Source organism: Mercenaria mercenaria, chromosome 5 (genome assembly GCF_021730395.1).
Source record: "Mercenaria mercenaria strain notata chromosome 5, MADL_Memer_1, whole genome shotgun sequence".
Taxonomy (NCBI): Eukaryota; Metazoa; Mollusca; class Bivalvia; order Venerida; family Veneridae; genus Mercenaria; species Mercenaria mercenaria.
In genome coordinates, this window is record NC_069365.1 from 44,559,821 (window position 1) to 44,627,905 (window position 68,085).

The 68,085-nt window shown below is 33.2% G+C and overlaps 1 protein-coding gene and 1 long non-coding RNA gene across 3 annotated transcripts; one reads left to right on the top strand and one right to left on the bottom strand.

The window, feature by feature from the left end:
• The first annotated feature begins 11,094 nt into the window (after positions 1-11,094).
• On the top strand, positions 11,095-29,325 carry LOC123557062 (glycine receptor subunit alpha-2-like). Of its 2 annotated transcripts, none has more exons than XM_045348271.2 (10): positions 11,095-11,548; positions 20,603-20,743; positions 21,244-21,308; positions 23,240-23,307; positions 24,029-24,255; positions 25,011-25,093; positions 25,567-25,698; positions 26,516-26,746; positions 27,121-27,284; positions 28,909-29,325. In XM_045348271.2, the coding sequence occupies exons 2-10, from the start codon at positions 20,631-20,633 to the stop codon at positions 29,080-29,082; spliced, it is 1,257 nt and encodes a 418-aa protein (XP_045204206.2). In that variant the 5' UTR covers positions 11,095-11,548; positions 20,603-20,630; the 3' UTR covers positions 29,083-29,325. The 2 variants fall into 2 exon arrangements, with proteins under 2 accessions (XP_045204206.2, XP_045204205.2); XM_045348270.2 differs by having other exon boundaries at positions 20,603-20,776; positions 28,909-29,324.
• A 19,616-nt stretch (positions 29,326-48,941) lies between these two features.
• On the bottom strand, positions 48,942-53,463 carry LOC123558954 (uncharacterized). The gene is made up of 3 exons (XR_006687848.2): positions 53,325-53,463; positions 51,105-51,173; positions 48,942-50,314 (listed from the first exon to the last, which is right to left on the bottom strand). It is a non-coding gene; the product is annotated as an uncharacterized LOC123558954 (long non-coding RNA).
• Between the last annotated feature and the right edge of the window lie 14,622 nt (positions 53,464-68,085).

Below are 68,085 nucleotides of genomic sequence, written 5' to 3' on the forward strand. Positions count from 1 at the left end.
GTTCTACGCTTCCAAAGGATCTTCAACTACACATAAATCAGTCTTGATGTGCAGTGTGGTAGCTGTAACAATGTCTCCAGTACTTGGTTTAAGTGCTGTTATATTTTCTAGCCCTTTGTTACCACGGGTTGTATTCAAATTTAAATTTATAGAATTCCACACTGTTAGGGGTGTAAGTGATGTCGCACATTTCATTACCCCTCATGAGCACCCATTCAAACAGAGTCTGCTATTCTTTAGCTTGGTTCCATGCCATGCTTCCAAATGAAGTTTTTATAGATTTTATTTAGGCGCTTTCTGGCCTAAAGGTGAAACATGAGTTACATTACTGGGGCCTTTTGTTGCAACTGGCATGACAGTTAAGAAGGAGATATTCTTTAAAGAAATTGTGGATGACGGACAGACTGACGACGGACATTCAACTATCCCAATCTAATGCTCAGGTGAGCTAAAATATCGTTAGTATTATTTATTACAGGCATAACCTTTCAAACAAGGATTTTAGTTGGCCGTGAATCACATTTAATGATGGCTGTAGTTAAATGACGTGCTTTTAGGGGGGTTGTATCTGCCATGTCTCTCACTTGCAATCAGAAAAGCCAGGAAAGGTTAGAACGATGTCAATACGATAAGCTTTTTAGTAGATCAGTTTAATTATGCGTGTTTCTGAATGCTGTAACTGCAGCTTTCTTACGAATGTTAGATTCGTTATTTCCTGTAATCAAACTTTGCATTAAGGATCGGCGGTCATGTCTTTGAGTCTGTTTTTCTGATATGCTTTATACATTTGCTACACAAACATGTAATAGTCTGTATTCGTTGTGATTACATTTACATTAGTAATGGCTGAATATCTGTTTAGGTTTTAAAACACTTGAAATGATATTCCGAAATAATAAAAAGCCTAAGGCCTATTTACTTAAACATTGATCTTTGCAGTATACAATTTGAGAAAATCAGGGTTATTTATACTGGACTTACTAGTGGCTGCAAAATGTGAGCGGTGGTTACCGCTTTCCTTGATATCTGATGTTTACAAAATTATGAAATGTTTCCACGGCTATAATTTTCTTAACGCAAAAATTATGATTTAGAGTTGTCTGGCTTAATCTCGCAGCGTGGAAATGGAAAATAGAAATGAGTAGTTGTCGCATCTCACACACAATGTGCTCTATTATGAACAGTTTTGTAAAAACAAAAATTGAGACAAATGGTCTTACTTAGCTTGGCAGTCTGATTATTCATGCTGACATGGGACCTGACATATCTGATATCTGATGAAAGTCGGGCGAGTTTTATCTTAAATACTAGAATGACGAGACTTATTATGTTATTAGCGAGAAGAATGGTTTGAATCTTATTTAGTACCTATTTATAAGTAATAGTTATTGTTCGAGGAACAGGTCTGCATTGTGTTTATAGACCTGTGAGGGATTTGTGAACCGAGCGAGCGTAGCGAGCAAGGTTTTCAAATCTCCTCACAGGTCTATAAACACAATGCAGACCTATTCCGAGAATGATAACTGACTTACCTACATGCTTCTTTGTTTTACATAGTCCAGATTGGTTTCGGATTTGAAAAACGTTTGTAACGTGTATGTATGATAAAAACCCAAATAGTTAGAAAAAGAAACAAGCCAATATGTGTCACATTTTATCGGGTACTATTTATAAAACAAAATGCCCAACTTGCTACGAACCTGTAAATATACTTGTCAGCAATTAGAACATGAAATTTTGTATTGCATGAAAAATCCGTGCACATTTGGGAAATAGTCTCTCTCTGAGATCATCCATGTGTGTCTGGTCAATTAGTCAGAATTTGACGTAAATGGTATTTTATAAGCTTTTTTCTCAAAATTATTTTAAGAAACTTTAAGTTTATTATCTGTTTAATTTGACGCTTAAATATACATAGCCGTATAAAAAGTATTGATATAGATTTATCATTACATTATCACAAGAAATTCCTATCATAATATACCCTGATTTTCGCACACGCCAAGAAGACACAACGGAATGTGCTAAAAACCATCAAGAAGATATAAAAGCCTACAGTTTTCTTGACAATTAAAGTAATGAGTACAACTAATTAAGAGGTTTGTAGTTCGATGCCTCTGTTTTAATTGACATGGCAACGATTTGAATAAACATTATATAGTTTAATGTCGTTTTGGTTCTCTACACCCGATTCACGTGAATAAGTTGTTATATACTTGTGATTGTCAATAAATGTATAGAATCAATGAAACCCTGTACAGTGCAAAATATCTAATAATATTTAAAGGCATAAAATGTCAACTGTTAATTCGATATGAGTTAACGACATTCAGCAAAATTAGAACATTTTTCAGAATACAAGAAATGTACTTTAACAAGTTTCATAACAATTACCACTACCTAAAAACTGCCTTTAAATGTGTTTAAACTGACAATCTTATTTCACACACGCTCGAAATGTATCACAATAATTTAACGGGGTTATTTTCAAAAATACAACTTCGCTACTTATGTTCCATGTTAATTGTACAGAAATCGTCACCTTTTTTTAGCAGATTATTAAATCAACTTGGAGGAAATTTGTGTACAATTTGTATTTTTTGCAATTATACCATTGTCAATATTTTCCTTTGTAAAATAAAATGTCCTGTTTCATGAATCATTCACCACTGTGACGGAAGAGTATGCCTGTATTAACTTTCAGACAAATGTCAAGACCTGTTCAGAATTATATGTTAAAACTTTACAGTAAAGTCATGTTTAGATCAATTTTCAAGATATGTAAAACTGGTCTGATTTTTCACTTAAAACGTACTTTTTTGAAACAATTAATATCATATTTACAGAGTCAGTCACGCGTTCACCGTAAATGTCATGCACGGACTTCTAATGATTCTACTGCACCGTTTCGGTCGCTTACGCATAACTTTAAATTTAACCTCTGACACGAGCGTTACTGTTTGGACAATTTGGCTCAGTGGTTAGAGCATTGGATTAGCATCGGAGCGACTCGGGTTCGATTACCACTACAGGCACTTGAGATTTTTGTGTAGACAGTAGAAGTAGGACAGGTCTGGAAATTGTTATGGACCTCTTAAGGCATCGCCACAGTCACAAATCAGTATCAGTTCATATTTTCAGGCCGAGTATTTTTCTCTTGAAAATTGCACTAAAGCCTTAACAGCTGGTCAAATTATCATCAACATAAGAAGCATATGATGATTTATAGTACATATGCTGCTTGCAAAATGTTTGAGTCTCGTTTAGACCGAAAGTTTACTCCAAAAATATTGAAATTTTATGTGCAGTCAAACTCCAATATAAAAAATATTACAAAGACAAAATTTAGTTAATTTCATAGTACAATATCACACCATATAAACGACTGTATCCCCCGCTTCCTCTTGCGAGTGATCAAAACAATAAAAATGACACGAAAAGTGTAAGAATCGTTATTAAATTCATTATTTGGCTTTACACTGCATGTGTATTTAAGTTAAACGATAAGTCTAACATAAATATGTGTATATGATGATATAATAGATGAAACTGATAGGTAATGTTTAAAAAATATTGACTGATCACACTCATTGCATGAAAATTCCCTCGACCAAGTCAGGAAATTGATGAATATCACGCCAAATTGATTTGTAATCCAATTATCCATGATGTTTTCTGTAACAAGTATTCTTACTCCATAAATGTATGTAAATAAAATGTTTTGTTTCTGTTGCGTTTTTTAATGAAATTAATTGTTCTCTAGTTGGTGAAAAAACATTTACTGTATGCCGACTTGCCAATTTTGATATTTGATCTGAATTCGTATTTGCGAGTGATACTGTATTCCATCTTGCGAGTACAAAAGGCGATTTATGTCCTTAAAATGCGTAAATGAATAATAATATGCAAACAAAATTGTTTCTTTTGATCAGTCGTCATGTTTATAATGTCATTAAATGTCGAACCCAACACCTGAATGTATACACAAGGTCCCTACCATGTCTTGCAAGAAATTAACCGTCGATTCCCTATGGAAATCACACGAAGAAATGTTACCTTACGATTTCAAAATATCGATGAGATGAGACAGGAGAGGACTATAGATTGACCCCCGTCTGTCTGTCTGCCCGTCTACAAGAAAATGATCCTCTGATTTAAAAACAAACAAAACTATTTCACCCGTAAGTATCCTGCGAATGAACGTATAAATAGAAAAGGATAACGAATACATTATCGGAAAAGTCGATTAAGTCCTTATTAATAATTCAGAGTTAACTTCATGGTAAATCAGTCAACAAAATTCAAAAGTAGTACAAAATAGTTGAATGGCCTAATGGTTTAACTATCCGATTCCCCGTTTCTCAATAATAAAATAAACATGTTATCGTTATAAAGTTTACTGGCTGTAAAAAATCAGATTGGCATGTAAAACCTTACAAATCGTAAAGTAACTGATGATTTGGAGGGTGAGAACTAACTATTTATCTAAAGGCAGACATAATTTTCTTACAGAAAACAGCCAGTTTTAACAAAGCATTCTTATTGTAGTTGTTCATAAAGTCAGAAAATTTGAGAGTATTTGTATATTTAAAATAATATTCATCTATATATTAGATATATAGCTTGGTCAACTAAATGAGCCTTAGTTCTACCGAACTTGCCATTGAATGAAAATTGAATACCTAGGACTGAGAAGTTGTCAACAATTTCTAAAATATTACCCTTAAATTGAAATACTGAAGCATTACGCATACCTCTGTTATTTTCCCAAAATATTACAACTTTAGCCCCTATGAGGTGCAATACTCTGACATAGCATTAAGAGCTGACTGGAGGTCATTAGGGGTCTCTGCTAATGTGATTGTGTCATCAGCATATTATAGCAAATATAACTTAAAGAAGAAAACTTCAAAATCGTTATCACTTAACATATGACTAGCATTATCAGATAATAACTGAAAACCACGAAATTTACTAGACATAAAGCTATTAATCATTCCAGAATAAAGAAAATAGAACAGGAGAGAGATTTTCACCTTGTCTAACTCCAATATTGTAACTTAAAATCTTTCGCCACAGAGCAATACGATTGACTGAGTTGAGGGAATTTTGGTAATCCACAAAAGCACAGTACAGTTTTTTATTATTGACAAAATAATATCTATTAACAATTGTAAAGAAAATATATGACCAAGGGCTATTATGTTTTCTAAATCCGGCATGTTCTTCAAACAATATGTTATTGACTTCAAAAGTGTTTAACCTAGTGTTTTATAAAGATGTGAACAACTTTCCAAAACAGCTTAATATAGTTATGCCCCTGTATTTGTCAGGGTCATTAATGGTATTCTTGTTCTTGTACAAAGGTAAAATAACACCATTACTCAAGATATCGGGGAAAATACCCGACAACGACGGACGACGGACACAGGGTAATCACAAAAGCTCTTCTAGAGCACTTCTTGCTCAGGTGAGGTGATAAACCCTTACCTCATTTTTTACCTCTAATAGCACTTCTGCTTGTAAAATGGGGACCTTTTTCATCCGCAGAATGTATTTTCAGTAAAATAAGACCAGGTTTATGTTCAAGATCATGTGTTTATGGCAAATAGAAAGACAAAAGTAAAATAAAGCTGTTAACTGTGCGACGCTGTCAAGAAAGCAATCCACAAAGGATTAGTGGATTCAATCTGGCGCCGTTTCATCCCATTTACTGTTCATATTTTCAACCTTATTAATTGCAGTTGCGATTATATATTGGTTTAAATGGTTTGAAATTTTAGAAAATATAGTCTTGTATGCGACACATCGTCGCATTACGGTCTCATGATGGTGAACATTTATGCCAAGTTATTTCAAAATCCCTTAATGCATAAAGTTATAGCACTGACACGAAGAAAACAGACCATGTTTCACCTTTAAGTGTAACTTTAAAAAGAAAAAGGAAAGTAATAAGATGGACATTAACTACATATGGCCGGTGTTTGTATGAAAACTTTGAGAGAAGTAGAGACAATAGCATTGAAGTAATTGCACGACCAAATATATGAGGACACATACAAACAGATCGAACGGACAGACCGCATGGTGACTGCTTGATACCACCCTCCTTTAAACATTGTTTGCGGGTTCTAAATATGAAGAAATGCTACAGGAGCATAGGAAACGCCAATATTTTTTAAAGGAGTCACTCACAAACAGGCATACAGTCTTTCTACCCAACTCGCAAGCACTTGTACAGAAATTAGGCAAGCATGCATACAGTCAGGAAATAACACTGAATCTTCTTTCCTTTACGGTTATAAACAAATTCGAGAATTTATCATTGGTTTTATTTCATTTTACCAAACTAGTATTGTTTCTTTATCCACGAAACAGTGGAATTTACATATAGGTTATTATCCAAGCAAGAAAATAAGTACTTTTGACGCCGACAATGTATAATTTCTTGACAAAATCAGTGAACAATCGATTTTTTTGCTATAATTCTATCTGTCATCAGACTAGCACATTGTATACAGAAACAAGTCATGATTAGCTTGTAATAATATATATATATATATACCTTTAAAGCAAATCAGTCATCTTAAAATGCTGTTTTTCAACTTTTAGCTGTCAGTTTATTGTTTTGATCACTCGCAAGAGGAAGGGGGTAAATACAGTCGTTTATAGGGGGTGAATATGTATACTGCAAACTCTTATGGATTTTTGTCGAAATTGTTCCTGGTTATTGCATTAGACACAAAAAGACAACCCCATGTAAATTCAATTTAAAATGTTGTTTGTACATACATTACTGACCACAGGTAGCCAGGTAAACCTATACATAATCCTATAATATCACCTGTTTATATACATGTAAATTATGTGTGAACAGATAACACAAATTGGATAAATTGATGGTGTTGGGATTTTTGTGTATAATTGAGTTATCAGGTAAGATTTCAAAATAATTTCTGAAGACTTTATTCTTCACGGTCTGCTTTACAATTGACCGTAATTATCTTTGATATGTATTGAATATATATTGAGTTTGACTGCACGTAAGATTGCAAAATTTTGTCATAGAAAAATATCGAATAAAGGCATAATACAAGTAGTGAAAAGCACATTCTTTTACTTACATATGTTCACATAGATATTTAAAACATAATTATGACAAATTTATTGACTTTATTGTTACCACTTAGTCATCTTTTATTTTTATGAAAATTTGCATGTAAAATTTTGAGTCAAATGGCCGCCACTGTAGGCGATGCCTTAAGCGGTCTATAAGGTACTTCTGCAAATTGAAATTAGAAATTTATGTGAAAAATCAGAATCCTCGAAACAGCTTTCGAAATGCAAGGACATAGAATATATATGAAAAAAGTTGAAAAGATATATCTGTAGGTAAATTTGCCAGCACGAAAGCTACGCTGAACCCTATCTCCACAGTGCTTTGGAAGAAAATGAGTGAATATTTTTGGTGCAAAAGTTTGGTATCGTATGCAACCTAAATTGCTATACAATATTTATTTTCAAATCAAAGTAGTGCCGAAATAGTGCACACGAGCGTTACTTTTTCAAGAAAATGTCGTTAAACATTCTAATGCGCAAAACACGTGCACAGTTTTTCTTAAATATTTCGCCGCCATGTTTATTTCAAGGAATAAAATATATGATTGTTATTTCACCTCATATTTCCTTACTGAAATATGTATATCTCCTTATTCATGGTTAGAGATATCCATTTAGTATAGTTTTTCACTATCCGATGTCCTTAATCTGTTACCGATCCTTCACATTTAAAGGATAAACGCAATGTGTAATGATAGTTTTTCGCTTTACACACCTCTCTTGGACAAGAAAGCCGTTTCACTTAAAATTTGTAAGCATCCGCTGGCAAAATATTAATGAAAGATCGGGACTTTTTCTAAAATAAAGATGAATTTCAATCTTTTTCAAAAACTGGAAATATTGCACATTGTGTTGGATTTATGAATAAAACAAAAATCTCCAAAATAAACCATTTTAGAACTTTTCCAGGAACTATACGTTTCAGCCGAACAACGCATTTCAAGATGACACAAAACTGATTTCTCTTCGTAAACAATGTCAAAGTTCACTTGAGGAACATTGGTGAAAAAATGAAAGTGCTTACTTGTTTCAGTTTTACGTCCTGTAGAAAACAATCAACTTTCAACTTTAAATGCATGTATGTTCTATAATTATTCCAATATAAAAAACCGTCCGATCTTTTCCGTGAGAAATAAAACGAAGCAAATGTAACTACCGGTATTTGTTTACACTTCAACCATGTGAAATTAAAGGCATGTACTATCACGAGATTCCCGTGCATTTTGAACCTTGTGGTGAATAAAGTGAATTTACTTTAAAGTATGGTGTCTCAGTTGAGCCAGTTATTTGTTAATTTCAGAGAACAAAGATTAAAGAAGTGTTTATAAGATTATGCATATGTACGAATATTTACTAGTCTACTTTATATTAACCACGATAGAAAACAAGTGTTCACTCGGCAAATAGCAAGTTTATACTGAACACTGATCCCAATGTTCTTAATGTTCAGATAAAGAACTCGATATCCTTGGTTTCGTAGACAGTCTTAGTACTGGACCGCTGCTTCCGCTGTCAACACCGCAGTAATCTCTAATGTAAAGTCAGTGTCCATTTCTATGCCGGAATTTCAATGCATATTTATTATCAGTTTAAATCTATGAAAGTGTGAAGAAATATCATTGTTTAACGAAGAACCAAGATACAGAAAAGTTACTTTGAGATATTGCTGATTTTAATCATCAGGTTTTCGCGTGAGAAGTTCAACTGATTGCATTTTATAAAATGTTTCGTAGTTATGTACAACTGTAAACAAATTGTATTACCTCCTACCATATTCGGCTGTACAGTTTTTCTGCGATTTATTCTTACTGTGTTTTGAAAAACATGCTGCATAAATTCTCATATTGTATAAAATGTCGAAAGATCAAAATTGGATAGTTTACAACGCATGAAACATCTAATAAGGAATCACTATACACATCGAACTTGTCCCGGACCAGTATGCGGAAATACTGTGGCCAAATGTTTCAAGATTGTCTAAAAATATTTGCATATATCGTGAAAAAGCAAATATTTCGATTGTTTTTCATAATTTATAAATATACAATCACGTATGTGTGAGAAAGTTTCGTTAGGTAATTTCGGTAGTTACCGCAGGAAGTACCGGAAATTCCATTTCCACCAAATTTTCCGTGAGATAAGCAGCGCGTAAGTACATAAATTCCACTATAATAAACTAAACCTTTCTTATACTTTCACAATCCTTGAAAAGAATTTCGGATCGTTGCCAAATCTTGTTCACATTAAGTCTGAGACTTCTCTTACAATTTTAGGCAGTTTGGTACACCATACGTAGAAAAATCATCGTCCGCACATTGCACTACTTTTATGTATGCTGAAAATAGCAATATGTACAGATTTATTTTCGTTTTAATACATGAGGTTGTCAGATTTGAAAACAGATTTTGTACTAAGTTTAGTTCTATTCAGTAAGACAATTCTCCTATGTACTAACTGAAGCTTTGAACTAACTTTTGCCATTCATGAATTTTTAATAAAGTATTTTGAAAGGATTTATAATTCTAACGAAAAATTTGGAAAAATACAGGTAAAATATCTTCTTTGTTTATTTCCAAATTTTAGTTTTACTTTTTATACAGCTACTTTTAGTTTAGGTCTTGCAAACTGAGCTGTTTTTGTACTCTGGAACAGCTGCATTTGAATGCCTTTGTTCACTATATTTTCACACCTCAAATGAAGGTCACCCTAAATTCAAGATGGCGGAAGTACCATAAGGTGTTTATAGACCGCATCGGAACAAAGAAGCCGGTAGGTAAGATGTCTTAGATCTGAATTAACAGTCATTTATAGTACATATTATTGTTTATTTAGGGATTTATAAAACGCCTTTAGATAATTTCTTATATAAGCCGAATAAGGACAAGTGGACAGTGCTACCATGAGAAACAAATACACTTTGACCTGTCAATCTAGAAGACCTAGGTTCCCATCCTTTTACTGAATACTAGAATTTCGGAAATGCTGTCCATAGAAGTTTCAAGTTAGACAGTACTGGTTATCACCTCTGGGTGCCAGGATGGCATTAATGAGCCGCACCATGAGAAAACCAATATAGTGCAATTGCGACCAGTATGGATCCAGATCCAGACCAGGATCCATGCTGTTCGCTAGCGGGTTCTCTACTTGCAATAGGCTTTGAAAGTGAACATCATGGATCCAGACCAGACTGCGCGGATGCACACGCTAGTCTGGATCCATGCTGGTCGCAAACGCACTATGTTGGTTTTCTCATGGCGCGGCTCATTTGTTTTTGCTTTACACCGATCTGGCAAGTTTACGAACCAGACTGTCTATTCAAAGAAAACCTGTACATTGCATACTTGATCATTACAGTGAATAGGTGTGTGTGACAAATCGGGATGTCGACGTAGACACTGGCACCAACTCAGATATGGTTGTAAAACAGGATTAACGTGCCTTAAGACAATATTAGCGTGACTGACCGGTATTATTCCTCGAGCTGAGGGCCAGTACCTGTAAAATAACCCTGTGTCGTCTTCAGGCACACTATACATCCGTCAGGCTGTATAATATCCTCTTAATATCGTGCAATAGCAACAATCTGAATAATTTGTGTTTATTACACACAGACTGAGTAATTTAATATAAAAATTAGTATACTTAAGTAAAATATTATCAGTGGCGATTATATTTGTTTGTTAATAAATGGAGGGACATACTGTCTGTCCCAGCCTACTATATACGCAAAAAAAGTTGTACAATTATTAGCAAAACCTCAAAGATTGATTTACAGGCTGTTTGCAATCTCTTTTGTAAGAAATAATACGGTAACCGTTATTTCACGAGAAAACCGAATGTACGAATAATCTAATCGCGGCGTTTCAGTTCAAATGTAATGTCATCTTTCATTCTGCTCTGCCTTGAATGTCTGATATTGTATCAGAAGTAGGCATCTATTATTTTGATGTAACACAAGAAGTATTAAAGCTATCAAGTAAAATTATTTTTGTACATTACACAGAAAGCTTTCTGTCTCTTGAAAGTGTATTAACACGAGGGAAAATGGATCTGCTTCAAGGCTTCACATGACTAGTACATTTTTATAAAACAAATTGGATAGAATGTTTCCTGTTACAGACAAATATATTGGAATATTTCAAATTAAACTTGCTTGACTGTTTCACATTACTAGTCAAACGTATTGAATAGTTCAAGTTAAATTCTGTAATAAAATGAAGCGTTTGAACCAGAGTAGCGTAGATTCTTATCCACTGGAACGATCAATTGCATATTAAATATTGGAAACAATCCAAGGGAGCCGTATAGTTAAGTTGCACTAAATTCTTCTTTGAAATTATTCCATATTGTTTTACATTTGACAGCTTTTACTCAAGATGCGGATTTTAGATTTGTAGTCAGGATACTGTAACTAACTACGGATTTAGATGTAAGTAAAATAAAACTAAATTTGACTCAAAGATAAGTTTGATAGCCTGTAATATTTGTTGCATAAGCTATCGTTTACTTTATTGGTCCAATGATTTATACTTCGTAACTCCAATTTTTTCGAATGAAAAAAAGTTAAACAAAATGTTTTTACTATAACTGGTAATTAAATATCTTGCAATGTCAATCGAGCGTATTACATAAATATACATGTGCGTATAAGTGATAAGTTCAAACTTTATTACTATTTTAGCGTCCGGCATCGTTTATGATGTTCATAAAGTCGATCTATATTGCATTTAGACATTTAACGTATTCCGTAAATAAGTTGACTAAAAATTTAATTTTTGTGCGAGTGTGCTGTTCATTATTGCTAGTTTTCATATAATTGTGCATTGATTGTATGTATAGCCTTTTCCTGATGGGCACTCTAAAAGTTTTAATATCTGTTTAAATTAAGACTCTTGACACTTTGCAATTAACAGGGTAATAAGGGCCCATTCTTATGACGGAAAACCTATATAAATCACTCTGTCCGTAGGTATGTATGTCTGTATTTCTGTCTATCTGTCCATTAAACTCTTAATCCACAGGGGTAGAGGGCAATTAGAAGTGCATTGTCCACGAACAACAACTCACTAAATCCTAAGTTATAAACAAACTTTAAAAGATAAAAAGTAAAATAAAATACACCATAGAAAAATGTGTAAAAATGTAGAGGTGTCGTCAGAGATTTTGTAATGATATTATAGTAATAACACTTCATGGGATAAGTATACAATAGATTCTCGATAGAAGTTGGCGTAATGTGTTCAATTCGCATGCGTACATATATTTATAATTATATTTTAAAATGTATATACTGACAATGTTTTTCAAGTGTAGCCTCTACTGAAACTGACTTATCTGTGAGATGATACAGTTTAGATACAGTAACAAGAGCACCGCCTACGGGTGCCATCACCCGTCTGCAAGTGCTGGTCAGTATGTACGAAAAGTGTTATAGTTAAGAATTTCTAAGTACAAAAAGGGACATAATTCTGACAAAATGCAGATGAGAGTTATGGCTCTTGATCTGCATAATGTGCAATGTTTCAAAGCTGTAGCTCTTATAGTTCATGAGAAAGGTGGACCTAAACCAAGAAACTCAAATTCTCCAAGTACAAAAGGGCCATAATTCTGACAAAATGCAAACAAAAATTTTAACCGAAGCCAACGCCGACGATCAAGTGACGGCAATACCTCGTAGATTCTTTTTCCAAAAATCAGACGAGCTAAACATCGTTTCAGTGAAAATGAACTAACAAATTAAGGCTTTCAGCTACGTATTAACATAGATCTAGTTGGATTGAGATATTGGAAACTGTCTCTGGTTGCTATAGCTTCAATATTTAGTCAACCTTTAGTTGGATGTATATGACATTTCATTGCATATAGTATTTTACAAAACATGTAATTAATAAAACAAATATTGTTGGATATTTGGGTAAATTGATGTTTAAATTTTGAATTAATTTTAATTTAAGAGCATGTACTGCATTGACTACTTTTGAAGTAAACATTAAACAATTATCCTAGTATACAATCCATCTCCATAATATAATAGATGACTGTTTATTGAAAAAAATAGCTGTAAATTACAACTTGTAACAAATTGTAAATTCACTCTCCGCATGATAGACAAATGAAAGTGATATTTAAATGTACATCGGGATATTATTTATGATAATACAGCAATGTTTAGCGTACACCCTTACCAAAACATACGGTCTGTATTCAATTTTCGCAATATAGATTATTCAGTGGTATTTACTACGGACAAACTGGATATCAATATGACATTAAAATGTGTCGTTGGCATTAATAATAATAGAAAATAACTTTATTTAAAGAGGATAATTTATTTGGCTATAGCCAGTCTAATATATGTTCCTCTAACATTATGATAATAATTTAAAATTCTTCCTTAGTATTTAACATAGAGGTTGAAACGAAAGACATGAATTAAACAGAACAGAACAGAACAGAACAGAATTTTATTTAAGACTTGTACATGGTACATCGTCATGCATAATAAACAACATATTTTGATAATACAATGTCACGTTAACATGATCTTTCAAACATATGATAATTATGAATAATATAATAATTAAACAACAAAAAGTAATGTTTAATGATGGAGGATGAACAGTTATAATATAACATTCATAATATATTTATAATAATTCTATCAACAAGTAGGCTTAAATGTGTTGTTAAAATTGCTAATAGAAGACGCATATGTTAATATTAATTGTTAGCATTCATAATCATATTTCTAGTTTTAACAGATTCTTTAATATACTTTGCAAGATTTAATAATATACCCTTTTTATTTGTAGTAATAAGTTCAATGAATTTGTACATCGATGGTCTATTACAATAATACTTCTTAATGTATTTTCTTCTAATATCTATATAACATGGGCATATTAAAATGAAATGATATTCATCTTCAATATCTATAGTGTTACAACATAAACAGTATCGTTCATTACGTGGTATTCTATTTTGTCCGTATCGACCAGTTTGAATTCTAAGAGTATGTGCAGATATTCTTATTCTTGTAACAAAAAATCTATAACTTTTAGGTAATAAATCTAAGTAACATTTATATGTGAGAGTTGTTATACAATTTTTATAAAGATCTAACACGGCACTATTTTCAACAGATGCAAACCACTCTTGCATGTAATTATCAATAAGTCTTTGTTTAAAAATCTTTGGAAACATTTTACAATCTATCAAACTAGTATTATTGAAATATTCAGAAAAGCCATACATATCTAATACGTTTTTAACATTCGATACCCAGTTCTTTTTACCTATATTACAATCAGATACACCTAGTTCATAGACTTTCCTTAATATAATATTATCAGTATTTATTAATTTGCACCAATATTTTATTATTCTCACATATCTATCAATATATAGAGGGTGCCTACCTAACTCACCATAAACACTTGCATTACAAGTGCTACTTCTAACATTTAAGATTCTTTTACAAAATTTAATATGTACACGCTCAATATCTTTTGACTTATTGTGGCCCCATACTTCAGAACAGTATGACAAAATAGAGCCTACAAAAGAATCAAACAACTGACATAATAACTTTGGTTTAAAATCAAAATCTTTACAGTTATACAATAAAACGTTTAAAGCCTTTAATGCTTTACCAATCAAATGTTCTTGGTTTAACACAAAACTCCCTGTATAGTTAAAAACTGTACCAAGATAATTAAAATAATCTACAACTTCTATCGGTTGGTTATGTAAAACCATCTTTCTCTAGCGAAAGTAATTCCCCTTTTCCTAAATACAACAATTTTAGTTTTCATAACATTAACTTCTAATCCCCATTGTATACAATATGTGTGTAATAAATCAAGACTATTCTGCAGATCTTCCGGAGTTTTACCCATAATTGCCATATCATCGGCAAAAAGTAATAGAATTAATACAATGTCGTCAATCAATAAACCAGAACTAAAATTGCCTTGTAAGTACAATTCAAGGTCTTCTACGAAGAGAGAAAAGAGTATAGGCGAAATTACCTCCCCTTGACGTAAGCCTATTGCATACTGGAAAAAATCAGAATATGAATTACAGCATCTTACGCATGATTTTACTTTATCATACATATCCTTTATAATGCGCAGAATTTTTCCTTGAATGCCACACTTGTACATTTTCAACCATAGTGAATTTCTACAAATACTATCAAAACAGGATTTTAAATCAATAAATCCTACATATAAGCGTTTGTTATTATTTAGGTAATGTTGTATAACAGACTGCAGAATAAATACAGCATCAACAGTAGACTTTCCTTTTCTAAAACTGAATTGGCAATCAGAAATTACTGAATAATTGTTACAAAATGTTTCAATTCTATTATTTAATATTGTAGTAAATAACTTAGACATACAACTAACTAGAGTTATTCCCCTATAATATTATTTACAACTTTGGGGTCACCTTTTTTAAATACCGGTACAATAATACCCTCTGTCCATTTGTCTGGGAAAAAACCAGACTCTAAAATAGCATTAAACACATCACAAAAATGTGAACACAATACGTCTATAGATTCAATAAAATACTCGTTTAAAAGACAGTCTGAACCTGCAGCTTTGTTTGACTTAAGCGACTTTACAGCCTTCTGTATTTCTTCACATGTAATGGGGACATTCAATTCTTCATAACTACAGTCCGAAGAATTAAAATCATGTTCATTACAAAAAGCTTTACATTCATCATTTTGGGACTGAAATACATTGTTCGACAAATTTTCGAAATAATTTTTAAATTCATCTAAAGATATATCATCTTTTGTACCAGTATATTTATTTTTCTTAAAATGTTTCCAGAATTGCTTGGGATTACAAAACCGTAATCGTTCAATTTCAGAGTATTTCATTTTAATATAAGCTTTCTTTTTTCTACGAATTAAATCTTTATATTCCTTTTTACATCGACAAAAATATTGCCTACTGGCTAAATTTTTACAACTATTAAAAGCACTCAATGCATCTAAGTATGTATTTTTTAATAATCTACAATCAGCATCAAACCAGTCTGCATCACTTACAGAGTAACTATCTGCAAATGTAACACGCTTTTTACTTACATAAGTTTTGGAAAAAAGTGGATCTGCTACTTCCCTAATTAGACTTGTAAATCTATTTAACATAGTATTAATGGACATGAGATCATTTTTATCAATATCGCTCGTAAGGCGATTAAGGTCAGGTAATTTTGCAATCAGACCTACCCGGTAGGTATTTTGTAGGTCATTTACCCATTTATATCTAGTACTAACACTTTCTTCTAAAACAGGTGTGCTATAATTTGTGTATAATGAAAAAGTAACGGGAGCGTGATCACTCCATTCGTTTATACTTTGTATACAAAAAGAATTATATTTGAAAAATTAATTTCATTGGTTATAACATAGTCAATAACGGACGCCCCGTTTTGCGAAACATATGTATACATTCCAGTATTACAATCACTACCTAATCTCCCGTTGACTAAGCGGAGGTTATTTGATCGACACAGGTCAATTAATTTAACTCCATGGGTATTACAGGTCTTATCCATTGAGGCCCGGTCTATGTACTTGTCGGGAACATAACAGTCATCATCGAATGACTGATTTATACGATCACAAATAATAAAATCATGTTTATCACCCACTCGGCTATTAAAATCGCCTGCTAAATATACCGAACCTAGGGTTTCATAAAGACTAACATCATTTTCAAGGCAGTCAAACAGATCAACATTTACTGTATTGTAAGCCGGGGAATCTTCTCCCCAGAGGTACACACCACATATATAAATATCGTTTTCTGTATGAAAAAAAGTTTTATCTAGTTTAATCCAAAGTAGAGTGTCATATTTATTTTCAACAATAGAAATGCCATCAGCAATTGATTCCCTATAATATAATGCAATTCCACCACTCGGTCTTTTTGCTCTACGATGCTGGAATTTTCTATAAAAATTATGAGTTACATAATCAGATAGAGCAATATTACTGTCTTTGGTAGCAAAAGTTTCATACAGAAATATAATGTCATGTTTTGATAATATATCTACAAGCTCAATACTGTCTCTTTTGGCTTTACCTAGCCCATTTATGTTCCAGGAAAGGATCTTAAGTTCATCCCCAGCGAACTCCTAGTCTCTGACAGGTTTACCGTCGATGTAAAGGGTGTCGTAGGATATCCATGAGGTCTTACCTTGTTCCCGGGCTGCTTTCATCTTTGGGACGAGTTTCTTTCTCTTGTCGACAACTTCTTTTGGGAGTTGTTCGTTTACAAAGTATGGTGTACCAGATAGGGCCTTCCACTGTTTACGTACTAATTCCTTCTCTTTGTATAGAGTGAATTTCGCAACGATACTACGATAGCGTCCATTTGATTTACTGCCCATACGGTGTACTCTCTCAAAAGATATACTGTCCACTAGATCCTGTGCAATTTTCATTTTGTCAACCATAAATTGTCTTAATTTGATTTCTGTGTCCTCAGTTTTCTCCGCAGGGTCCTCTGGTATGTTAGAGAAAATGAGATTATTTCGCATAGATTGCGATTGCAAGTATGTCACATCATTTTGTAAGTTCTCCCTTTGCTTTTCTAAAAGTGTTAATTTGCTTGCAGTTTGCGCAAGTGCAAAGTCAACAGAATCCGTTTTTTCTTCAATTGAATTAATCCTTTCATTAGTTTTTTGGTCCATGCCATGTAGTTTTGTCCATATTTTCTTTAGTTCATTTTCAAAGCTATCAACTTTTTTTTCTAGTGTTTCTAGCGTTTGCAGTTTAGTGTCCATGTTAGTGATTTTTGTGTCTAGTTTCTTCATATATGCTAGAAGATCATCATTACTTGTTTCTTGTTTGCTTATGTTTGTTGCCATTTTGCTTGCGTGCGTACTTTCAGAAGTTTTGGACTGCCCTACTGACTCTTCAATCGGTACACATGAAGGATCAAATACACTGTTATCGAGATTTTCACTATTGTACAAAATACCGTTAGTCTGATTAAGAACTTCGCTCACTAATACTGGGTTAGAATCCGAGCCAGATTTTGACCTATACCTTCCCGCCTTTAGCGTATGATCATTGTTCTCTCCTTCACTACTGTTTTTCCTTTTTTCAGTTCTTATCCGTTTTCCTTTCCCCATGTAAATTTATATGTGTATTCCTTATTCAATATTCTAATATCCAGTTCTAAATTTACTAGTTAAAAAACTGTTTAAATCCATCTAAAATCCATTTTTTACACCACAAGATTTTGAACGACCACACCAAACTAGCGTATTATGAATAAATTTATCCATAGTTGCATAAACGATATGAAGTACAATAAAAGGGAGTTAAAATTCTACGCAATATCAGAAGATACAAATATGTGCAATTTGTTAAAGGAAAAAAAGTTATTTGTAATCCGCACACCATAACCCTAAAAAAAGTACGGAGAAGCGTTGAATTACATTTAAAAAGCAATAACATTAAATATTATGTCTACCTGAAATTAAACACATGTAACAACAGAAACGTTTCAGCAATTCATTGTTTAATAGAAACCTAGAAGTACTGTGAACTCACAAACATTTTCTAAAGCATAGCTCTTCAGCATCAACTAAAAAAAATGTTTTAATTTCACTAAATCCCTGAAAAACGCTATCAAGTGCATTTCAATACGAGGTTTATGTCTGTAAAATATATCTCGTTCGATTTGCTACAACTGTACTCTAATTAAGGTACATAACCTTTGAATACTAAAAACGCTTAAACAATTTCTTGATTTAGTTTCAATGATTCCTTACGTGCAAAAGAATAAAAATCACGTGAAAATCTTTTATTTTTATGAAGAACATCACATGATGACTTGTTACACAAATAATGCCCACGTTGTGTTATAAACGTATTTGATAAATTTAATTTATATTATATCTATTTGTAAGTTACATGTACATATTTGTCTCGTGTCAGCGGTATATCTTATACTTTGTTTCAGACGTCAGATTAATTCAGTTGACCCAAAAGCCCCGGAATTGTTGTTGTGAAGAAAGTACATGGTTTGAAAATATGCTACTGCTAAACTACGTATCTTAGTAGACATAATTAAGATGTTGAGAAATATGGAAACTTTCTTACTGATTATAATAGCTCGAGTTACATTTATTTAAGGTCTACAGAATTGACAGGTTATTGGATTGCAGAGTAGTTAAAACAAACTTATGACGAACATTCTCAGATGAAAATATAAGATACATAAATGTAGAATCTCGCATTTTTTTTCTCAAAGGACTCAATGATCCCGGACTTATGATAGTGTCTGAAAGTAAGTCCGGGATCATTGAGTCAAATGAAAAGAAAAACACGAGAGATTCTACCATAAATGTCGTGTTTTTCCACCACCGACGTTTGTGAAAAAAAAGTGCGCGAAACAAACAATTGAATCTTGCGTGTTTTTTTTATTTCGTTTTTCCAAAAGAAATTTAGTAGTATCCATTCATTTTTTTCTAGAGCATCTGTGAAAGGCGCGGGGTGAGAACGCGATGTCCCTAACAGGGTTCCATACCTGTCAAAATGTTACGGTAACATACTTGATCTTGCCTTTCGATGCTAAAATGATTACCATAACTTTCGCCGAAATGTGTCCTGCTGAGCTCTGTTATTATAATAATTTGTTGTTAATATTAAAACAATTAAGAACGTTTAGAAATATTATTTCCATCCTTTGCAATAGTAAGAATACTAAAAACATATATATGTAGAGAAAATATATGTATGCCATTTTCATTCCAAATGCATGTGTTATTTTCAGATAAAGGTCATTCGCATCAGGACACCTCTTATTTAATTTAGACAGTATACAATACATGTTTATATAGCTTTTTTCTAAATATTTATCGTACATGGACAATGAATGTTTAAACATGCCTTATAATGCGGTCTAATGAAAAGCGATCAAGGTTGTTCCTTGCAGCTGTAATAAAAATCTCAAACTATTATTTGTGCTTAAAGTGTTTAATTTATCGAAAATGCTCGTCAAGATCATAATACCTTCTAACAATAATAATAATAGAAACAATGACAAAAACAAAATTTTATGAAATTATCTAACAATGCTTCTCTTAGTAAATTTATATATATATATAGACTTTATGTAACTTATTTGAGTAAACCAATCAAAAGTTAACAGAGTAGATTGTCAACAATTCAGATTTCGAACAGGTCATTATCTTTATTTTTCATCCATGGTTTCTTTTGAATGTTCAATATCCTTAGTAGTTTGTAAAATATAAGGATTGAAAACTAGAATGATGTTTAAATTAAATGTAAAACATGAGAGAAAAGTTTACACATACATGTAAAGCATTTATTACTAAAACTTTCAGGAATTTGAACACTCTTAATTTGGTACTTTCATGCACATATGTACTTACTTTATAATGTAAAAAGATGAATTTCAAGTCATTTTACATATAATTTCAGATACAGTGACATTTTGTATAAATGAACTATGAGGACAGAGGTTTCGTCTTTCTTCCTTGTTCTGCTCAACATCGAACGTTTACTTTTGACAGTTGGTGCAATACATGTACAGGTTGCGAATCTAAAGGAGGCTGGCGAAAGGTCTCAGTACCTAACTAAAAATAAGTCTGAAAGGTTGTGTATGGTGTACACAAAGAATACGCTCTTTTTAAGTTTATTTTTGATATATTACCAAATAATCTTAATATGTTTATAGTCAAAGGCTTACTTGAATGGTTTCCATAATGCATAAAATGATTATTTTGACATGGTGTTTTCTCATTTTTCCGTGTAGCTATTATATATGAAGAAATATCAATTTAGAAAAGAATATTTATGTGATGTAATATTTCGAAGCTTAGTCATTGTAGTAGTGTTTACAAACATATCGTATGTGGTACTGCTTTTTCAAGATACTGCCGATAGAAGTATTGCTAGAAATGTCTTACTGAGATGACTTTCAGTGATAAGCATTATGATTAGATGAAGCTATTATGCGAAAGATATTTATCTGTCTAAAACGAGCGAAGTCAATATTCCATAGAATACTTGTTGATTGTTGATATTTGCAGTTAATTATGAAGGAAGTTTCTTCATTTTAGACAGAGAACCATTGATGATCTTCTGAAAGGGTACGATCCACGTATACCACCAAATTATGAAGACGGTAAATGTATAATTATCTTATGATCTATGTTTTAAGAATTCATAACTTTATCATGACACCACAGTACATTAGGGGTTCTAACTGACCAATCAGAGAGCTGCATTTTCGAGTACCTGCCAGTTTCCACTTGGGTATAACGAAGTATATTTACAATGAACATATAGTGACTTTAGAAATAACTATCACACTATTTTAGAAATCAAATTAAGATTTTTCACTCCACATTCCCCAGATGATGCAACAAACAACAAAACTTTGAAGTTTCATTGAAATATTATATCGATTTAATACCTTTATTTTAGTTAAAAGTTTTAGATTTTACGCAGGGAGTCTATGATAAAGTCCGAGTAAAATTTAATCATTACCCAAGTGAAATTAGTATCATTCTGCAATGTTTTGGACATGTTAAATTATGAATTGTCGTCACAAAAGGTAGAGTCACCTTGCCAATAGTTTTTTTTTTTTTTTTGTTGTAGAAATCTACTTGAAAGGCCAACGCATATCTATAAAAATATGGTATTGTTTGTTACATATTATTGATAGGTTTTCTTAATGATTAGTGTTCGCCGAATTTCAGACAAATTGCAGTCAAAAACATGTGGCTTTGCTATTTCCTGTTTATCAATTACTAAGCAAACACATTGTGTGATTCTGTTAATTCAATATAGAATTGACACGGAAGCCTTTCTGCGAATTCCAGTTTGATAGTTTGATAAAAAACCTTTATGGTTTAAATTTAACATTCTGTGCACGAACAAATCAATTGAGGAGGAAATGTAACTGCTTTTCCAAATTAATTACTGTTTTGTCAAGCATATTGATCAGATATTTAAAGTGATCTCGAAGCAATATGTTATTAAACAGCGGTCTGAGAGACCATAATACACTGTCAGTTGTTGTGACAAATGGCTAACGTATTTGTCTTTTTTTTTTGTCAATATCCAAGTGTTCGTAATAATTAAATGTTGTGTTTGCATAATGGTTTATAAAGATGATTTATATTGGTTGGCCACCTTATTTTGATGTTAATTTGTTTCCCAGTTCTATTAGACACAGCTTTATATTGACATTTTGGATATCTTAGCGGCTTACGATTGCCACAAAAATTTATCTTTTTATTAGTAAAAGTTACTAAATATGGTCAAATTCAATAAACACTCCTAAATATTTTCGTAAACTTGCAAAATTGTCGTACAATTTTTACTTTATTCCTCATTTTTCGAGAGCTTTGTTTCCTTTACCAAGCATACGCTTGTGATTACTAAGTGGACACTTCCCTTTCTGAAATAGCTTGACTGTAAACATTGATAAAATCCTCTGTGAAATCTTTTGACAGAAGTTTCAGTAAGGGAAATGAACTTCTTGTGTTCGTTGATCATATATTACGTTGCTGTATGTATCTAAAATTTATCTTTTTATTAGTAAAAGTTATTAAATATGGTCAAATTCAATAAACACTCCTAAACATTTCGTTCAAGATACATTTTCAGTCACGACGTTGGTAACAATGAGATTCACTACAGAATTAAATTAACTGAAGATTATATTCGATTATCATGATAAGTTAAAGTCACAATTCACTTGAGGGAATGGACATTCAGCTCAGAGCCTTCCGATCTGAAAGTATGTAGAGGAAGACGGTTAAGTTATTTTGTAAAATGACAGCTGCGTTATGTTAACTTTTTAATATGAGCCGTGCCATGGGAAAACCAACATAGTGGGTGTGCGACCAGCATGGATTCAGACCAGCCTGCGCATCCGCGCAGTCTGGTCAGGCTCCATGCTGTTCGCTTTTAAAGCCTATTGGAATTGGAGAAACTGTTAGCGAACAGCATGGATCCTGACCAGACTGCGCGGATGCGCAGACTGGTCTGGATCCATGCTGGTCGCACACCCACTATGTTGGTTTTCCCATGGCACGGCTCATATAGATTTTCCAGTAGAGGTCTATGTACAGCTCCACATCACAAATATCGACAGTATCAGTGAATCGGATATGGTAAGAACTATTCCTTTATATGGAACAACTAACCAAAGAAATCGTACTAGGTACGCGTATGCATCAGCGTTGAAAATGTTTTAGCTTTATAGCATGAAACTGTTTTTTCCTAAATTGCAAGCTTTGTACACATGAGAGGTTGATACATTCGTGTGTCTGAATAGTCAAAGTATCTAATTCATGATTAAATTTCGTACATGGATTCATAAAACACTTAATCAAGAGATACACATTTAGGAAAAGAAATAACTAAAATATCGGTATAGTAACGTAGTTTGATACTTGATGAAATGTCAGATTGAATCTTTCTATACGTTAAGGTTACGGATCCGTAATGACAACCAACAGTGGACCATATTGTAAATTGGCACTGCCAAATATCTCATTACTTACTTACTTACTAACATTTCGCCAAACCTCACTTGCAGAGAACATATCAGCACTGGTAGAGTACCCACGAACATTTCCTCACGTCAAATGGCAAACGTAACTGTGACAAATAGCGTTTACTTAATGAAATTAAATTTCTCTCGTATTCAATTACAGTTTATCATAAGCAACGATGTGGAGAGCAATTTACAATTACAACATGTAATGGAAATGTCAAAACGCTTGATTTCATGCCTCTACACTGGGAAGCTGATTGATTACAAGAATTAAACAAATGTATTTGTCCATGGATTTAATATGCCGACTATGTAATCCTTTGTTGTAATTACAGGATTATTCTGTCGGGATGTTTCTTCGACAAACATGGAACGATAGTAGACTGACGTATACACCAATTCCTAGACTTCGATCGTTAGAACTGGATTCAAGACTGATGGACCAAATATGGATACCAGATCTATTTATAGCCAATGAAAAGCAAGCTCATTTCCATTCGGTTACAGTACCAAATAAATTGATGCATATCTATCCAGAGGGACGTATTCAATACAGTATAAGGTATGCAAACTACGATAATGCTATTTTGAAATGATCTGTAAATTGGTTTGGCTGCAAAAATAAAAGTTTCATTGTATTTGACTTTTTTCCATACTTCGAGTGTTTTTATGTTAATTTCAGAAACTCAGCATGAAATAAAACTCTTACTAGTAAAAAGCATACGTTGAAACCAGGAAATTCTTTATGCATTAATTTTTATATAATATATTAAGTTCTGTAATTAATTTGTTCATAAATAATTTCGGAATACAATGCAAATATTTAGTCAGAAGATCGTTCCGTGTATTGTTCCTGTAGGTTAAATGAGAAGATTTTGTTTCGAAGACAATCGTTTTTGTACAACAAATATCACCACAAATAAATGGGGCTAATTTTCAATGTTCTAACGTTTAAAGTTCCAAAAAAGTGTCTGAATTGTCAAAATTACATTTTACCTTAGGCCTGTATTTATAAATCTTGTACTGATTCTGAAGATATAGTACATACTACAATAAAGAGCTATATTCAGCATTAGCAGTGTAGATACGTTACCAAAGAAATTATGGCAACTTGAAATTTCAAATATGTAAATTCCAAGTCTAAATTTCAGACTTAGAATGATGCCTGTGCTTATGCTATTTTTAATAATGTTTTCCTTCGATTTCAAAGATATTCAAAAAGCACGTCATAAAGCTTAAAAAAATTAAGCCTGAATTATACCGCTCTAATAAATGTACCAGAAAGAATAAAGGATATTTTTACTACCATCTTTTTAGAATAACAGCAACGTTGAAATGTAACATGGACTTACGAAAATATCCTCTAGATTACCAAAGGTGCTACATTATGATGGAAAGTTGTAAGTATCCGTGTTGTATAATCACATAACTTTGGTAGATAATTTGAATGGTGCGATATGTAACAGGTATAAGAATTTATAATTTACTGAAACCTACTGACATTGCTTTGGAAATATGATATTATATCTTTGTGGATCAGCGTATTAGAAATTGAAAAACTTCAGAAGAATTAGAAATGAATATTCAGTGAGTGTGGTCTTTTTAAGAAAGAGTTCATGCAAAATGAACAACAGAAGCAATGAAATGCGCCAGCGATTTATAATTAATTTGCCGATCATATAAAAACACAGAGGGCTAAACAAACTCAAAACTTAGGTGTAATCTATTAAGTTTGTTTTATCTGCTATTTATACATTTCTGTATTAAACTTGGACTTAGATTTTGCATTTCAAATACAGGCCAGTTTAAGCGGCTAAAAGTTTCTTTAGAAAAAAATCAAATGCTATGTTGAAAAAATAACGTGTAATTGCAGACGCCTATAGTACAGAGAATCTCAATTTCATCTGGAATTCAGAGCCTGTAACTGTAGATCCGCGACTTATGCTAGCACAATTTGATCTAGGGAAGATGGTCACTGTACGTTGCGATAAGCAATACCTTGGAGGTAGGATAAGCAGTAGTAGCATAACACTTAGTAGAAATGGGTATTTTGCCAAAAATTAATTAATTAATTTATTTATATATTTATTTATTTATTAAATGATGGACAAAAGGTAAAATCCTTGTAACTTATATTGACACTAGTTTTTCGTTTTGTTTGAAAGCATACTACATGTATTAAGATAGTTTTATTTCATACGTTTACATTCATGTATAATGATAGTAAATTTCCGTCTTTTTTGAATGTTTGAATGTTTAGGGTATTTCCTGAAATCTGCGTTAGAATTACATGTTGCAATTTCCTTATATGCAGTTTAGGTAATTTTGTTACCAAGTTATAAATATATGTTCACTGAAACGTCAGGATGATTATTGCTATATGATGAATCTTTAATTAAGATGGTCAAGATGACTGGTTTGTGAGTGATGACCATGATTAATTAATCTGTTTGATTTTGTTTACCTTTTATGCTTCCAAAGGATGTTCTGGTAGATTTTTTGTCTTTTTTGACTGCTGTGTGGAGATCGCAAACAGTTTCCCTGTATTTGGGCGAAGTGATGTTATATAAGCTGGTCCTAAAAGGTCGCAGTGTAACCAAGTCTGCTATTATTTTGCTTGATAGCATTGTATGCTTCCATAGATTTTTAGATAGTTAACCATTTCTGTGTTGCCAATGACCGTTGCTTTAACGAAAACATTATCATATCACAGGTCTGGTTATACAAAGCAATGGAATAAAAAGATACGGACAAAACTGTTATGTCAACTCTGTTTAGAAGCCCAATCATAACACTGAATTATTGTGAAATATTGTTTTCAGTTAATTACACGTGTATCATGCTTGAGTTCGACATGACAAGGAGTTTTGGCTACTATTTAACCCAAGTATACATTCCAAGTATTTTAATTGTTATACTGTCATGGGTATCCTTCTGGCTGGACGTGGATGCAGTTCCTGCACGAATTTCTCTTGGGTTGCTTACCGTACTCACCATGACAACTCAAAGCTCAGGTGCTCGCTCATCATTACCTAAAGTGTCGTATGTCAAAGGTCAGTCACTGTGTATTATGGTAATCAAACGACATACTATATACCAAACACCACTCTCTTTCATAGATGCCAGAAATGTCAACTAATAATTAGTTAGCCGTTAATTATGTGAAAGGCAAATGTATTGTATCTGTATTATCGTAAGTTGTGTGTCAACGATTAAGTCTATGAAATACTTACACATTTCTCTTTTTATAGGTATTCATTAGTAACACAGTTTGACTCGATTTCAATAACATGTCTGAATTGTTGAAAAATAATATACTGCCCTTTGGTCTCTGTACAATGTTTAAATTTGTTTAACCGCGTTGGATTAAAATGTCATTACGCCTATAAAACTGTCTTATAATAAGGCGTTTTAATTCTATTCACAGCAATCGACGTTTGGCTAGCAGCATGTTTGATATTTGTGTTTGCTGCATTGATCGAGTTTGCATATGTCAACGTATTTTCACGCGTAGAGAAACGACGAAAAAGTAACGGACTTGACGGCACACTATCTCAGCCAGGCAATGGTCAAAATGGCAATAATTTACAGGTATGTATACCTTTAGATTCCTAGTAGGTTACATAATGATAATAAAAAAGCGGAAGCCTCCGTGGCCGAGTGGTTAAGATCGCTGCCTTCAAATCACATGCCTGCCACAACTGTTGGATGCAGAAATGTTTTATATGAGAAAGCCATCAATCTGCGTAACGTAAAGGCAAATGCTTGTTTAATTTGTGGCTGAAAGAACATTCGGAGAGCACCTTAGGTCTTCTTCTACCATTAAAATTCAACAGAGGTCATATTGCGTAATTTTTTCAGTGTGACTAAATCTTAAAAGCAAATTAAAGCAAAAAAAAAAATCAACTATATTACCGGAAACATTTTTCAAAATAATTTCAAGTAATCTCCTAAGTACGAGGGAGGAATATTCAGTAAACACGTAGACGTGTTCTACAACTATTTTCCTGTTATGTGCAAATTACTATAACCGGTGCCGTTATATTCAGTATCATGTCCGCTATACGAACTTGTTACCATAGATTGCTTCAAACATAAAAAAACACAATCGGTCATTTAAAACGGTCATAAACGCGTTTTGTCTAAGGCACAATCGCGTTGTCCGACATAAAACTGACGCCATATGCACATTTGGAAAGCAAAATATATAAAAGTATGAGAACTTTAGGAAACAAAATGTGACGGCCTATTTTGAAATACTTTACTAAACAAGAGTAACTGTTTAAGTTTACCTATTTTGTAAGATTGCTCTATAATCAATTAGCAATAACTACTTTTTAATAACTTGGTAAGGCATAAAACAGCTATAAATAGATTGTTTTATGATTTCAAGAGAATAAGGTGACAAAACGGTTTACATCTAGATGCTTCAATTGTATCTCCTTTTTGTTTGCAATAACAGGGGATTCATGTATTAATATCTTTTGAAAACGATTATTTTTTCTTCAAAATGATACGCTTATTTAAACGAGAAATATTTCTGAGTAAATTTTCATGTTGATGAAATGACACATAAATCGAATCAAATTATCCTTTTAGAATTTTGTCTGTTAAGTTCTGAAATGTAGAAAGTAGGCAATTTATTAGCGCGAAGCTAAAGTGCCTTACGAAATCTTGCATGTTTTCTTTCAATTTCCAAAATGTGCTGAAAATGGTGTTGAATAACATAAGATTGTAAAAGGTCGCATTCTCCCATTATATAATTGCTTCATAAAGATTAAATAATGTTTGTTCTTGAAATATTTGTTGAAATATTATAGGTTGCTCTCAGCACAAGATTCAATTTATAGAGCTATGCTAAGAGACTTTATGTTTTAAATCATGATTTATTTGCCTTTTAAACTGACACATAGGCTTGTGAAAACAATTTTCCCACAGCAAGTTCGTGTATTAAACTTAATTATGCATGAAGGTGACACTGTCATAAACCATGTTTCCAGCATCATATACGAATATTTTATTGGTTCACGATATTCTATAAGATATGAACATTTTTTTTGCAGTATGGACATGTACGTGATCTATGTTATGTACAGCAGGTTAAATATAAAAACAAAAATACGATCGTTAAACTATGTCAAGTATACCTGTATTACAGCAGGTATATGTTCTCCTATATTCAGCGGTATTGAGATATTGCTTTATTTTACTGCAGGTTGTACATGAGAGAAAAAAGTCAAGATTCAACATGTTTGCTCCTAGTCGGGAGAAAGCTCGAACATTCGACCGAATTTCAAGAATCGCTTTTCCGACAGTATTTTTGGTATTTAATCTAATATACTGGAGTGTATACATATTTTGGTCTCCGGATGTTTCTAGTATAACATGATCCAGGACTGCAAAAAATTTAGATATCGTGGGATAATTTTTCTAAGACGTATCCATTGTCATATTATTCCTATATGACACCATGCTCAATGTACCCATAGTCCTGGCTTTCTTTAATTATTTTGAATAATTACTCGTTGAAATGTTTTTATGTTAATAAAAAAACAACCTTTTATGTCAATCTCTGAACTATATTTCTTTAATCTAATAAGTACGTAATAAATTTCTTTTACGTATATAAAATATGTTGTTACATTTCATTCATCCTTGTTCAAATGCTATAGTGCTAGTATACTGAATACTAGTATACTGAATGTACTGAGATAATATGATATGTCACTTTGTAAAAATATAAATACGCAGCTAACTACACAGATATATTAGATATATCATTTTTGTTTCAAAGAAACACGAGAGAAACCATGAAAGTCATCAAACACCGTTTTAACCCTTTGCCTGCTGGCGGCAGTAAGTCTGCCTTTGCGACCAGTGCAGACCAAGATCAGCCTGCACATCCGTGCAGTCTGATCATGGTCTGCACTGTTCGCTATTCAGTCAGTAAATTTTCAGTGAACACCCCTTCGAATAATAAATGGTATTGCCCAAATTGAATGATGGACCAGTCCATTATAGAAATTTAGCAGGCTAAGGGTTAAGGAGACATCCAACCCTAAGTAGATACTAGGACATTGTTTAAGTAAGTCTCTTTAATCTGTGAGGACTTTCTCAAGCTGGTTTATTTGAGATTTCACTCTGCAACAATAGAAAATAAGACGTGTGAATTAAGTAAATATTTCATTCAAGTTTAGATATTGTTGAAATATTAGTGTGAACAAAATGTGTATGATTGCTTAAAATCATTGACGAGGCATACACTATACAAATTTGTTGTTTTATCTTTTGTGGTGACTAAAGATCAATACGATTATCTTCACACTTATGAGCAGCATATCTTACAAGATGGTGTTTACTAGGTGAAGTTTGGTTCGATCTTACATTGAAACAAACATAGTCTCTATGCTCTGGTAACAATGAACAATGAGTTGCATTCCATTACCATCAGAAAGCCTTAGTTTCGACAAGAAGTATATCTTTGACTTGCCAGAACAAGAAATCATCTTTTGAATTATATGTCAATATTGTTGAATACAAGAGGACACGTTTTCTCCTGTTTCTTTTGTAAAAACATAATTGAAGTAGTGACCAGTTATTCCTCTTTTTAAGCCAAGCTATAGAGAGGTCAATCTGTAGAGAGGCCAAGCTTATCATTATGAAAATATAAATCGATTTCACAAATATTTGATTCCAGATGAATATTATGTTTCATGTCTGTATTTTAGAAGTATCAAATCAAAATATAAGAAGTGCTCAGGTGTGTGTTGTATTTAGTTAAATTGTGGGGCTATTTTTTAAATCGTAGATCTTATGTTAAGTTTTACATTACTCTGGCTAGTCTATGTCGAAGATAATTTCCACAAGTCTGTCCATAACCGAAACCATCTGTGACATAAGAATTTGTTTACTGTATTTACATAAATTCCAGACATTTCATTAATTTTGAAGAAAAAAACTAAAATGAACATACAGTTGTCATATAATTCTAAATGCACTCATAACATTTGGGAAAAGATGATGTTAGGATTCCTATGTTGTATGCAAAACATTGTGAAGACAACAATGTTAGCACAAACTAAAGGAAACAGAAAAGGGTTGCCATTTTACTTTTTATGTTTCCTGCTTATGTTGTTCGGCATTCGTACCAAACCTTTTTTAATCTGTCTTTAAGTTTACAGAAAATATTCAAGTTTTTCTATTTTTTACAAAATGTAATGAATTAGAATGATACAATATGATTAGACCTGCCTTAATAAGTTTCCCAAAGGTCATTTTTATAAATTGTAAAAAGGGAGAGTACAATATAAGTGTTGTTTAAATTTCATGTCCGCATCTACAGCTCTGTGTTTGGATTTAAGTCCAAAACTAGGCATCTATTGTTCTGTAATATTATGAAGGTAATTAAGGAAAAAGCGGATGACTAGTTTAAATGTTGATTCTATCATTCAGTCGTTGCGTAACACTTTTGATGATTCAAATGTCTCATTTATTGAAAGTCAGCATCAGAATTCTCCTGCCGTAAAATATCCATTAGCTAAAGGAAAGTCTCTCCTACATCCAAAACACCAGACTTGAAACGAAGAAATTCTCTTGAGGGATTTGTTTCTTGTCAGCATCATATAATCTTCCATTTATTTTGGTATGAAATATATTCTATTTTGTAAGGTATGGAAAAGATTCCATTTCGTAAGCAGTAAATGAAATTCCTATATAATTTTTGATGTTAACTTTTAACAAAATCTAGAAAGATTTCATATTTAAAACAGTTCCATGCAAGTGTATGGAAAAACAAGAATCTAATCCCATCAATAAGTTGATGGGTATTCTAAAAAAAAAATAAACAAGCATTACTTTTGACGAATTTATTTTCTTTGACTGCACATTTTGTTATTAAAACTTTGATAATATAAAAGTATTATTACGGCTAAGATGCTTGTTTTTCCTTTTTTTCTACACAAGTTACAAACATTGCAGTATGCTTCAAAGTAACAAATTAACAAAACTGGATTTGTGAACTGTCTATTTCGGAACTTCAAGAATTTACAGCAGCTTTTAAAATATTACAGTTTATTTTAAAAGAGTTGTTAATATTTCTGGGTTCTATTTTGGATCATAGATTCAATTTAATGTGTTGCATGATAACAGAAAGTAAGTTGATAAGGAGTATTGCGTTTGTAGTACTGTTTATAAACAGAATAAGTTTCAAATGCTCTGTAAATAAGAAACAAAGTTGGTAGTTGTAAACGTATTTTCATTAGGACTAGACATTTTTTGCACTTTTAGCACACTGCCATATATGTGCGTGCAAATTCAAGATTCCGCCATTAACTTTACCCATTAATATCACGATTTTTACGTCATTGTTGTTGACGCATCTTTAGTTTTAATACTTTTTTCAAACAGCTAATGTGTCGAACATTGTAGATAAGATAATAAGATATTAAGTCGGCAACATGAACATACAACATTTTAAATTTGTAAACTTAAGTATTGGTCCTTTTTCATAGTTTAGCATTTCAACCGCAATATCTCAGAAGAAGTAATTAACTGAATGAATTTGTACTTGTACATGTCTGTTCGACATAAAAAAATCTCCAAGAGGAAATCGTAAAGAAAGACATGCATCAGTCAAACAGGGTTTCTTCGAAAGTGCTTAGACACCTTAGCGCGGACGAATTTAAGATTCCGTGTGTTGTCATAAGGAAATGGGTATCACTGCAATTACAAATTCCGTTTTATTAGAGTGGAAGCATATTTAATGCACTTGGTAATTAGTGTGCTAAGATTACTGAGAGACGGCAAATTAAAAAAATAGATACGTAAGTGTTTGATGTTCTAAAACATCGATTATCTTTGAATATGAGATATAAATTATTCGGTTTTAATTATTTCATGATGTAGTAATATCCAAGTTCCCTATATTATAGAAAATGTAAATTATATCTAGAAGGTGTTTTTGTCACAAAAACATGTCTCTCCCTATGTATACCTTGGCTTAGGCGGCCATTTTGTCCTGCGAAGCAGAACATGGCGGCGATATGCATATCTACGCTTGGTACTGATCACTACTGTGAAGTTTCGTCGAAATCTGTTCGGCAGTTTGACCTGTGAAAGCCGGACAAGATTGTTCTATCTTTAGCTCTGGCGGCAATTTTGTGCAGCAAAACGGAACGCGTCGGCGATATGCAAAACTAGGCTTGGTACTGATCACTCTGTGAAGTTTCGTCGAAATCTTACCAGCAGTTTGACCTGTGAAAGTCGGACAAGATTTTTCTATTCATAGCTTTTGCGGCCATTTTTTTGCAGCGAAGTGGAACGTGCCAGCGATATGCACAACCAGGCTTGATACTGATCACTCTTGTGAAATTTCGTCGAAATCCGACCAGCAGTTTGACCTGTGAAAGCCGGACAAGCTTAATGCGGACAGACAGACGGATGTACAGACGACGAAGGCAAAAACAATACATAACTAGAACTGTCACAGGAGGGACTCATACCCCCACCATACGGTCTTGTCACAGAAGAATGGCAACCATAAGAAATCTTAAAAATACTTAGTCTTTGGAGTACTTCATCCTGGGCTTCCACATATAAGTAATACTTGTATAATACTAGTATAGTAAAATAAATGAGTTAGAAAAATACCTGAAATATTGAAAATCTAAAAATAGGATTTCTAAAAAAAAAAACTAATTCCTGGAATTTAAGGGGAAGAAACTCAGTACAAAAGTTGAAAAAAGGTTACTTCCCTTTTGGCTCTAAGCCAATCAGAATGAGATATACCGGCAGTGAAAATACATCAAAATTAACCTTAAATTCTAGGTAAAAGGGGACACATTTCAAGAAAAATTGGTGTCAGAGTTATGCACCTTGTGTCACATGATGTGGGTGATGAGGTGGAACATCTATTTTAAGTCTGAATCAAATCCATTCAGTAGTAACTGAGATATAGTGAAAATACAACAAAATTAACCTTAAAGTCTAAGTAAAAAGGGGCATAATTCATGAAAAATTGGTGTCAGAGTTATGCACCTTGTGTCACATGATGTGGGTGATGAGGTGGAACATCTGTTTTAAGTTTGAATCAAATCCATTTGGTAATAACTGAGATATAGTGAAAATACATCAAAATCAACCTTAAATTTAAAGTAAAAGGGGACATAATTCATAAAGAATTTATGTTAGAGTTAAGCACCTTATGTCACATGATCTGGGTGATGAGGTGGAACAACTATTTTAAGTTTGAATCAAATCCATTTAGTAATAACTGAGATAAAGCGAAAATACAACAAAATTAACCTTAAATTCTAAATAAAAGGGGACATAATGCATGAAAACTTGGTGTCAGAGTTATGCACCTTGTGTCACATGATGTGGGCACATGATGTGGGTGATGAGGTGTAACATCTATTTTAAGTTTGAATCAAATCCATTCAGTAGTAACTGAGATATAGTGAAAATACATCAAAATCAACCTTAAATTCTAAGTAAAAAGGGGCATAATTCATAAAAAATTGGTGTCAGAGTTATGCACCTTGTGTCACATGATGTGGGTGATGAGGTGGAACATCTATTTTAAGTTTGAATCAAATCCATTTAGTAATAACTGAGATAAAGTGAAAATACAACAAAATTAACCTTAAATTCTAAGTAAAAAGGGACATAATTCATGAAAACTTGGTGTCAGAGTTATTCACCTTGTGTCACATGATGTGGGTGATAAGGTGGAACATGTATTTTAAGTTTGAATCAAATCCATTTGGTAATAACTGAGATAATAGATTTCGGGACGCGACGGGACGGGACATGACGGGACGCGACAAAACTGACTCCTATATACCCCCCTCAAACATGTTTGGTGGGGGTATAATTATATTGTTACTCGCTTTAACATAAAGTTACAAAGAAGAGAAAATGATTTTGCAATATCCGAAATGTGTTTTAAAAAATCTAACTCGAGTCATCACAATTTTATTTAAGTATGTTGGGTAACATCGGTTTTATTCAGTCTAACTGAATACTGTTATATTTCTAAGATAATCAATTTGTTGCTAGTTGTAGGTATAATGTCTATGTGCCATTGATGTCTAAACGTGTATAACAATTTTCTTAATATCAACAGAATTCCCAGAATCATTAATGCTTTATTGTAATCTATGAACTTAAAGTGGCACATCTTTACCAAACTCGCCTTTAAAATACATTAAATAAAAGTATTGCCAGCGCTTTAACCAGTAAAAATTATCAGTGAAACATTTAACAACGTAGTACTCATCCTGTATGCTTTAAGATCTCCTACTGATGCAAAGGATGCGCAGTTCCCAGTGGGATAAAGTCTACTGATGTTTTATTTCAAAGCATATGTACAATATCGGGATTAACGATTTTTGTCATTACCAAGTAAATATTATACAGTTACTGACTGATGTTGAGGTCAATATGTGTTTTTACAGGTCCGTAAAACACATATTGACAGAAACATTAGTCTATAATTGTTTTGTTATATTATATGCCCTTCTCAAATGCACACATGTGACAGACCCATATTTAATAAATATAAGAAAAACTGATGGGCTCACTACAGTTGGGGCAGATGAATTTGATACACACAAGGACTTTAAAATACCTCATCCATATATGACAATTATATGACATTTCAAATATCTAAATGTTCAGTTACATGTATCATTATTGATTAAAACTGATTCAGTATGGTCGATTCGATTCGATTCGGATACTTTAAGCGTAACCATTGTCATGAGTGCACATGTAGCTCGTGCAGTAATTTACATCATACAAACTTCAAATTGCGCGTTTACAAACTTAAAAATTATTTCTTTTGGTAATTAAGTCAATTTCAAACTCGTCAAGAACCGTTATTTAAAACTTCCGACTTTCATACAGTCAAAGTTAAATTTATTGAAATCAGTATTGACTTTAATTTATTCTTCTTCAAAGAAGGCTTTCATAAAAGTCTTTTTACTGAAACGTTTTCAAGTGAAACTATCAAAACCACCCATTTATTTCGGTATGAGAGAGTCACCAAAATTATACTGGACAGATTTCCACCTTTAATACGATCACGTGAACGACGTCAAAACGTTTGTATTTTACAACGTAAAACACTTATCTAATATTGTAGCCTACCACTGGAAAAAACTGTTGAAAACGGTTTATTGAATTAAACGGATATTAGAAATTATTTTCCCAGCGGTGACAGACCTATTCAAATACGAGCTTATGAGCAGAAGTTAAGCATCGATTAGCATAGAAAAATTACCACCGTGATACCTTATTTATTATTCCTATTTCATAAATGGCTGCTAACCGATCGTCTTCGTGGATTACATTTTCGAAAAGTGAAGATGGGTCGTGTTAGATGTTCTTGCCTGTTATATACATAAAACATAAAAGGTAAGGGTTGATTTCCCGGAAGCACAGAGCACCCAAGCACAGCAGTAGAGCCATACATCGCCCTCAAAATAAACCAATAACATTTATATAGACAATGGAGAAAACACTTAAAATTTTAATGACGTTAAATTTTGAATGCGAATTGTAACACACTACTGCCATGCTTACATTATTCGATCTTCATGTTGTACGGTGAATGTAACTGTAATGACCGTTAAATCCACAAGGTTGTTCAACAATTACAATGAATCACAAACAAGAAAAAAGGATACGAAAAACACATTTTTGTTGGCATTTAATATACATGCACCACATATATTGAGGGAATATTGTGGCTTAAATTTACCTGTAAAAATGGTGCATATGATAATTTGATTGCATGTGTTTGTTATTTACCCCTAGAAAATTCTTCAAGACAGGTTGATGGTAATGCATTTTATGAAAATCTCTTTCGTCAAATGAGTAAATATCATGAGGAAAATGCTGTAATGCTTTTGTTCGGCGATTTTAATGGTAGATGTTCAGATAATTTGGACTTTATGCAAGGCATTTATGAACTGCCGGAGAGAAATGTCCTAGATTTTGGCGTTAATAAGTATGGATCACTATTGATTGAATCTTTAGTCGATGCCAATTTAGCAATTTTAAATGGTCGGAATGCTAGAAATAATAATTTTACTTTTATTGGGCCACAGGATGCCTCGGTGGTCGATTTTTGTCTAATCCCGTATGAAGCTTTACATAGAGTTGTTGAGTTTAACGTAGTCTATGTCCAACATTTTAGGTGGTTCAGATGGATTCACTCAGCTTTGTACTTCTGTTACACCCGACCATTCCATTCTGAGATGGAATGTTGTTTTTCAGCACCCTGATTGCAGTATGACTCAGGCTAGACCCATCCCATCTCTGAAATACATTGTACTCGAACCAGCTATAATACGAAATCTATAAGTGTTGATTTCATGTCTGGCCCTGATTGTCAAAGAAGTGTTTTTCAGACCATAGATCAGCTAGAAAGTGCGGCTATGTCACAGGTAGGTCTTGATGAGGCATACAGTACATTTGTTTGAATTATGCACAATGAGATGTCAAACATACTACCACATAAGTCAGTAATCATTAGTTCTAGTAAAAGAGCAACTAAGAAGCATAAAGTCTACAGGCCTTGGTGGTCTGAGCATTTAACTGTTTTATGGAAACACATGTGTTTAGCTGAAACTAATTGACTAAAATGTACAAATGGTAGATCTAATAGGCGTTTGCCTATACAAGTATATGTTACACAACGTTAAGAGTTTGATCGTAGCGTCCAGAGAGCTAAGAGGCAATATGTTTATCAGGCACAGGCAGAGCTAGAAGCTGCTGTTTCCTGGGATTCTAGAAATGTTTGGAAAAGTATCGGCAAAATTGGGGTTGGTAATGAAAGATTAAAAAAGATTCCATTTGAAGTTACACAACCTGATGGGTCCATTTGTTCTGATCCTTGTTTTGTTCTCCAAAAATATTGTTCTGATTTTGAAAAACTTCTTAACCCTCAGGATGCTACGAGCAATTCCGGGGCTGTACAACCGTTTGAGGCGACTGTCCGTGATGCGGTGGACGGGTTAGATTTCAACAATTTATTCACTATCGAAACACCGAGTGAACTGTTGAAAAACGACCTGGCCTTGGCAATGCTGCACAGCCTTTAAAATAGATGTTACACCAGTGAAACTTTACCATCAGGGTGGTCTCAAGGTATTATAACAGCTATTCTAAAGTCGTCTAATTATGACACAAAGGATCCTCTTTCTTATAGGGGTATCACATTAGCACCATGTATGTATAAGATTTACTGCAGTCTTTTGAATACTAGATTAACAGATTGGTGTACACATGAAAATGTTATATGTGATGAGCAAAATGGCTTTTGTAAAGGTAAAAGCACTGTTGATCAATTACAGTCTCTTACAACAATTAAAGAAACTCGTAAAATTAAAAGGCTTTCAATTTTTGCCGCTTTTATTGATTTCCAGAAGGCGTATGACATGTTAGATAGAAATACCTTATGGAATAAGTTACAGCATCTTGGAGTGCAGGGTAGACTGTCACTATATGGATGTTAAATTTTGTGTTCGTCTGAACGGCTTTGATACACATTAGTTCGATATAAAGTGCGGCTTGAAGCAGGGTTGCCCGCTCTCCCCAATGCTGTTTAACTTGTGTATTAATGATCTAATATCTAAAATCAATAGTTTAGACAAAAGGTATTAGGGTAGGAGATACAAGAATAAGTATTTTATTATATGCTGATGATGTTGTAGTCATAGCTGAAAATGCCGAGGACTTGTAGTTCATGTTGAATCAACTGTCAGTTTGAGGTTCTCAAAATAAAATGATGGCAAATTGTGAAAAGTCAAAAATGATACATTTCCGCACAAATGGTACTTTAGATGTGGTGTAGCACCATTACGAGTGGAGACCGGAAGATATGAAAACTTAGCATTAAGGAGAAGATATTGTTTTAATTGTCAGGATGTTTTAGAAGATGAGAAACCTGTATTATATAACTGCCCTTTGTACAATGAATGCAGAACTGAACTGATTTCTGTAATAAATAGTATGTCAAATGTTAATTATGAAAACTTGTCAGATGATGAAAAACTACTTGCAACATTTAAACATGTTATGAATGCATATATTGCTGCCACAGCCTGCTATAAAATTTTATCCGAACGTAGGAAATTTTTATATTCTAGGTCATTAATGATTTTTTGTATATATATTTTGAATTCTCCGTCACTGTTTTATGTGACAAATGTAATCATTTGAACGCATCTTGTATGTGAGTAAGGCTTCTTGCCATTATAGCAAAATTGTGAACAGTAATTAGTATTTTTATACAAGTGTTGTTTTTTTTTCGTTTTTTTTCTTTATTGAAAAAAAAAACAACAACAATATAGAAACATTTTTAGATTAATTGATGTGATTTTATTGTATAGTATTGTCTTAGTGATGATAAAGGTTTTTATACGCCCGTTTGAAAAACGGGACGTATTATGGGAAACGCCCCTGGCGGGCGGGCGGCTTCCACAAACTTTGTCCGGAGCATATCTTCTTCATGCATGGAAGGATTTTGATGAAACTTGGCACAATTGTTCAACATCATGAGACGGAGAGCCATGCGCAAAAACCAGGTCCCTACGGCTAAGGTCAAGGTCACAGAGGTCAAAGGTCGAATTCAAGAATGACTTTGTCCGGAGCATATATTCTTCATGCATGGAGGAATTTTGATGCAACCTGGTACAATTGTTCACCATCATGAAACGGAATGTCATGCGCAAGAATCAGGTCCCTAGATTTAAGGTCAAGGTCACACTTAGAGGTCAAATGATACATGAATGAAAACTTTGTCCGGAGCATTTCTTCTTCATGCATGGAGGGATTTTAATATAACTTGGCACAAATGTTCACCACCATGAGACAGAGTGTCATGCACAAGAACCAGGTCCCTAGGTCTAAGGTCAATCTCACACTTAAGAGGCCAAAGATCAGATACAATTATGACTTTGTCCAGAGCATATCTTCTTCTTGTATTGAGGGATTTTGATATAACTTGGCACAAATGTTTACCACTATGAGACGGAGTGTCATGCGCAAGAGCCAGGTCTCTAGGTCTAAGGTAAAGGTCATACTTAGAGGTCAAATGTCAGATACAAGAATGACATTGTCCGGAGCATTTCTTCTTCATGCATGGAGGGATTTTTATGTACCTTGGCACAATTGTTCACCATCATGAGACAGCGTGTCATGCGCATGTCCCTTCCTTAGAATTACTTCCCTTTGTTGATACTATAAATAGCTTATATTGTAACTTTTTCATTACTAGTCGTAGGAAAAAATCGAGACCACTGTTCTGTAGTACAACCTGCATGTTACATCCAATTTTGAGGTGTATTTTGACATATCTCTACCTGGTAAGGATTTTTGTTTGGACTCAGAATTTTTATGTTTTTGGTTTTTTGGGAGGGATTTTTTTAAGATTATTAACTTCCCTTTGTTGTTACTATAAATGACTTATATTGTAACTTTTTCATAATTTACCTAAGGAAAAACAAAAGGTTACAATAACTACTACACAACCACAGAATTAATATTCTATTTGCAAATACAGGTGCTAGTGTAAAGAAATTTGCTATGACGGGCGTATATTGTGACATTCTGACACTCTTGTTTTGATATAGTATTGTTTTAGTGTACAAATTGCCATAGATATGTCATTTATGATTGGTCACATACATGCTCTTGTGATGTTTGATATTTGTAAATTGTACTGTACATGTAATTGAATTGAATATATTAAATTATTTAACCGATGATTTCATTTGGAAAAATCATCAAAATTTAACATGTGAATTATGTGAAAAAACGTCCTTAGTCAGTAAAATTTTTACGAAGATCCTTTAGAAGCACAGAATGTAGTTAAGCAAAATAGTAGCAGACACGGTCTGTTCACGGACGGAATTGGACAAACAAATCCGCAAGTCAAACATTTGAAACTAATTTTTTTTGTCCAAATAATACTTTCTCAGTAAAGAAATGTCTTAGAAGCAGAAGCCTTTCCATTGCTATGAAATTTTGAGTTTTCAAGTGTTACAACAATACAAAAAGCTGAAACGATTCTACAACATTTACAACACAAAAGATAAAAAACCTTCTAATTGATTATCAAATTATACAAATTAAGTGTAGTAAACATTTTCGCGGAATAGCGTAACTAAGTTTTAAATCTCAAAGAAATAAATCATCAACAAAGTTTACAATATGCACTTGCAATATATAATTGTCATGGATCCCTGCAGTTTGTACAATACGAGAATATAATTGCATCTACTGAATGCGTATTTTCCACATTCCAGAGAACATAAATATTAATGTTGTAATTAATGAGGCGAGGACTGCAGATTATGCCGCTTTGCGTCTCACAATTGTGCTCCTATGAATGTTTTCAAGTGATCATTTAGCCATGATGAAAACAAATTTTATGTATTCTGACATCAGTGTAGAATCGTTTAGCTCTGAAGTGATATCAGGTTTATTTAAATAGAGATACCCCAAAACTCTCTTTTTGTTGCATTGGGAAACAGTTTCACATGTATAACATGGCATTAAATATAAATGATGTTTGCTTCAGAAAAATAAAATATTCCATGGAGAATTAAATGCAGGAGGATGAAATCAGATACGTACTAGGTGAAATTAAGTAATTTCCCGGTTTTTACTTTGTCATGTCTAATCAATATTTCACTTATATTTGCTTACTATCGAGCACAAATAATGCCTTTTTAATCATATAAAGTTTCTAAATATGACTTTATAACCTCCTGGTCGAAAACAAATATAAATAGATCTTTGCACACATTCTTGCATAAAATCTATTTTTTTCACTGGATCCGTCCATGTATTAACGGGAGAAAAATCGTGTGCAAACAAGGCAGTTCACGTGCTGTTTATACATGATTTTCATTTTTAAGATGCTTTCTAAGGGGCGTACATGTATTTCTCCGCAGATTGACATCTGGTATCTGCGTCTTGTTTTTTCCATAATAACCTCTTTTTGTAGCATAAAAGATGCAATCTAAACCATAGAATGTTTTGTTGTATCAGTTACCAACGCCAATTGCACTGCCCCAAAACAATGTTCGTATTCGCTTCTTCCCTTGTTTGTTCCCCTTTTAGAACTCAGCGTCGTTTCAGTTTTTATAGGTAACCGTGAATGTTTAAGAATCGCGTGTAATTTGTGCGATTGTTTGTTTTTAGGAATCATATTTATGATTTTAGTAAGTATCAGTCGGTATGTTTTATCTAATTTCTGTAAGAATTTGTATTTATAAACAGCTTGAAAGCTTGACACTACGTTCGTACTCATTCGTACTCCAAATGTGTCCGTACTCAATATAATTCGAATGTAAAGTTATTATTCTTGAAATTGTGTTCCTGTTCGCCAAATTGTGAAGTTATATGAACAGCTATTGGTAATTTCATGTGTGTAATAACGAGAGATAAAACAAATCGTTTAAAAACCTTCAGGATGTGCTTTTGATAGTGTTGCTTATTTCCGTGCCCTGGATACGGATATTTAAAGCATGTTTACCGTTTCCAAGAACAACAGAATGGTAATTAAAAATGTACCGGAATCGTAAAGTCACCACATATGAAAACAATACATTTAGTCGTCGTGTAATGTTTTTTATGCAAGAATAGAGACAATACACGTTTGTTTTGTGTATTAAAACGTGTATTATCCCTATAAAGTAACTAGGCTCAGTCTGTATTTTAATTAAAGTATAGAACAACATTGGACATACGACATTCGAACTTGGACACAGAAAATTTGAATGTCGTTCAGTGCGCGACATACAACATACGACATTCGAAAAAAGTGAATGTCGTGCGAAAAAACGACATTGGACATACGACATTCGACTTTGACACACAAAATTTGAATGTCGGTCAGTGCGCGACATACGACTTACGACATTCGAAAAAAAATAAATGTCGTTCAAAAAACGACATTGGACAAACAGCATTCGAACTTTGACACACAAAAATTGAATGCCGTTCAGTGCGCAACATACAACATTACAAAAAAAAATGAATATCGTACAAAAAAAGACATTGGACATACGACATTCGAACTTTGAAAAAAATTGAATTGAATGTCTTCAGTGCGCAACACACGACATACGACATTCGAAAAAAATTGAATGTCGTGCAAAAAACGACATTGGACATACGACAATCGAACTTTGACAAGCAAAATTTTGAATGTCGTTCAGTGCGCCACATACGACATATGCACTTCGAAAAAAATGAATGTCGTGTCACAAAACGACATTGGACAAACACATTGAACTTTGACACACAAATTTGAATGTTGTTCATTTACGGACATTCGCATACGTCATTCGAAAAAAAATTGATGTCGTGCAAAAACGACATTGACATATAAGACATTCGAACTTTGACCAATACAATTTGAATGTCGTTCGTGCGCGAATACGACATAAAAAAAAAACGGATGTTGTTGAAATACACATGGACATACGACATTCGAACTTTGACACACAAAATTTGCATGTCGTTCAGTACGCGACATACGACATTCGTAAAAAATTGAATGTCGAGCAAAAAACGACACTAGACATACGACAATTCGACTTTTGACAAACAAAATTTGAATGTCGTTCATGCGCGACATACACATTCGTAAAAAAATTTAATGTTGTGCAAAAAAACGACATTGGACATACGACTTCGAACTGTGACAAACAAAATTTGAATTGTCGTTCCGTGCGCGAAATACGACATACGACATTCGAAATAACGTTGAATGTCATGCACAAACGACATTGGACATACGGCATTCGAACTTTGACACACAAAATTTGAATGTCGTTCAGTAGGTGACATACGACATTCGAAAAAAATTGAATGTCGTGCAAAAAACGACTTGGAGATATGACATTCTAACTTTGACACACAAAATTTTAATGTCGCTCAGTGCGTGACATACGACATACGACATTCGAAAAAACGTTGAATGTCGTGCATAAAACGACACTTGACCTACGACATTCGAACTTTGATCAACAAAAATTGAATGTAGTTCAGTGCGCGACATCATACGACAATCGAAAAAAATGAATGTCATGCAAAAAACGACATTGGACAACGACATTTGAACTTTGGCAACAAAATTGAATGTCCGTCCAGTGCTCGACATACACATACAAATTCGAATAAAAATTGAATTCGTCAAAAAAACGACATTGGACATACGACATTCGAACTTTGACAAACAAAAATTGAATGTCTTCAGTGCGCAACACACGACATACGACATTCGAAAAAAATTGAATGTCGTGCAAAAAGCGACATTGGACATACGACATTCGAACTTTGACAAGCAAAATTTTGAATGTCGTTCAGTGCGCCACATACGACATATGACATTCGAAAAAATGAATGTCGTGCACAAAACGACATTGGACAAACGACATTCGAACTTTGACACACAAAATTTGAATGTTGTTCAGTACGCGACATTCGGCATACGTCATTCGAAAAAAAAATTGAATGTCGTGCAAAAACCGACATTGGACATAAGACATTCGAACTTTGACACATAACAATTTGAATGTCGTTCAGTGCGCGACATACGACATTAAAAAAAACGGATGTTGTTGAAAATACGACATTGGACATACGACATTCGAACTTTGACACACAAAATTTACATGTCGTTCAGTATTCTACATACGACATTCGTAAAAAAGTTGAATGTCGAGCAAAAAACGACACTAGACATACGACATTCGACTTTTGACAAACAAAATTTGAATGTCGTTCAGTGCGCGACATACGACATTCGTAAAAAAATTGAATGTCGTGCAAAAAACGACATTGGACATACGACATTCGAACTGTGACAAACAAAATTTGAATGTCGTTCCGTGCGCGAAATACGACATACGACATTCGAAATAACGTTGAATGTCATGCACAAAACGACATTGGACATACGGCATTCGAACTTTGACACACAAAATTTGAATGTCGTTCAGTAGGTGACATACGACATTCGAAAAAAATTGAATGTCGTGCAAAAAACGACTTGGAGATATGACATTCTAACTTTGACACACAAAATTTTAATGTCGCTCAGTGCGTGACATACGACATACGACATTCGAAAAAACGTTGAATGTCGTGCATAAAACGACACTTGACCTACGACATTCGAACTTTGATCAACAAAAATTGAATATAGTTCAGTGCGCGACATACGACAATCGAGAAAAATGAATGTCATGCAGAAAACGACATTGGACATACGACATTCGAACTTTGGCAAACAAAAATTGAATGTCGTCCAGTGCTCGACATACAACATACGAAATTCGAAAAAAATTGAATCTCATGCAAAAAGAACGACATTGGACATACGACATTCGAACTTTGACAAACAAAAATTGATTGTCGTTCAGTGTGCGACATACGACATACGAAATTAAAAAAAAAAGCCGAATGCTGTGCGATAGGGTGCTGGCCAAGACTAAGCTGACCCGACCCAGGGAGCCATGAGAATTGCTCCAATGGTATCGTTGCACTCAGTGAAGATAGTGCTTGAGTTTTCATGACTGCCTTGACAGCTCTGAAAAGTTCATATTTTTAGAATATTACCGGACTGTGTCCTAGGACCTTGACCCCTAACCGACCGGGTTCGAACCTGATTTGGCCTGTTTTCTCTAGTTACTTGCTTGCCCTTTGCAACAGTGTATCATTCATTAAAATCGGACATTCAACATTTTTCGATTGTCGTATGTCGTATGTCGAGCACTGAAGTACATTCAAATTTTGTTTGTCAAAGTTCGAATGTCGTATGTCCAATGTCGTTTTTTGCACGACATTCAACGTTTTTACGAATGTCGTATGTTGTATGTCGCGTACTGAACGATATTCAAATTCTTGTTTGTCAAAGTTCGAATGTCGTATGTCCAATGTCGTTTTTTATACGACATTCATTTTTTTTTCGGATGTCGTATGTCGTATGCCGCGCACTGAATGACATTCAAATTTTGTGTGTCAAAGTTCGAATGTCGTATGTCCAATGTCGTTTTTTAAACGACATTCAAACGACATTCAACTTTACTCGAATGTCGTATGTCGTATGTCGCGCACTGAACGACATTCAATTTTTTTCGAATGTCGTATGTCGCGCACTGAACGACATTCAAATTTTTGTGTGTCAAAGTTTGAATGTCGTATGTCCAATGTCGTTTTTTAAATGACATTCATTTTTTCGAATGTCGTAAGTCGTATGTCGCTCACTGAACGAGATTCAAATTTTTGTGTGTCAAAGTTCGGATGTCATATGTCCAATGTCGTTTTTTGCACGACATTCAATTTTTTCGAATGTCGTATGTCGCGCATTGAACGACATTCAAATTTTCTGGGTTCAAGTTCGAATGTCGAATGTCCAATGTTGTTTTATGCACGACATTCAATTTATTTCGAATGTCGTATGTCGCGTACTGAGCGACATTCAAAATGTTTTGAATGTCTTTTGTCGTAACTATGTAGTTTGTTTAGCCAACTTATGTAAACACACTGTTCTTCAGCTGTAAAGTTGGTCATTTTTAATTTACAGTTGTTATTGTGCATGACGTTGACGTCATAACGTCAAAACGTTTTGCACCAAAATTAAACTGTATAATTAAGAAATGAAATGATTATTTTTGTGAGGGGGTGGTACATGAATCGCGCTAGTGATTCATGTTTAATTTGCCGATCCTATTCTGTCGTTCATTTCGCATGAACACCGAAAAAAGTTTCATTTCTTATATTTACATTATATTTTCTTTCCATTTGTAAACAAGATAATATTATAGATTGCATATAATTTGTAGCATTTAGCATTAAAGTCAGCTTCCCGGTCATTCTGTTCACCAGATGGAACAACTGCGACGTCATCTTAAGAACGTTCTCCCTGACGATACGCGGACCTCGTCAAAACAGCCGTCGGTTATCACTAGGCAGCGATGCCGTAACTTTTGCACCTTTCCTTTTGCTGTTCATACGAAATGAACGTCAAAAGTTTCAATGGAAAAGAATGGGGCGAATGTAAATATTGACGTTTCCACCTACATGCCTGATTCTATGAAGAACCGTTGACTCATTCCTGAGATACTTGACCAGTTTCATTTTTTTTTTGATTGACCAAGTTATAATTATTTCATCAACTGCAAAGACATCCAGTTATGGCCACCTACATGTACAATTTAACCTAAAGTAATATTTTATCAGTCAATATAGTCTGTAGTACCTTACATAGAGATGAATTTGGCTATGTTCTTCCAAACGTTATACTATTCTAGTATTTCTTCTTTTTTACATTCAGATTGAATTTTCTTGCATGCCGCACAGGATTTTCCCGTGCTTTTCCGGTGCTAGAAAAACTCATCTTACACCCAGGGGCTATAAATTGTGAATTGTGAATGAATGCTTAAATTCGTACGCTACTATAACAAAATAGCGCCTTAAAGAAAAACCAGCGTTATTCTTTATATCTTCTACAGATTGAAGAATAAGGCATGCAAGAAAAAGAATCAATCACTGGCAGCGGGTTAAGATGGGAATATCCGGCACTCGGGTAACTGTTTAGGCGGTAACTCGGCAGGAGCCTCGTTACCGCCTAAAAAGTTACTCTCTTGCCGGATATTCCATCTTTATCCGCAACCAGTGAAAGATTCTTATTTTATTAGCTAACATCTGCATGTAAAAGAAATTTAGAAGATTTACGATGGCACAAATTACCCCAGGGTGTAATATGCATACAAAGACTAATGCATGCTTGTTTGGTTCATGAATAATACATAACAGAAATTGTACGCACAGCGGTTGCTAACATCATTATTTGATAAGCTACAGAAGAGACACCGTTACCTTTAGATATTACGTCAAAATAATGTCTTCGTCAGCACAATTTTATGCAACAGTTGAAGCAGTGGAAATACTTCTAATTTATTTATTCTGTCCTGTCAGTTTGGAACATGGCGAACATTGTGAAGCGTGATACTGAGAGAACCAGTTTTAAACTGGTGTTGCTTTTTTTTCTTTCTTTTTTGCCACTGACCCTTTCAATGTGGTGATTCACTGCATTCATTTATTTGTGTGTGTGTGTGTGTGTGTGTGTGTGTGTGTGTGTTGTTTTTTTTGTTTTTTTTGGGGGGGGGGGGGGGCAGTCCTTAGTTTGTAGTTGTTTAACTTTATCTATTACTGGTATATAATTCTTATATGCATATATGAGCTGCGCCTTGAGAAAACCAACATAGTGGCTTTGCGACCAGCATGAATCCAGTCCAGCCTGCGCTACCGCGCAGTCTGGTCAGGATCTGTGCTGTTCGCTAACAGTTTATCTAATTGCAATAGGCCTTGAAAGTGAACAGCATGGATCCTGACCAGACTGCGCGGATGCTGGTCTGGATCCATGCTGGTCGCAAACGCACTATGTTGATTTTCTCATGGCGCGGCTCATATAAAATCACCAGTCGTTGGCGTATAAATATATACATTGCTTTCATTTCGGGGAGACAGTGTTCTTGGAACTATGCTTTTCCTAATGATTATTGCCTTTGTTTTATCAACGCTATTTCAAAAGCATTAAATTTTGTTTATCAGATCAAAACAAAAGGGTTTGTCTTAGCTTAATTTATGTATTACTTAGGTTTTATATAGTTCTTGAATAGAAGGTTGGCCTTGTTTTGAAAACATAGTTATGGGTAACTAACAAATTAAACAAACAGATGATATTGATTTTGCATGTATTAAAGCATCAGGAAATTTGACGGCAGATAATGGCAGCAGACGTTTCTCAATGGCTTAAAATGCAATTAAATCACCAAGAAAAATACTGTATCAGACTTATTGTAACACTGAAGCACTCTGAACGACTGTGACATTGATTACAACATCTCTACCCGCACCCCGGACCGCGGGGGAGGAGGAGGAGGGTTTGATTACAAAACCCCCCTAACCTTTTACTATTGCTAGCAAAATGTCGACCGATCAAAATAAGATGTCTTGTGCTCGTGATAAGATATGGTGTGATCGAGGTAAACTGCCCAGCATCTTATAGATGTTTTTCGATAAAAAAAACCATTGAGCGCTTGAAATGAGATGTCGTACGGTCAAGACAAAAATCTGAGTGCAAGAGTACAATTTATTCTTGTAACAGTATGCTTATGGTAGTTCTAAACCGATCTCCTGATAAATAAATAATAAATTAAATTTATGTATAACAGTACAGTCACATTTCAGATATTTCGAACACAACCTTTCGCTCGAACTCATCGTCAAATCTCTATATAGTGCATTTTGTTCCATGGCTCTTAATACCGACATCGAGTCTGAGTGAGCCAAGTCAACTGTAGGTATAACTGAAATTTACTATGCATCAAGATGTACTTCAATTAAATAAGCTTCAAAGTATTATATATTCTTAGAAATATTACTATAAATACGTGGCCGTCGTAAAGGTTATATTAGTATGCAAGATGGCCGCTCTCCAAAATCAAACACAGGCTAACTGAATAATTGGTAAAAGCTATGTTACTTTCAGTCTGAACAAAAAGACTAGAGCCTACATTGAACAAACACCTAGCATAATATGCAAATTTAAATTTTACCAAAAAAAGACTTATTTATTTTGTCTTTTCTGCATTTTTTTCACTGAAATACTGCACATTGAACTACAATCTGGAAGATGAAATGTAACATGTACTTTAGTTCGTTAGTATTCTCCTTTTGCAAACAAAATAAAAGAAGCAACGTCAAAAACAAATACATCTGGTCCGCCAAAACTGTGTTCAAGAACTCCCAGTTAAGTTATAAACGATAATGTTTTATTGCTGCTTTTTCTATATTTCACTGGCAGAGGCACAGACGGCAGAGTCAACGCTGATGACTATATCCTAGTGGGTAATACTGCTAGAGAAATCATGTCACAATGGTCATTGACTTTCGTACCATGCTAATGTATGATTTATGAGCATGTCTGTCCATAATCTTCATAAGGTCGTCATTAGTGGGATTTCAAATTCTTGCAGGTATCAAATTAGAAAGACGTCATTCTCACTGAAAGTGCTCCACAGTTGTTCGGTAAAGTCTTTACATACGAAACTCCAGTCTTTTTCTTTGTTGAACCCTATGATTATTTCGCCTGTCGGGGTGACCAACTCATGTAACTTTAAGGTATCACACACGGGTAACATATGAACGGATTGAATGTAAAATAAAGCATATATATGCTATATATATACATTTAATATAAATTTATTTACTATGGGTAATGCTTATTTTGTATGAACTGTAAATATCAGGCTTCTCACTAGAATATATATAAAAATCTTTGAAATGGTATAAACGGAATTGCATCGAGCGCCAGTATGTCATTGTTAAACTCACGCTCTTAAAAATGATTACAGAGTATAAAATCCAGAAAATATCAATTCGTCTTTTGTTTTAACAACCATTTGTTCAAGCTTGTACTGGCATGGGACGGTCTTCCGAAGAAATAGTAGAAGGTGGTTTAGTATATGTTTAGTCTTTGTTAAGAATAGTAGAAAAGTACCAAACGCAAACAGACACGGCCACAATACCACCTGAAATGGAATGTTTTCCAAATATAACTATGCCATATCAAATAATACAAGTAACATAAAACAGCATGATCTATTCTACACATTGCATGAACAGAAAAAAGTGATTTAAACGTTATTGTGAAATCTAAAATAACTTATAGATAACTAATAGACATCATACATAAAAATGTTTTGTTTCAACATTCACGGATTCGTTTTAAGAAAAGTGATTTTAAACAGCTTATTCTTGAATGAATGTCTTGCCTCTTGCCACCACGTCACCAACATTTTTTTAAGGCACTTAAAATAGGCCAACATATACCAAAAACGTTTAATGCAAATATTGCATCGTGTAATTATTGAATAACGGTCATACAAACAGTTTAAGATTAAATAAAACGCATAGTTCTAACAGGTGATTTGCTATTTTCTGTTGCAGAGGTCGTGTTATAGATTGTTGATTTCACCAATATGAAATAATGCTTTTATTTATGAAATGTACTTCAGTTCATTTCAGGAAACTATATTGTAGGTTTTGCATAATTCATAAAAATGTTAAGGCTCTAACTGGAACATCCTCAAGTGACTGTGTACTAATTAATCTATGATGAAAATAAGCTTATTAAATAAGATAAATTTTCACTTTTAATTGCCAGTTTTGAAATCTAATGTATACAGTCGCTATGACTTTCTTTCAATTTAATATGCAAAAGCCTTTGTAAGTAATACAACTCAGAATTCTAGAATATATGTTCTCCAGTCTAAATGTTCAATCGCATGTACTAAAACCATAAACAATATAAAGTGACACCTGTTTTGAACATGGCTCCTTGAAATCCAGCAGCGCATGAAGAACAGTTGACGGATGTGACGTCACATTCTTCAAAACGAAATAGCAATTATAAACGATTTAATATACATATAACAATTTACGAACAAGTAAATAAATAGAGGATACTAAAGTTTTTTGCATGAATATTGTCTTTATTTTCATCGAGTGGTATGAAAATAAAATATTTCACTAGTGGCTACGCCACTCGTGAAATATGTTGTTGTTTTTTTCATACCTCGAGAAAATATAGAAAAATATGTTTCACTGCAGTGAAAAATAAATACTGTGAAAATATGAATTATATTTCATCAATATTTTCCAGTATTTCATTAGTATGTATATAATGAAAAAAGAAATTTAAACATGTAAAATATTATTCTAAAATGATGTACACGATTGAGCAAATTTCTAAAAAGATATCTTCTGAAATAATTTTTCTCTCAAAAGGTTTTATCAATATAATACATTAGTCAAAATTTTTGTTAGAAATAAAACATGTAATGATATTTTAATAGTTCGGAATATTAATGCTCACTATATCGATCTGACTAAAGTACATCTCCAATTAACGCTACGCTTTGGATCTAAAGACGTTCTAATGATAGGCTCGTTCTGATTACCCTTCTGCTAGCCAATCAGAGCCTTGCTTTCAACATTTTGAAAGTGAAAGTAGAAGTTTATAAAATCTATATTTAGACTGAATTTTTCATGTTTACACTTCTTATGACGGCCACATAATGACTGCGCCCTCGTGAGAACTCATAGAGGAATCATATGTCACGGTACGGACTTGGTCACGTAAGGTGTCAGGCAGCCGGTTAGCTCAGTTGGTATAGTGCCCCGGGCTGACTGGACATTTTTCTCACCCTTTGCCATCCGACGCTATTTTGATGGTTCGGCCAAATGCTTGTTGATACGAGCCTTCTGATTGGTTCAAATAAAAATAGCAATATCGGAAATCCAAATATACAGAAAGATGAATGTAAATGGGTCATCCTCAGATCTTCGTTTAGAAGATCAAGTACTTTTGATCAGATTGAAACTGTCCTTAAATTTTTATTTGGCAATTTAACTATGTTCATGATTACATTTGTAACTAAACTTTAACGTTTTGTTGGATTGTATTTACATTAATCTAACTCTTTTTGTTGAAATTTTCGGGACTGATACTTGGTGCAGATATTCAGTGGATTGCAGCAGTAATTGTACCATGCAGTATATATTGCAAAAGTCTTTGCCCTTAGATATTTTCCATCACGTACAATTTTCTAGTTCGTACCATCGAAATGTCAAAATAAGTTATGTTATTGAAGACTTAGCCAAACTGTTGCCTTTGATTTTTTTATAAGATAAAATAGGATGCTCTTCTTTGTCTTAACATCTGCTTCGACAAATGCTTGAAGTGTTCCATGTTTCATTATCAAAGTAAAACATAAACAAACAAATATACAAAGATTTCTACCGAAAATTAGATATTAAGTACTTTTGTTAGTTTCATTTGGAGATACCATTAACTAGAGTCGTGCTCGCCTGTATGTTTACACCGGCGGTGGGTTTAAACAAATTTCATTCGTATTACGCCTGTTTGTACTCTATGAAGGATTATATTGGAATTAGTTACATAAACGTGATATATTATAAAGGTATGTATGTTATCTTTCTTATAAAATAATAAATAAAATATTGAATATTAATTTGACATTTAGGTAATATTCTACCAGGTCTGTCAGTTTGCCAAAATATCCAATATCAAAGCTAAATAATTATATTAATATTAATATACAATTACAGTTTTTGCAACGCCTAGTTTTCATCTGTGCTTGAACTTATACAGATAAAAATGTATAAAAACATAGGTGTGGTGGACATTATAATCATCAATCAAAATTTAAGGAATTTGAAAGCTCAAAGTCACTTTAAAGAAATGGACAGTGTTGTTACTCCTGTATTAAAGTAATACACACTTGCATCAAATGTGATAAATGATATATTCAAGGTGCGAATAAAAGATGCATAGTACATCTTTCTGTAGTTGAAATTCCCGCCATTTCTTCTCCTTTTTGAGAAATATTTATATGTTAAGAAAAGATTGAGAATGAGTTTTGCAATATTTGATTTGGTATTAAAATCCACGTGACTAGACTCTGTGTTAAAATACCACTTGATATTCTTTGAAGAGTAAAAATCGCACCCATTTACCTATATCACATGCATCTCCCTGGTAACCCGGATTACAGCCATTTGGACAAATTCCGTTAATTACATCACATGCAGTATTGCTGAGACAGAAACCGCAGTCCTGGTCACAGTTTTCGCCAAACGTACCAGCAGAGCATACTAGAAAACATAGCAGTTTAGTGGCAACCGGTCCTTCTTTTGAAGTTACAGTGGATTTATTTACTTTAAAACAATGTTATAATTACTTTCATTTAGAACGTCATTCTATGGCTTATATTCACGAATTGACCTATAGAAATCGTGTATCGAGGAAGTCTTTTTAAGCAGAAATATTTTATTTTTTCCTAGGAACTGTGAAACAAGAATTCATTAGTTCTGCCGAAACACAGATGGACTCAGGACAACCTTAGGGACTACGTAATAACTATATGCTATGAATGGTGACAATTATGTTGCACAATTCATTCGTAAAGAAAACTGTTGTGATACATGACTCCATTTAAAAAAAGAATAGTACGAACACTTCAATGAAAAGAAACTCTTTAAAATACCCAAAGAAAATCAATTCCTTAATTATTCAAACACAATTATAATACATTCTGTAAATGATATCAACTTATACCGATTTCGCAGGTGTCTTCATGCCAACCAGCTGCGCAGCCGCGAGGACATCTTCCGGTGTTGCCGTAACAAACATCATCATCCAAACAATGACCACAGGATTGCTCGCAAAGATCACCATAGAAACCAGATGGGCACGCTGTAAAAGTTTGATTTATAGTAATTGAACATACCTTGAAATATCTTTAACTAAAGTATAAAATGCTGTTGTTGATGTTGTTGTTTTGTATCAACGAAACTATATCTTGACTATATAAGAAATAAAAATATATATGAGCCGTGCCATGAGAAAACCAACATAGTGGGTTTGCGACCAACATGGATCCAGACCAGCCTGCGCATCCGCGCAGTCTGGTCAGGATCCATGCTGTTCGCTAACAGTTTCTCCAATTTCAATAGGCTTTAAAAGCGAACAGCATGGATCCTGACCAGACTGCGCGGATGCGCAGGCTGGTCTGGATCCAAGCTGGTCGCTAACGCACTATGTTGGTTTTCTCATGGCGCGGCTCATATAATGATTTCTACTTCTATTTCACGATTTTCAAATTTAGCGTTCCGTAAGCTATTGAATAATAGAAATAATACAACAATAATAAATTTAAATAACAATATTATTATTACTATCATCATATTTTATTATGATGCTATGGATATAATCATTATTATCAGTACTTTAAAAATTAATAGTTGTAATAATAATAATGATGATAATAATATTAATAAAAAATATTAATAGTCATACATTGTAACAATCATAATCGAATTTAAATAATAAGAACATTATATAAAAGATTACATGGGGAAAAGGAAGAACATATATACATATATTTCTATAAAGACTTATGAAATGAGATTTTAACTCCACTAAGCACGGTAGCGATGTGTCTCTGTGGTAATTATGGTTATTTTTCTTTGGATTTTACACTTGCGTTTCACTCTGTAAATATAAATGTACATTTACCTTCATAGATCTCGATCTCACAAATGGTAAGGAACACATTATCTGTGCTATTGTCACGTCTTACCTTCAAATACCGCAACCTCACAAAAGGTAAGGGACACATTATCTTTGCTATTGTCACGTCTTACCTTCAAATACCTCAACCTCACAAAAGGTAAGGGACACATTATCTGTGCTATTGTCACGTCTTACCTTCAAAGACCTCAACCTCACAAATGGTAAGGGACACATTATCTGTGCTATTGTCACGCCTTATTGTAAGTGTTGAAAAATCAAGCGGCGGTTGTGGCAGTATTTCAAATACACCATTGCCGTACGGTTTGCCAACATTACTGTATAACAGTTGTTTCAAGAAATCACCAAAATAAACTGTAAACCCAGCCAACTCATCTGGAATAAAATAAATATACATGCATGTAACAAGAGATATGCTGGACATAGCCATTCTCCCCGTTAAAAAAGCATTTCTTTATTATTTTTGTTTGTAAAAATGACCAAGAAGAGGAAAGATTTCGAGTACCCAATGTCCCCGGAGTGGGACAATAAAGGACACCACATGTAGTGGTTTAGTTGCAATAATTGATGCTCAAGCCACATTGACACAGCCATATTGGTAGCGGTTTTGTTTCTGGAACCAATAATCAAGCCAAGTCGAGTCCTTTGACGCAGGAATGCTCAAAATAAGAGGTAAAAGTATTATATTGCATTATTAACTAATTTAAAACTAAATAGTTTTGCTTGAAAATGTAAATAAAACAATCACCTTCATTTTCCGGACCATACACAATTATACTCCCAACTCTATGTATACTTCCTAAACTTATTTCAAGCGTATTCTCTGTTTGTGCAAGGGTTTTACTGCAACATTGCGATTCTGCACTCTGGTTGGTACATCCATCCACTGCCCGATCAGCCACCCAATCAGCAGCTGTGCTGGACTGTGATGTAGATTTGTTCAGTGCAATATTTTCTCCTACAAGTATTGCAATGACTTATAAATCTGTTTACAGAGAAATAAATTGTATCCAAAAAAAATATATTGTCAGACGTGTTTCGACAGTTTAATCTTCCTTGCTGCCTACATTACGTAAAAATATAAAATAAAGTCCAATATTGTACGAAATAGATTTATCCTACCGCTGCAAACTTCGGAATGGTCTATAAACTAACTTATACTTTGAACAGGTGCTGATGAGCTGCTTTTCCTAGGTCCATTCAGAATTATATTTCTAATGTAAACAATGCATTTTAATACATGTATCGGCATTACATTAAGAGGGTATGGACTTATGAATTCTTGTGTTTTCACTGCTTTTAGAAGTTAAAACTAATTTACAAGTTCTAGAAGTCATTTACACTTGTCAGACGACTAGCTCATCTAGTCCTTAATTTGAACAAAATTGCAGAATATCATCTATAGTTATTATATGTGACTAAATTCGCAAATTTCGTTTTGCACCGCTCTCCTAATAGATATTTAATGCCAATAAGTCACTAACAAAGTTTGACACATCGATATGACTGGGATTGTGTTAAGTTAACATGTGGTTTATAGTAAGATATACATTTAAATATATTTAAAACTTTTGTGACACAAATTTAATACCTCCTTGTCCAATGACCAAAAGCTGCAAACATCATCGTTTTACAGCCCACATATTTTCAGCGTCACTCAGTTTTTATACATTTTTAACATTGCATATTTTATTAATGCATACAAACGTGTAAAGTGAAATCGTATCAAAAAGTTATTTGCGACGCGACGTGGATGAGACTCGTCATGTATTTTCTTCATCTTGCCTAATAAATCATATTACAGAAATATAAACTCATTTCCTTTAACAGGGCGGGTGATCACGTGACTTTTGTTTATGATCACATTGTGTCCACTTTAATGGCTGCCCCCATGTACAAGAAGGCTTTTGTATTTTTCTGCAATTTCTCATTACATTTGAATATATTTTACCGACCATGTTCCAGCCAACGCCTTTCCGGTTCCAACGATGTATCATGTTGCTATGTGAGTGTTGCCGTTTTTCCATTTACCTTGCAGAGATTTCGAAGCGGTGACTTTTCTCTTGAAAAAGTGTGGTCACATTGAGTCCCAAATTCAAAAAAATACATTTTATGCATTATAACAGGTTTGTTGTTGGTAGGAATCGACTGAAAATGCACTACAATCATGTAGTTTGCTTCTCGTGCGACTTGTAAATGTTAATACCTGTTTTCTACAATGTTCTAGGTATTCATGTCTGAATGGTCACATTGTGTCCTTTATATTTAGTAAATGGTGTATTTAGCAAGTAATTCCAGTCTTCTACATAATAGTGAGTCTTTTCAAGTGTTTTAGTGTTGCAATTCATTAAAAGGGATAAACGTACTTTCAGTAATCCAGAAGCACTTTCGAGCTTGTCACATAGCGGCTGAAAGAAAAAATCCTTTTTTTTTTTTCTAATTATTTTTCTGTAAACTAGTTCCTGTTTTACATCATTGTGGACCTATACTTGACATTTTGTAGCATTTTCAGGGAAAGCTTTGTATAGACATGTAAACTTATTCCATATAAGAGTGTAAAATGTTCTTATTTTGTGTTGCTCAACAATCTTGACTAAACTTGTACATTGTAACTGGTACATAGTATTATGAATCTTTTGGTATTATTTTTTAAAATGTCTTAATGCATGACTTACCAAAATTAATAATAAAGTATGCAGTGCATTACATAATTATCAATTTAATAAACATAATTGTGCTGAAAATTTTGAAATCACTGTGTCATCAATTGTAATGTTCAACAAGTAATTCTTATTTTTCAGTCACTGCAATACTTAATTGTGATATTTTCAACTAACTTTTCTTTTTAAGACTTTAGCGTTGGTTAAAATACACCGCATATATTGATATATACTGTTTTATTGTCCGTGCATTCAAATATGTATTGTCGCCAAAGCATTAATCATATACGTTACCTTCGTTTGTTAAATTACTAGGAAGTGAAACAAATGTGAAAATCTTAATTATCTTTATAAGATATTGTAAACATATTTAAGTCTATTGAAGTTTGAAAATAAAGTATTACTATGGTCCATAACAAACAGCATTTATATGATTTTAAATTTTGATAAACCGTATCTTATGGTACAAAATCCATGTACATTACTGAATGATGCCTGAATGATTTCACTTCACAGTCAGCAATCGATTTTTTTATTTTCCCTTACAGAAACTGGAGAAATGTCCATACGCATTTCACTAACATGAAATTCTTCGGTAAATGAAATGGCAAAGGAAGAAGAATTTAGACATTGAAACCAGATACGTTACCGATATTTTAACTTCGGAATGTGTTCTGTGCTTTGTAGATGCAAAAGTGATAGAATTACTTCACTGAATAGATGCAATAAATGCCAGAAATATGAAAATACACGAAAACGAAATCTCTTAGTTGTACAGGCAATTTCAGAATTTGATAAATATAAATGCATCATTGGTCAAAATCTTACAGCAACTATCACTTTTACAATCTTTAAATCTTGTGAAAAATATTTTTTCTAGTTTAATACAACTTGTAGCATTGAAAGTATAAAAACTATATGAAGTTAAAGCATACATAGGCACACTATGCTAGTTGAAAGTACATTTTAAAGCGTATTCATTTAATGGTATTGAACATTCCAAAATTACATACGTTATTATCAAGCCTTTTTTTTATAATAGGGCATTGATTTTGAGTTTCATTTCTAAATGAAATAAAACATTTTATTTGTTATATTTAGATTCCTTAAACTAAACTATATATATATGGATGCATGCCTTACTTTTTCATTTTTAGCTAAGCTTATGTTTACAAAGTTCTGGTGTTAAAGGAAGAAATAAAATTGAAGCCTACATCAAGTTAGATAAGTTTGACAGTCGGCATTTAGTATAGTAACGTAAATTCTGGATCCTAAACACAAGTAGCAGCTTAAACATCATTATATAGTATTATCAATATCACAATTCAAACTCAGTCATACCTGATGTGAATATGTGCACTACAAATGCACGCATCAATACTGAGGTATTTTGTAACGTATCTGACACTGTTTAAAACAGATTTACTTACTGCATAAACTGTTAATAATTAAAAACGAAACAGTTCATGACCGCTAAAGATAAAAATTGATTGCCACAACGATTGATTTATACAAAGCTTTGGTTACAGATTTCGATATAAAATCCAATGTAAACGTATCTGATTATTTTAAGAACATTATAAATGGTGTCAATTTGTGCATTTACAGCCATACGTGATGTCGAAGATCTCTCAGTTGGTATATAGGCTGATCGGCATCTGTGATTACACTATGTTTTACGGAGGTGTCACAAAGATCAGACTCAGATTGTAACAATTTGTTTGAGTTGTACTCCTCGTTTCTGAAACATTTATTACATACCTTTTATGATTATATGATATTAATTCTATCACGTATGCATTTTTAAAACGCAGAATCATGTGACATTCTGAATTTAAATATCTGTTCATCACGTATCTGGTTTCACCCATCTAAATTCTTCTTCCTTTTAAATTCCAAGTACGTAAAGATAAAGCATTTCATGTAAGTGATCAGTGTTCTTCTGCTCACGTAAGGGAAAGTAGAAAAAAAAAAGATTGCTGAATGTAAAATCATGCATCAATCATTCAATAATCATTATGTATATGGCTTTTGTTATAGTAACATACTGTTTATCAAACTTTAAAATCTTATCATAAATGTTGTCTGTAATAGATCGACATTACTAATAAAGATAAGGTTTTCACATTTGTTCCACTTCATAGTAATTTAACAGATGAAGGTAACGTATCTAATATATGCTTTGACGACAATATATATATATGACAATATATATATATGAATGCACAGACAATAAAAATGGTGTGCCAATGATGAGGAATTTTGGTAGGTCAAGAGTGAAAACAGTTTGAGAATGATTCCAAAAGATTTTAAATACAACGTACAATAGGTTTAGCGACAGAAAATTAGGCAATTTTAACTCTCTTACATGGAATCAGTGTAATAAGGCTCATTTACTTTTCTATAAATGCAAAAAGTCTCCTTGAAAATGGTATGAAATGTCAAGTATAGGTCCAGAATGATGTAAAAATAGGAACTACACTATAGAAAATTGAAAATGACACTTTATCTTGGTGAAAAATGACTTTATTTCTGTCAGCCATCATGTGACAAGAAAGAAAGTGCTTCTGGATTACCTATAAAGTATGTTTATTCCTTTAATGAATTGCAACACTAAAACACTTGAAAAGACTTATTATTATGTAGAAGATTGGAATTACTTGCAATATATACAGTTTACAAAATTTATTTGGCTCAATGTGACCAAGACACAATGTGACCATTCAGACATGAATCCCTAGAACATTGTAGAAAACACGCATAAACATTTACAAGTCGCATGTGAAGCAACCTACATGATTGCAGTGCATTTTAAGCTGATTCCTACCAACAACAAACCTGTTAAAATGCATAAAATGTATTTTTTGGAATCTGGGTCTCAATGTGACCACACTTTTTCAAGGGAAAAATCACCGCTTCGAAAATCTCTGCAAGGTAAATGGAAAAACGGCAACACTCACATAGCAACATGATACATCGTTGGAACCGGAAAGTTACTGGGTAGAACATGGTCGGTAAAATATATTCAAATGTAGTGAAAAATTATAAAAAAAAAATACAAAAAGCCTTCTAGTTCATGGGGGCAGCCATTAAGGTGGACGCAATGTGATCATAAACAAAAGTCACGTGATCACCCGCCCTGCTTTAAGTGAGGTCATTTTCTTGATTTATTTTACAAAGAGAGGTGACTATATGACGTCATATTATGAAGTAAACGACTATATACATAATTCTAAAAAATCTTCCCAGTTATTAATAATCGCGATTAATAACCTGCAATATATCTGAAATTTTTGCAAAGATATTAATGGTAGGCAGGAAAAATGACCTATTGAGGTAAGACAAATCCTGTGAATTATACATATCCCATATATCAGGTGTTGATTAAAGAGGCGTTAACTCATTTCTAGATAAGCAAATTTATCTAAGAATAAAATACCGAAGGCTACACCTTGAGATACAAATAAGCGAAACACTACCAAACCATGATCCGTAATCTATAGCATCAGTGATTTATTAAAACGGAATGGTTGATGAGGAAGCCTTGTAGAGACAAGTAATGTGAATTGTACATATGACATACTACCTTTTGTGCGCAACATAATGTAGCAATGGTTATTCTCTAGCAGTCTTTTTTCTGCATTATGTAAATATCAAAATAAAATAAATCACAAAATTCTAGGAAAGACAGATACTAAAACTCATTTTTTCACATTTCATAAATTATGTAATAACACTATTAAAATAAATACTAGAAGCTGCAAAAAGAAATATCACCAGTTTTTATGATGATATAAAGTAAATTCATAAATTTCATCAAATGTTAGAGGAGGTAATAAAATTTTCAAAGATCTGTCCTGAACCAAAACACAAACATCAAAATGTTTCGAGGCCTTAAAATTACTCACGAATTAATAACATCAAATTTACCAACTGTATATATAATGATAATCTATCGTACGTTGTTAAAGGGTTCTTTTGCACCAAAGGTCTTTATCATTTTAATTATTATAATATTATAAAGTCAAAGCTCTTTAAGGTAAAACTTTTTTTCATGTAAAGCTGTGGAAAATAAAGAGAAAATACCATTCGCTCCCTCGGCAGAATAAAATCCAAATGATACATAAAGGAAAGTGAAAACGTATAACATCAAAGCCATTTTAGCAAAGACAAAACAAATGAACAGTGTTTCCGAAATATCTTTAATAAATGCATATAAAAAGGGCGAGTAAAACAATATATAGTGCATAACAATATTTATGACTACTTATGTTAGTCCTCTGACCACTTAATTTCATTGAAATGTTTGAATATTTTAATTTTTCACATAAAACAGAGGTTAGCAATGATAAGCGTCTGGAAACAATGAAAATCATTGCAGGCTATGATTTATTGTATTCACGTTTTAGTTTGCTCTGTAAATGAACAGAAAACACTGGCGGCGCTCTTATATATTTTTAAAATAGCTAAGAGTTATTTAGCTATTCATATCGTGTTTTTTGAGAGTGGCTTCACTCTCTTATGCAATTTTGTTTTCTTCAGTTAAAATATACTGTCAAGAGTTTATATAACTACGCTCGATATTGCAAACTAGCTGTCTTCGTGGAAAACAAAATTCGTATACTTTTCATAATTATTACTGTAGCATAAATATATATTAATATATCTTAAGAGAGTGAATATTCATAGGGCTGCTACCTACGCTTGCTTAACCTTCTGATTTGATAGATCAAAGTACGATAATACTTTAAGGTATAAGTTATATGTTAATATTCGAACTGCAGTTTACACGTATGAACACACATTCCCATGATACTATTTATTTAGAACTCTTATCAATACCCACTATGACGTTGACAACAAATACCAGGTCAGATTTGTTTTAACATTTAACATTGCATATGGAGAAAATGTTTGTGTGAAATGTGTATTTTATTAGACCATATTTATACAATGCAAAGACATCTGACATACAAATAGAACTGAAATAAAAACTCTTTAAATTAGGATATATCAAAATTGCAGTGAAAGAAAAATGCATTTTCTTTTAAAAGTAGATAGTTAATAAGCAGAAATTTTACAAAATAAAAGTTATCCGCGTTGATTCTACCTTTGATTTAACAGTTTCCGAATATAATATTAGTGTGAAGAGGACTGATAGTGCTGTGGACTGTTAGCTGATCTGGTTCTATTCGTGATACAGGGAATGAACTGCTTTGTGGATAACTATATAAAAGTCAGATCAGATTCTTGTCTTGCTGATAACGAATTCATGAATTTAGATGATTCTTGTTTGTTTGTTTGTTGTTGTTGTTGTTGTTGTTTTTTTGTGAGATGGGACTTGAGGGAGAGAATCATATGAAGATTCCGACTGTTTGTCATTTTAACATCAATATTGTGGTGTAACAGGGTCTAAAGGGTTCACGCTACTAAATATCAGCAACAATAACAACTGTTTACTATAATAACTACTATTTAATATTGTACTAAATTCTAAGATAATACATGACTTTTTTTGTATATACATGAATGTCTTTCTTCATAATTCACTAACATAATTCGCTGACACATTCTCTGTTATTTCAAATAATCTCTAAACTTTAACATTAATACTTCATCGTTAATTGCCTCGGTCCTAACCTAACTTATTCATTTTGCGTGTATCGGACTTACATATCTAGCCTAACTGAGTACCAGAATGATACAGAAGTTTTGTCTCAAAACTTCTGCTTATGAAAGAAATGATTCGTGACTTCAGTCATGCGGCGTGATCAAAAGACCGGGTGTTTATAATTACCCTGTCATTTATCCAGTTAGTCAGTTGTCAAAACAATTAGTAATTTTGAAACATGCATTGCTGGACAATGCATTAACTGGGCGATAATGTAACCTGTCATTTAATGCACATGACTAATTTCTAGACCGTAAAGCTATCTGAAAAGAATGCCTAAGAAGTATTTGGTATAATGGATTCTTTAAACCATTATATCACACTATTGCTATAATTTATTTCTAACGAGAAGTTATTAATATATGCAAGATATCTGCGTTATAATTTCAATAATTATTCACTCGTACATTTTGCCGTTTGCTCTCTGTCAAAACTCTTAAGTCATCTTTTTATAAGAAATATGAAATGAACGGTACTATGTTATTGAAAAGTTGGAACTATGACTTTTGTTAACCTTTAGCCTGCTGGCGGTAAGTTATTTTGCTTTTGCGTCCAGTGCAGACCAAGATCAGCCTGCACATCCCTACACACCCGTGCAAGCTGATCATTGCTATTCAGTCAGTAAATTTTAAGTGAACACCCCCTTTGAATCATTAGTGGTCCTGCCCAAATTGAATGAAAGACCAGTCTGTTTAAGAAATTTAGCAGGCTAAGGGTTCATCTGAAATAATAATGACTGATTATATTTAATATTCCATGCTGAACGTTGGCAGCTTGAATGTATGCATTTTAACATCAGCGATGTAATAGTTTAATTCGTATGGTGTTTTAGTCTATGAAGCCTGCCTTAATCATTTGAAATCATTTGGAAAATGAATTTGCATAAGCTGCGGTGCTTCTTATTACTACAACAATTATAGGATACGGAAAAATACAAACAATTAAGGCACATCAGTATAATTTGTAAGTGTAAGAATTGTTACTACTTTGGAAAAAGTCTACGATCAACTTGCTAACAATATATTTCTGTTCCCTTTGTATATTAGCACAGGTGTTTGAAGCTCAGTCAATAAAATTGTATATGCATGATCGTAAATCTCTACCATTTTATGGTATATTAAGTGGGTGGGATACGATAATGCATACATTTATTAATAGAGCTTCAAGCGCCTGTGATATTAGTTTGTTCTTCCTAAATGTTTATCAGCTAGTTAAATACAAATGTATAATACAGTAACTCATATCTCGCTCTGTTATTTATATAATTATAGTTCGTACTTTGGTCTTTAGTTTCGATACGTATAGCGGGCTTCTTAGCAGAGAGTGGTACACTTAATGGTATTTAGATATCTAACTGCACCAACTACGCAAGTTTTCCAGGCAGTAAATGTCAAAACCTTGCATAAACTGACCGATAAAGAGGAAAATGGCAAGACAAAATGTGGTTGTTGCATAATTGCGGATAAAAATATGCAATAGTTGTCTTTTGTTGTTGTTGTTTTCTCTCTTTTTTATTTTTTGTCTTGATGTCATTATGTTTATATGTTGCATCACCATTTGATCTGATGAAAACTGACTTCAGTCACGTCAAAAATATTAAATGAAAGAAAAATGACAGTTATAGTTAAGAAGTTAAGACAGTCTTTAACAATTTATTTATAATAGGCGAAAACAATACACCATGCAGTCCAATCAATTTATTTTTTTCTAATTCTGAGCACATATTAATAGAAGGCGGCAAATAATACCTTAATAAATCAATTTCATTTTACTGTATTTCATTTCCGAGGTAAGCGTTAACATTTTCATATCCTGAAAGAAATGTTGGAAAACTACCATACTTTTCTTAAATACCTTGAATATACAATGTACATATACACTCAGACTAAGATACATTTTTAGAAGAACATCGCAATACGTCTTAACCATTAAAGATCATAAACTGTAGCTCTACGGTAGCGCTAGCACCTTTTATGACCAGTAGTGGGAGGAACGACTTAATGGATAGTGAAATAGTGACTCTGTTACTTCGATCACGGCGATAGATAGGCCCCTCGGCAGCATCCTCTGGTCATGTAGTGTAAGAATTGATGCTGTATATTGTAAGTTCTTAGATTCTTTGCCCGATCTCGAAAAAAGTCATTTTTTCGACGTGGTGTTTCAAAGTTCGGCATAAGAATGGTTTATTTTACTTTAAATGGTTCAAATAAATCATAATTTCTTAACTAGACATGCTTAAAAAATTATTTGGAAAAGACCTTTAAAAATTCATTTACAAGTGGTCTAAGTCATTTATAAATAGAAGAAGAACCTGACTGATTTTTCAAAATGTCACGCAAAAATGTCGCACTTGTGACAATTTTGGCTACATTTTCAGTCATATTTTCAAAATGAATTGAGGGATACATTTGAAATTTTGACTTTTTGTTCAGGACACAGAGGACAATAACTCCTCTGTACAATGTACATCCTTGATTAAAATAGCAAGAATAGGAGAACTGAGCAAGGTCAAAAGAATATTCTGCTTTTTTTTTTGAATCACCCTAAGGCTTATCGGATGATCGCGCAAAATACTTCAAAACGACAGGAGGCATTGCTTGCATTTGACAATAAGTTAACGTAATAGCATGAACAATATTTTCAATCAAATGAGGTGAAAGATGTCATGATACATTTGGTCAGTGAATATGATAAAGATTTTATTCTATTCACTGACCAAATGTATCTTGACATCTTTTACAGATGCGTATCACATTTCATACGAATGTGAAAGAAAAAACACCTCAAACCTACTCATGGGAAATTCAGCTTAATGGCACTTTCATCAGTATTTAATCAAATATAACCGTTCGAAGATTAACGATTTCAATAAATATTCAGTAAAATTAAAAAGAAATGTGTTTTATACAAATAGAGGCTATTTCTTTTATGCTTTGCCCGAGTCAACGCCGGCTTCCCTGATCGTCGTCTTTTTGTGTTTTCATATGCACTACTTCAAGAAAGCTAGACGACGAAAAGAAGAAAAACTGACGAAAACGTTATCTTTTCGCTAGCAGATAAAACAACAGGACGTTTAGACTACGCTAATCATCACCACAGAAAATGGATTTTTCGGCGACGCCGTCTAAATTCGTTTTCATTATCTATGCCACGTGACTTCAGTTTGCCAATCAAACTACTTGATAACGCATTATAGATAATTTATCAATATGGAAGATTTATGCAACACTCTGCCTGATTGGACGAGAGTGTCAATTTTTTTCACTCTGTTGATTGTGCTACGCTGAGTGAAATGTAGACAAAGCGTTTATCCTAAACGACGCTGTTCAGTTTTAAAGCTAACTTTGGCTCAGCATATTTAGCAAGAATATTGATACTAGTATATCTCAAAATGATAAGTAAGTTTAATAAATATGATAAAAACCTGTTCAAATACCAACATATATCAAATTAAAGAACGAGCTGAATACGGTCTGCGTATCGCATGAATAAGGGTGTGATAAGAATCTTTTATGTAGAGAAGTGCTTTTTAAATGATTTTCCTTGATACAATTGTCGTCTGTATATAAAAAGGTTTCTTGCTTTTGTGACTTATTCAGATTGCATATTAAAATGAGTACTTGTTTGCTTTGATATATTTGTTATAAATTATTTAACTGATTTATTATATATGAATATTTTTCTTTAGTAAGGTATGCAAATATTGAACTCAGTTGAAATCTGTTTTATTATATATATGCTATATAATGACTGAATCTCATTACACTTAAATGAAGGTACGCTGCATACAGTTTATCTATGTGATATGACTACGGTCAAACTTTGCTTATGAAACAGAAATATTGAAATAATTACAATTGTATGTTTTGCTTGACCTTCACTTTTTATAGGTGTGATGTCATTGTCCAAGGATTCTTGAATAGCGAATATGCATTTGTTAAAGCGGGATCAGTTGGCCTATTTTAGAAATAAATAAAAATAATAAATAAAAAATTCCTTTAATTGATTTTTTCTCATGTATTCTAATCAAACTTGATTTGAAGCATCTTTATTAGGCCCGCAGCCAACTTTGTTCAGCTGGGACATTTAACCCATTTTAGGGGCTGCTACAGCTAAAACTAGAAATGCCTTTATACAGCGTCTCATGAACAGCTTGGTAGATCTTTGTCATACTTGGTCTGGAGCATCATTATAAGGTCCTCTTCCAAATTTATTTATATAGGAACTTGGGCCCTATTAGGGACCACTATAGCTAAAAGTAGATATGCCTTTCTTCGCATTAACCACTAAAATGTAATGGATTTTTATCAAACTCGGTGTGTAACAATATCGTAAGGTCTCCTGCTATTTTGTTACAAATGGGGATAGGGACCAATTTAGCTAAAAATATAAACACGTTTAATGACCTCTTCTCATGAACCGCTTCATGAAACTTTATCAAACTACTGCTGTAATTATCCGTCTAAGGATAAACGAAACAAAATTGCAACCCTACGAAACCTTTGCGAAATATTAAAAGAGAACCATTTAAATTGTTAAAGTGCGGTGTTTAGTTTTGCAATTTGAAAAATGTTAGATGAAAGATGAATGTTAGATGATAAATTCATAAACTTCTTTCCTTATTACAATTCGCCGACCATCATTTTTAAAGATATTTCTTGTTTCTGTCTCATTTTGTTTTCATCAACATTGGTACAAGTGGATACTACGTTTTACTTCGATCTTGTTTATAGGTCAAGCATTATATAGTATACATGTAGTAACATTTCATTTTCTTTGCTATGTTCGTTTAATCAATTTAAGACATATGCAAGTGTACAATAGTTTGTGGATAATAGGTTGATCATAATAACT

What these genes read in the sequence shown, in the direction of transcription:
- LOC123557062 (XM_045348270.2), top strand. Translation starts at nt 20,631, where the DNA reads ATGAGGACAGAGGTTTCGTCTTTCTTCCTTGTTCTGCTCAACATCGAA. An exon ending in ACCACCAAATTATGAAGACG is followed by an intron (nt 21,309 to 23,239) that starts GTAAATGTATAA and finishes CGGCTCATATAG; the next exon opens with ATTTTCCAGTAGAGGTCTAT. An exon ending in CTACATTATGATGGAAAGTT is followed by an intron (nt 25,094 to 25,566) that starts GTAAGTATCCGT and finishes GTGTAATTGCAG; the next exon opens with ACGCCTATAGTACAGAGAAT.